This window comes from Choloepus didactylus, chromosome 11, assembly GCF_015220235.1.
Source record: "Choloepus didactylus isolate mChoDid1 chromosome 11, mChoDid1.pri, whole genome shotgun sequence".
Lineage (NCBI taxonomy): Eukaryota > Metazoa > Chordata > Mammalia > Pilosa > Megalonychidae > Choloepus > Choloepus didactylus.
Genome location: NC_051317.1, coordinates 35,057,582 through 35,126,767, shown reverse-complemented (window position 1 = coordinate 35,126,767; position 69,186 = coordinate 35,057,582). Strand labels below are relative to the sequence as shown.

At 41.1% G+C, this 69,186-nt stretch overlaps 2 protein-coding genes across 4 annotated transcripts; one reads left to right on the top strand and one right to left on the bottom strand.

Annotated features, from left to right (window-relative positions):
* Window positions 1-8,882: 8,882 nt before the first annotated feature.
* Window positions 8,883-22,888, bottom strand: CCT5 (chaperonin containing TCP1 subunit 5). Its single transcript, XM_037799233.1, has 11 exons — window positions 22,697-22,888; window positions 18,839-18,899; window positions 18,198-18,362; window positions 15,650-15,848; window positions 14,195-14,387; window positions 13,965-14,114; window positions 11,999-12,118; window positions 11,148-11,333; window positions 10,401-10,538; window positions 9,721-9,901; window positions 8,883-9,150 (listed from the first exon to the last, which is right to left on the bottom strand). Exons 1-11 carry the CDS (start codon window positions 22,799-22,801, stop codon window positions 9,023-9,025), a joined length of 1,626 nt encoding a protein of 541 aa, XP_037655161.1. The 5' UTR covers window positions 22,802-22,888; the 3' UTR covers window positions 8,883-9,022.
* A 10-nt stretch (window positions 22,889-22,898) lies between these two features.
* On the top strand, window positions 22,899-48,495 carry ATPSCKMT (ATP synthase c subunit lysine N-methyltransferase). Of its 3 annotated transcripts, none has more exons than XM_037799234.1 (5): window positions 22,899-23,231; window positions 28,109-28,458; window positions 30,753-30,890; window positions 32,125-32,175; window positions 48,149-48,495. In XM_037799234.1, exons 1-5 carry the CDS (start codon window positions 23,171-23,173, stop codon window positions 48,353-48,355), a joined length of 807 nt encoding a protein of 268 aa, XP_037655162.1. In that variant the 5' UTR covers window positions 22,899-23,170; the 3' UTR covers window positions 48,356-48,495. The 3 variants fall into 3 exon arrangements, with proteins under 3 accessions (XP_037655162.1, XP_037655164.1, XP_037655163.1); XM_037799236.1 differs by having other exon boundaries at window positions 23,059-23,231; window positions 28,109-28,398; XM_037799235.1 differs by lacking the exon at window positions 22,899-23,231 and adding an exon at window positions 24,809-25,264 and having other exon boundaries at window positions 28,109-28,398.
* Window positions 48,496-69,186: the final 20,691 nt, after the last annotated feature.

Sequence of the window (69,186 nt, the reverse complement as noted above, 5' to 3'; positions counted from 1 at the left end):
TCCCTGTGGGTGTGAACCCATTGTAGATGGGACCTTCTGAAGGTCCTTTTTCAGTTAAGTTATTTTTACTTAAGTTGTGACCAACTGAACCAGGATGGGTCTTAATCTGCAGTACTAGAGGCTTTGTAAAAAGTACGCTGGAGTCAAAAAAGCCAGAAAGGAGAGCACATTGCCGTGAGGTGGGGGGCAGAGATACAAGCCAAGGACCCCCAAGGATTGCTGGCAGCAGCGCCAGGATGCACGGACTCTGGAAGGAAGCTAGCCTTACCCATATCTTGATTTTGGACTTCTTCCAGCCTCAATTTATTCCTGTTGTTTAAGCCAACCCATTGTGTGGGATTCGTCATAGCAACTGGCCTGGAACTAAGACACCAGGGATGTGGGTCTGTGTGTGTGTGTGTGTGTGTGTGTGTGTGTGTGTGTGTGTGTGTGACTTTGGACAAATGATGTAAGCTCTCTGAGCCTCAGTTTTTGCATCTGTCAAATGGAGATGATGGTACCTGAGCAGGTTTGGGAGCTATAGACCCCAGAAAAATATTTTCTTAAGCTTAATCCATCCCTGTGGGTGTGAACTCTTGTAAATAGGACCTTTTGATGAGGCTACTTCAGATAAGGTATGGCCTGGGATGGGTCTCCTTCCTGATAGGGAAGGCCACAGAGAGAGAGAAATCCAGAGGGAGCAGCCAGAAGCTCAAAGTCAGCAGAACCTGGAAGAGACAGGAGAGGCCAGGAGAGGCGGCCATGTGCCCTGCCGGGTGACAGAGGAGCCCGGACCATGGATTGTTGACAGCCAGGCTCAGAGCACCAGTCTGGGGGCAGAAAGCATCACCTTGATGAACACCTTGATTTGGACTTCTCCTAGCTTCAAAACCATGAGCCAGTAAATTCCCATTCTTTATGCCAACCCACCACATCTTATTTGCTTTAGCAACAAGGAAACCAAAGCAGTACCTTTTGCATAATATCCAGAAAATGAAAGCACCTAACCTGACCCCTGGGCGCTTAATTGAGGCTCTGCAACAGCCTGAAGCCCATGCCCACTGCAAGATCCTCCTGGGGTCTTGCTCTCGTTTACCAAACCTCTCGGTAAAACCTTGGAGTTGGGCTTGGTGGTTGTTACCTGTCACTGGTGCCTGGGGAGCAGTAGGCAGGCAGCCCGAGTCTCTGAAATAGTCAGGTAGAAGGGGCCCAGGAGGGTATAAAACTTGTGAGAGCATGAACAAAGATTGTGGGTGGTATCATTAGAGCTGGATGCTGCTTTGGTGCACTTTGGGGACCTGGGCAGCTGTCCCTGTATGTGTGAGCAGGCTGTGTTGTTTTATAGGCTCCGTGCATCCTGATACACATACCATGCTGCATAATAAATACAGTGTGAGCCACATGTGTCAATTTAAATTTTCTTATAGCCACATTTTAAAAAGTAAAAAAGACACAGGTGAAATAAATTGTAATATATTTTATTTAGCCAGTTACACAAAAAGTATTACTTCAATATGTAACCAATACACCAAACTATTAATGAGATAGTTTACATTCTTTTGTTGGTACTAAGTCTTCAATATCCAGTGTGTGTTTTCCACTTACAGCTCATCTCAACTCAGAGGCTACATAACTGATTTGTGTTTAGATAGATTTCGTGAAACTTATTGTTGAAAAAGAAGATTCGCATACCCAAGTTGTTCCAAACAGGCCTGAAAACTTTCTAATAGTTGAATCTAGTACCAGAATACCATTTTCCTTTAAAATTCGCATCCCACATTGACAAAACTAGTTCATCCTTGTTTTTTTTTGTATTTTTATGGTTCATCCATTTTTTGCAGCACTGATCTTACTTGGAAGCAAAAGCCTGTCCATTTCAAAACTACATCTATCTGACTTAAGCAGTTCACTAACTCTTGAGTCAGCTTGGTATGTTTAGCTCAGGGGGGTCTAGCATATGTTGAAAACAGCTCTACACTAATCAGGATCCACAATGTGTTCTTCACATTTCTCCTGTAGTTTGTGCGGGAAAAATATTCTACACTGCTCCAATTTAAATTTAAGTTACTTAAAAGAAAAGAAAACATTGGGGTTCTCATTCAAACTAACTACATTTCTCAGTGGCCAGCCATGTGTCTTCTCAGCTGACGGAGGTGCTCTGGACGCCACCGGCCTTTCTTCAGGGAAGGTATCCTCTTGTTGATGCCTTAGTTTGGATGCTTTTCTGGCCACTGAACTGTAAATATGTAGCCAAATAACCCCCTTTATAAAAGCCAATCCATTTCTGGTATTTTGCATAATGGCAGCATTAGCAAACTGGAACAAACTCTCTCTAAGTACTCCAGTGAACTAATCACTAGATGGGTGGGGTTACACCTCCATAGAAATGATCTAATCAAAAGGTCTCACCTACAGTTGGGTGGGTCACATCTCCATGGAAACAACCTAATCAAAAGGCTCCACCCAGCAAGATTGGTTCAAAAGATCACAGCCCTTCTGGGGTCCATAAGAGCTTCAACCCCCCACATCTGGCAATGGCAAGTAGACATCTGGCCTTGAAGTGATGTTTCTCATAGCTCATTAACCTGAGCTAGTCATATGGCCCAACCCAACCATAAGGGAACCAGGAAGTGCAATCCTACCGTGTGTGCAGAAGAAGAGCCACATGTTGGCAAGCAGCACTACTCAAGATGGGGAATTTGAGGAAACAAGCTTTGGGAGGAGATGGAATTTAAGGGACATCAGAAAGAGATTGCTTTGGGCAGGAGGAACCTTCTCCCATTGAGGCAAGACAGAAGGAGTGTATTAGTTTCCTATTGCTGGTGTAACAAATTTTCACAAAATTAGTGGCTTAAAACAACACCTTTATTTTCTCACAGTTCTGTAGATCAAAACCCAGACTGACTCAGCTGGTTTCTCTGCTCAGGGCTTCACAAGACTGAAATCAAGGTGTCGATCGGCTGGGCTCCTATTGGGGGTCTTTGGCAAGAATTCACTTCCAGGGTCACTTTTTTGGCAGAATTCAGTTCCTTGTGGTAGGGCTGAAATTCCTGTTTCCTTGCTGACTGAAAGCTGGGATTGCCCTTAGATCCTAGAGACCTCTCTTTGGTCCTTGCGTGTGTCTCTAACACCTCAGAGCCTGCAGTGGGGTATCAGATCCTTTTGTGCTGCCATCCTTCTGAGTTCCCCTTTTGCCACATCTCTCTAGCCCCTTCTTTTGTGTTTAAGGGCTCATGTGCCAGTTTGGATGTATTATGTCCTCCAAAACGCCATCATCTTTGATGCAGTCTTGGGGCTGATGTATTAGTGTTGATTGGGTTGGAACCATTTGATTGGATGTTTCCATGGAGATATGACCCACCCAACTGTGGGTGATGACTTTGACTGGATAATTTCCATGGAGGTGTTACCCCACCCATTCAGGGTGGGTCTGAATTAAATCACTGGAGCCATATAAATAAGCTGACAAACAGAAGGAACTCAGAGCAACTGAGAGTGACACTTTGAACAGCAGCTGCTGCTAAGAGAGGACAAAATGCACCAAGAGCAACACTTTGGAGAATGCCATTTTGAAACACAACCTGGGATCAGCAGATGCCAGCCACATGCCTTCCCAGCTAACAGAGGTTTTCCGGATGCCAATGGCCTTTCTCCAATGAAGGTACCCTTTGTTGATGCCTTACCTTGGACACATTATGGCCTTAAGACTGTAACTTTGTAACCAAATAAACCCCTTTATAAAAGTCAGTCCATTTCTGTTTTCCAAAAGGGCAGCATTAGCAGACCAGAACAGCTTATGTGAATACATTGGGCCCATCCAGATAATCTATCTTAAGGGCAGCTGATTAGTAACCTTAATTACACCTGCCAAGTTCCTTTCCAGCAGTACTGAGATTAGTGTTTGAATGACTGTGCCGGTTTGTGTGTATTGTGTCCCCCAGAAAAAGCCATGTTCTTTGATGCAACCTTATGGGGGCAGACATGTTAGTCAGGATTAAGTTGGAACGTTTGGATTAGGTTGTTTCCATGGAAATGTGCCCCACCCAACTGCGGGTGATAACTCTGATTGGATATTGTCTATGGAGGTGTGGCCCCACCCATTCAGCCTGGGCTGGAGCACTATATAAACTCAGACAGGAGTGAGCTTGCTACAGCCAAGAGGGACACTTTGAAGAATGCACAGAAGCTGAGAGAGGAGCTGCAGATGAGAGATAGTTTGAAGACGGCCATTGAAAGCAGACTCTTGCTCCAGAGAAACTAAGAGAGGACAAATACCCCAAGAGCAACTGAGAGTGACATTTTGGAGAGAAGCTGAAGCCTAGAGAGGAACGTCCTGGGAGAGAACTATTTTGAAACCAGAACTCTGGAGGAGACGCCAGCTACGTGCCTTCCCAGCTAACAGAGGTTTTCAGGATGCCATTAGCTATCCTCCAGTGAAGGTACCCGATAGCTGATGTGTTACCTTGGACAATTTATGGCCTTAAGACTGTAACTGTGTAACCAAATAAAACCCCTTTATAAAAGTCGGTCCATTTCTGGTGTTTTGCATTCCGGCAGCATTAGCAAACTGGAACAATGACTTAATAAGCAGGTGATGGGAATTTTGGGGGTACATCTTGAGAGTTTTGCATCATATGTTGGTAAGGCTGCCAAAAGGTCTTAAGTGGGAGCACAGAGTTTGAGAGTTGACCCTGCTAGCTTCTATTATAAAGTTGGAGTCCAGATCCTCTGATAAATAAGCCTTGCCAGATACAGATTTTCAGTTCCTTATATTCAAAATATGTACTGGATAAGACTGGAAATGGAAGAAGGAAATGGTGCATTCAAATTATGCAGTGTCTCTATGACAATAACCACTTCCTCCTTTATATCACACTGCATAACATTCATCTACTTGCCAACAAATATTTATTATATGCTAGGCCTTGAGGAAAAACTGGAGCCTGCCTTCAGGGGGTATAGAGGCTGTTGGACAATTGACACTAAAAGGTCCTCAGAAGTGGGGGCACCCTTGGGTCAAAGGATTGCACAAGGTACTGTGGAAACATACAACCCAGGACCCCAACCCTCAGGGAAGGGTTTTTGAGAAAGGGACATACCAGCTGAGACCTGGAGAATGAGTAGTCAGCTAGAAGAGGCCCGGAGCAAGGACTCAAAAATATGATGGAGAAAAATGTTGGAGCTGGGACTCAAAAGAGCTGGGGGTGGGGTGGGCGGAAGGGACAGGGACAGGGACCGAGGGTGAATTGAGCGATGGGCAGGCAAGGGTAGGACCTTCCTTTTAGACCACATTGGAGATATCCATTTCATCCTAGGACAGTGGGAAGTCATTGAAGGGTTTTAAGCCAGAGAATGACATGACAAGGTTGTATTGAAACAGATCCAGCTAATTCTCAAGTCTACATACGGTTGACTATGAAGTTTTGCATTAATCAAAAAAAAGGTAAAAATTAAGTTATAAAGTATTGTATCACATTTATCTCACTTTACACAATAGATTTGATTTTCATTTGGATATAAATCAAGTGTTTTTTTTTTTTTTTTTTTTTTTTTAAATTTAAATGCAGAAAGAATTTGCCATGTAAAGGATTCTGTGTTGTATTATTTGGTAATTCTTTCCAAAAACCACCAATACCCCTATTTGTTGTTCATACATAGTCTCCTGTATCTAGAGGTGGGCTTGCTTAAAGAGACACACTTGAGCGATTTCCAAATTATACATCCACCCATCTACCTACCACTCAAATTAGGGAATGCTCCTTGTGGATCCCACTAAAATACTCAATGGTAGATGCCAAAAGGTTTTCATGCTTCTTAGGGGACCAAAGAATAACAATTTAAATTAGAAGCATTCAGTTACAGATCCATGACACTGGTTTACACTGCCATTGTGGGTAACCAACAAGGCCCCTAAATTCCGAGCCCTGGAGGTAAGGATTGGGGGGTAGGGGTGGGTGGGAGTAAGAGGTAGAAGAAAAGTTTTCTCAAGTTTCTTCATTTGCAAATGGGGTATGATATGATCTACGTTCCAGGATTACTATGAAGATTAAATGTGTTAATACAGTGGTTCTCAGATGTTTTGGTCCCAGGATCCTTTTATATTCTGAAAAACTATTGAGGGTCCCCAAGAGATTTCATTGATATGCATTATATCCATTGACATTTAACTAATTCCAGTTCTTAATAGTGAATATTTAATGAAAATATTTTAATGGAAAATAAACGTGTTTTCCAAAAAACCAAAAAAAAAACCCCAAAAAAAACACAACCTCCAATCTTTAAATCACCACCAATCTCATCAGAAGAGTCTTGGGAAGCTGTCTAGCTCATGGTGGATACAAGTTCTCAAAATTCTAATTTTAGCTTGAAAAAGCAGTTTTACCATTGGCAACAAATACTCAGTTATTCTACTGGAAGTGACTAGCTCATTTTATTCATTTTTCAGAACATGTCTGCATAGACCCAAGTCTGAATAGTTTGCTAGTTATTCTTTAAAGTAAAAATGGAGTTTCATGACCCTGCAAGTGAATTCTTGCCAAAGACCCCCATAGGAACCCAGCCAAGTGACACCTTGGTTTCAGTCTTGTGAAACCCTGAGCAGAGAAACCAGCTGAGTCAGTCTGGGTTTTGATCTACAGAACTGTGAGAAAATAAATGTGTTGTTTTAAGCCACTAAATTTGTGACAATTTGTTACAGCAGCAATAGGAAACTAATACACTCCTTCTGTCTTGCCTCAATGGGAGAAGGTTCCTCCTGCCCAAAGCAATCTCTTCCTGATATCCCTTTAGTTCAGCTTAAGACGTCATACTTTATGTGAAAGTGCTTTGTGCATACTCCGTTTTCTCACAAGGTGGATGTTTTAGTTTCTCAGCTGCTAAAATACCATACAGTGGGGACTTAACAGGAATTTATTGGCTTATGGTGTCAGAAGCCAGAAGGCTGGCTCCCTCCTGGGGTATCTTCTGGCTGGCCGGCTGTCTTTGGGGTTCCACGGCTGTTCATGTCACATGGCCATACACACAGTGACATCTTCTCTTCCAGGTTCCGTGGACTTCCAGCTTCTGGCTGCTCTCTGTGGCAGCTGCTCTGTGTCCTATTTCCCTTGCTTATAAGGACTTCAGTCATATCAGATTAAGACCCACCTCACCCTCCTTCAGTTTGTACACACCCAAGTAACAACATCTTCAAGGCCCTATTTACAAATGGGTTCACACCCACAGGACAAGGGGCTGGGACCTGAGCATGCCTTTTGTGGGGAACAAAACTCTAACCCCAACAGTGTGTATTCAAGGGTTGAGATTTAATGCTTTAATAAAATAATTTGTTATTGCTTCCATCATGAAAGTATATTCAGTGAAAAAAGTCTGGGATCTGAAGAACTCAGTTAGCTAGTACAGTTGGGTGCCTTAGCCTGACTCGTGCAAAGATGCCAGCAGTCTTAATCATCACTGCATCAGTGCAAACGCTAACAGTGAAAAAAGGTAAATGACCTCAATAGACCCCTGGAAAAGGTCTTGAGGAGATCCATGGGTCTATGGACCACTTTGAAAACCACTGTATTTATACAAAACCTTTACAGCAGCACTTAGTACACAGTAAATATCCAATAAATCTTGACTGCTGTCATCATGTTCTCTCCCCTTTTCTTTTTTGCTTAAGGACTCACCTTCAACACATTTTCTAAGTTGCCATTTGTCTTTAGTACTTTTTTCTGGGGCTTTAGATAACCCACATCCTTCAATGCTGTACCTCCAAATTGAGTACTTCTCTATGCTTGCAAATAATTTATTACTAAACCCCACTTCCGCTAACCTCAAACCCCCAATCCTTTAGTGGAACTGTTTCACCAAGATCAGAGGAAGAATACAGGATTAAAGAAATTCAATCACATGTAACAGTCCTTCCGGGGCATTTGTGTTTTAGAGTGGTTATAAACAGGCCATTTAACAAAACTGTTTCAGCAAATATAGGAATTGTAAACCAAAGGTAAAATGTTTGGTTTTGCCTGGGAATCTATCCCTAGTCATCTAAAGTGTTAAGAGGTGTAAAATTTAACAAGCAATTTCTAAATTAAAAAAACAAAAAAAACTTGACAAATGATATCGTTAGTGAGTTACCTTGAAAAGGTGCTTCTAATGGAAAAGCTCATGAGACAGCATCTCTTGAGTTTGTGCTGGCCACGAAGTTTCTCTCAACCACAGAAAACGCCAGCCATGTTTGTGAAGTTGCAAAGGGGTGGTGGTGGTGGTGGTGGTGTAGTGACTCTTCTGATACAACCACAGACCAAGAGACTCTGGTATGAAGAAAGCTGCTAGATACTCTTTGCAGGCTAGAATCTGTCCTTATATACTAACTTATCCAAACGGCAATGCTGGAGTTATTTATCTAAGTGGATCTGTGCCTGGAATGCATTCTGGGTAGATCAGACTATCCAGAATATAGGAGCTATAAAAATTTCAAGAGTGCTATTTCAGAATCTATTTTATGATGAAATACATATTAGATTGTGAGCTCAGTAGGTTTTGAGCTTTCAATACATAATTTTGTGTGTGGGATACTCATCTAGGATCTCTACAATGAAAGGACCCGGACCCATTCCTCTAGACAAGTACAGGATTTAAATACATTCAATATTATCAGGCCCACATTCCTCTCAACACTAAAATAAATATTTAGAACAAACACAATGTTCAAAACTATTAAAATAGTTCCTATAGCTTACTTTTAAAAAATCTACTCAAACTCTTTCAGTTAAGGCAGCATTTGATTAATGTTGCAGTGAATGTTTCTTAAACTTGAGAGCCCAAGATGTAGGTTGTTTAAAGAGATCCCTTTAATATAATGAATACAAAAGCTTGTGAGACAGTATCCCTATGATTACACATCTTTGAACAAGTGAAACTATAGTTACCAAACAGCTATTTTTATTCGAGCATTTACAGTGTCTGAAAAAGGAAATAATAAATAGCTGTAGATGCATCACAAGACACCCCTTTATTTAACCACAGATCTTACGACTACATTTTATTCTAAGTTTTTTCCTTATTCTTCAGATTCTCCAGGTTTACGGATGTCATCAATCTTCAAAATCATTCTAACCATTTGTGTTGCAAGAGATATCTGTTGCTTTTTGCCAATCAAGGTTTCTATGACATGTTGTTGCTTCATATCTGAAAAAGGACAAATAAACTGATCATCCTAAAACAGGACACATATTATTTAAATTACTAACTAATGCAGAAGTCACTGGGACCAATAAGCTAAAGCTCTATCTAGTACCTTTTCAGCAGCTAAAGAACATAAATAACTACAGAAGTCACTAAAAATTACATTTGTAACCCACTCCATAATTTATGGTGTACAACCACAGAATAAACTGTGCATTAAAAGTCAAGTTCAGGTATGTTATGTGCCATGACTCTACTCTAGAATCTACTGTGACACATGGGGGTAAAAAAAAAAAAGCAAGATGGGGATTATTTTCTAAAACTAGTGATTAAAAAATAAGTCATCTTTGGTAATAAACAGTGCATGATAGTTTAATATTATTCAAGCTAGTCTTATGTTGCTAGGACTAGCAGTCCAGCCAACCCCTAACATAATCCAAACTCCCAAATGCAGGACTAGAATACCTGAATATGATTATGCATTTAAAAGACAGACAGCCTCCCAGTAAGGCGGCTTATTCGATTAAATCAAAGGCAGAGCCCCACACCGAGAATCACAACAGAGCACCTCACCATTTGTGCCCTTATGCAAACAGTCGATGCCAAGAGCAGGGTTCTCCTCCTTCACTTGTCTGGCTCGGACACTGGTCATGGTCTGAATGGGATTCATGCCGCTGTTTTCAGACAGGGCCATGGGGATGGCTTCCAGTGCGTCGGCGAAGGCTCTCATGGCATACTGCTCCAGGGTTGGGCACTGCGGGGGGAGACGTGCACTCAGCAAAGTACAGCAGCAGTTTGGAAATATAACTATATAATATACTTTGAAAAGCTAACCCAGGATGAGCTCTGTGAATGTAGGCTTCTGTAATTAATTTTAAGTTATCCTGGTATTAAAAATGTTCCTACAGAATAAGGTTGGAGAGGAATTACAAAACAAAGCAGTTCTTACTAGTTTATTTTTAGTTACAATGTTTAATTAATTTTGAATTTTAAATAACATTAGAAGAGAATTTCTTTATTACTGTCAACGTTGGGATGGTTGAACGAGGGTGGGAAGTGCTGGTTTATGGTAACCTGAAGCTGCAGGTGTGGACAGGGGCATCAGCCGAGTAGACACCTGTGCCTGCCTGTGTCCCCTGCAGCCCAGCATGCTTTCACTCACTGAGCACAGCACCCTGCTCCATTCTCCAGCATCGCTGCCTCCTGTGCTCTGCAAACACCGGACTCGTTCCTAAGCCTGCATATATATTTACCTTATCTGCCTCTTGGCTGACCGCCAAAGCACAGGAGATCTCAGCAGCACCGCCCCCGTACACGACACGGTTGTCACGAATGAGGTTCCGGATGACACACAGAGCATCGTGAAGGGATCGTTTTGCTTCCTCGATGATCTAGGGGGAAGGGTTCAGCCTGAATTAATCTGACCAAGATCTGATCAATTCAGACTAAATACCTGGCACTACTGGTTTAGTCTAAGTACTCATGAGCATGGGAGCCATTCCTAACATCCTGTAAGCCACCTTGTTAAAAAAAAAAGTATGTAGAGATCGTCCTCTAATATTTAGAAAATCTTTATTATCAGATGAGCTACATCTTAATCATGCCTTTCCTCCTCACCACATAGTTTAAAAAAAAAACAGGTACAGTGACTCATTCTAAGACATACTATTAAGCAAGGGAATTGTAACAAAACTGACAAACCCTCAAGACCATCCTTACCATGATGTGCTCAAAATTCATTCTTGAAGAATGGAGAGACCATCAGTGATTGTTTACTTGGACTCCCTATTTCTACTCAAGGGGCCATGGAAAGGCAACCATGCCTTGTAAAACTGACAGTTTCACATTTCACATAGCCTCCAGTGATTTTACTACATGATATTCTTTGAGAAAAACTGGATTCTGTTTTTCTTATGGTAACTGTGTCTCATTTAAATATATGAGGGACAGAGCCCAACTATGGACGAAAGTCAGAGAAAATGTGTTAACGACATTCTCACCATCTTGTTTCCTCCTCGAATGAAAATGGTCACAGCCCTGGAGTTCTTACACTGCTCGATGACCAGCATTTTGTCTTTAGTGGTCCCAAATGATATCTCTTTTACAAGACCAGCAAAACCCAGCTTCTCAGCTGTGAGTTCAGAAAATCGCGGAACAATCCGTCCTCCGGTTGCAATAGCAATCAACTAACAGAGCAGGTCAGGGAGGAGGACAGAGACAACATTGTTGAATGGTTAACTTTCAAAATTGGATCACAAATGACCTAAACTTAACAGTCTATGACCACCCAGTTCGCTGGAATTGCTGCCCTACTCTGGCCAAAAACTCTCAAGTTTGACCCAGAAAGCCTTGTGACACGACTGTGCTTGTGCTTCCGGACCAGCGCGCTGAGCTCCTGAGTGACCCTGACCACACATCACTCTTCCCTGGGCATCTGTGCCTCTTGCTGTAAACCGGCGTCACCCATCCCCCCTGCAGCGGAGCAGGGAGAACCAAAGAGGTAGTACAGGTCTGAGGTACAGGCCGGGCCATGAGACAGCTGGTCCTCTCTGGCTAAGTAGAAGGGGAAAGAACCCATCTTCTTGCCTCGGAGGAGTACTAAGAGGGTCAAGTGCGATGCCACGCCAAAAGCATTTCAAAATGCTGGGAGGCACCCCAGACCTGTGTAGCACTGTTAGTGAGACAATAAAGACAGACTCTGGCACTTGCTCTTTCCTGGCTCATCCTCCCTAATCCATGGAGCTTTGGCATGATGTGGTTATACAAGGTAAGCACCATCAGAACAGGCCCCAAATACACAGAAAGCACTGGAAGCTCAATCCCTAACTGCAGAAAAATCTCTACCTCCTACCTCAATTTCAGGTCCTCCAACCCAACGAACTGCAGGCAAGTTATTCTGAAGAAGTAAATGATTTGCTTCATCATCAAAGCCCCACTGGCAAATAGCTAGGTTAGCACCAGTTTCTTTAATCTGGGGGGAAAAAGATCACAATCATGTTAACAAAAAGTAGGTGTTTATTCTTTGCTTGAAAAAATAGTTGAGAAAAGGTCAGATGTATACTTGGGAATGTAAGATGAAAGCATTAAAACAAAAAACAATCTCCCAAAGCATGGAAAGGCAGGAAAAACACAAGTATCTACTGTTTTGTCAATTCCAAATTCTAAATATTGACCATTTATCAGAGGTACTGATCTCATTTTTAAAACGATGCTTTAGCTTTAAAAACCACAATCAGTAACACGTTCCGAACCCCAATGCTACAGCAAGGCAGGGCAACCTGTGGATGCAAACGCGCATGAAGCAGTTTCATCTGTGTTTGTGTGTTTTGCAATAATAATCATACGCTACACTTGATTCTGCAACTTGTTGCTCTTGCTTGTGTGGACTATGCTGAGAATCAAGACTATGCTGACGGCGGACCCCACATCTACTAAGATGCACACTCCCTTTCACAAATGACAAAATGATTTGCCTCAAAAGGATTAAGAACTCGCTGTCCATCCCTCCCTCAGAAATCATCCGTGACAACTGCACTATGCTCCACAAGTGCCATTTACCTGCCCCCATCAGGCCTCCAGAGCGTCCACACCAACTGGCTCTCCACCCTCTCCTTCCCGCGCCCTCTGGAATGCAGCCCACTAAATGTGTGCCCTTTTCTGGTTTCTGTCACATTCTTGCTGTAAAGAAACCCTTACTGTCCCCTGAAAGCCACCCTGCCCCTCACAGCCACCAGGAGAGGATGCTCGCCGGGTCATTCCAGCCCTGGCATTACTCCTGCTTTCGTTCTTGGTAACCTGCCCCTCTGCAAAGATGACCTGCCCAACACCCTCGGCCTCCCAGCCCCCGATGTGCTTAGGCTAAGTACCAGCCTCGTGTTCCAACCCCCAGTGCCTCCGAACAACCTGCCCAGGGAGGAACCATGGAGGAACTCTGCCTCGACTTGGAACGTTCCTCACTCAGAGATGTTGCTCTCTCACTTTGCTTAGGTATCTGCTCAAAGTCACCTCCCTTAGTGCACCTTCTCTGGCCACTGCCTGTAAAGGCAGCCCCCAGCCACTCTTCCCTTAGGTGATGCCTCAAGAACAGGAGCTGTGCTGTGCAGGAGCTTTCCAGCACCTACGGCAGCGCCTCATCTATGCAGATGCTAAGAAATGCACCGCATCTCCCCTAAAAGCATTAGAACTGTTTTCAGTTTGTTATGATAAATGTTCTCATCACTACTGTTGTTCATATATCCCGGTGCTTTAATTTTCAAGGACAGATGCCCCCAAAAGGACTGCTACACCAGAGGGCACGTGCCTGTGGATTATTAGCAAAAGAGGAAAGAATGAGGTACTTATAAAATAGTACTCTCATATAGCTGAGCAAAGAACTGGGGTTACTATGACTACATTCTGGTTTAATTCCAGATTTTATCTAAAAGCTGTATTTAGAGCCCTTAAGTAAGTGGTAAGCCATATTAAAAGTGCCTAAATCTTGAACTTACTGGTTTGTGCCCAGGGGAGCTGTATGGAAAATTGAAAGCACAGCTCAAGCAATTGTGTCAACTCCTGCAGGCATCCAAAAAACGTGTACCATTTTCAGGCAAACTGTTTTGGGCAAATTTACTTTTCCCCTTACACCTTTCTATGCCATTTGATTTTTTCTCACTGCCAAGTGTTTACTGCTCTCATAATTTTCATGAGTGAAAAAAAGAAAACCTTCACGGTCACTATGTTATTTGTAGCCACAGGTACTTTGTCCTCTTCACTGAAGCTAACTAAACGCACCCTCCGGGAGTTTAAGTTTCACCAAGAATCACCAGGGTAAGACTTACTTGTTGAATCATCTCTTCAAACTTTTCCTTTTCATATTTCTGAAGGGCTTTATAATCTTCTACAGAGGTCACATCAAGCTTATGCTTCGTCTTTGGTTTAGGTGGTTCAAACGGACATGTGAGAATTGCAATCTTTGCATTTTCCACTTTCTATGGGTGGAAATGAAAACATTTGAACTGGTGGATTTAAAGAGTTAAATACATTGAAGCTGTGAAAGGCAATGACTTACTTTTGGCATCTGTGGGTGACTGAAATCCTTATCCACGATTACACCCTTAATAAGTTTAGTGTCCTCCAGCCTCCCTCCCACTTTGCCTTCTACTTTGATGAGTTCAAAGTCAACGTCCCTCCTCTGCATGTCTGCCACCGTGAGGACAGCATTCACAGCAATCTCGGCCATTTGTCGGTGACAGCTGTTAACCCTAGAAAAACAACACAGAACAAAGCTTTCATGTTGTTTTAACAATTCTTGCAACCAATATAGAGCACATTTTATTACAACAAATGTAACTCCAAGATACTTGTTTAACGAATTTACTTTTGATTCTAGAAAAACCAGGAGGTAAATCTATCTACCACTTGAATTACAGTGTCTGAAATCCCAAGTCACGTAGAAAAGATAACCATGAAACTAAAGATGTTGTTAATATCCTAAGGTGCTTTACAAGGTTTTGCTTTGTTTTAATATACTTGGCCATTATTAGATACTTGAACGTTTTCTGCAGTAAAGATCTATACACACTTGGGTTTTAGAAAGGCTTGCAAAGAGAACAGGGCCACCTTATAAAGCAGTGAAACAAAGTAAGATTTGTGCATTTCATGTAAATGCAATGCCTTCCTTCCATGAGAAAGACAACACTGTACTTGTGATCGAGGCCACCCCAGGGCACAGCAGCTGCCTGGGAGCCAGTCTTGGCCCAGGTCCGTAACCAAACGGGGATGGCTGGCACCACCCAGGCTCCCCTGCCCTGACACAGGCTGCTGGGAGGGCCAGCCCCTCGCCCCACCCCGGTGGAGGGAGAAGGCAACAGAAACAGACACTTCTGGTACCTTCCTCCGGACCTGCCGGAGTTCAGACCACACTCTCCTTTTTGCTAGAACCACCACACACACACACGAAAACATTGTAACATCTCTCACAACGAAAATGTTATCTACTAAAAAAGATTTTAACAAAGACTCTTAAACTGGAATTTGGGAATTGGCCTGACAAATAGGATTAAGTAAGTGTTGCAAACACCCTATTTAAGTCAATTTCCAGATGCTTCTCCTTACTAAATTAAAATTTTGGATCAGTAATTTGCTTTCTGAATGAAAAGGACAACCCTCTCTCCCATGCTTTTCTAGCAAATAAATGGAAGAAGTGTTCTGAAAATTAATACAGCACCCAAGTAGGCTGCACTTTGGTTGATTTCTAATGCAGCCTGTCCTGCTATACTGAAGGACTATGTATTTCAAATTCTGCCAAGAGGATCTAAGACCTGAACTCAGAAATTAACTTTCAACTAATATCTAGGACGTCTGTCTGTACCTACATTAAAAACAAAGCAAAACCAAAAAGCCAAGAAGAGAAAAAAAACCAAATTGAGATGACACCACGAATGATAATTACATAGCTTTAGAACAAGCAAACAAGCTCTGCCTCCTCTATAAATGCTACCACCCCCATTTTCTGTAAACATACACTTTGGAGCCTAGTGTGGTCTTTGCTGTCTGAATCAGAGGCTCTGTGTCCTTCAGGTCCACGAGAACACTGTCGCTGATCTTGTCCAGGTGCTCGATGGCGATGCGGGCGGCCTGCTCATAGCCGTCGGCTATTCTGATTGGGTGAATGCCGCGGTCCAGCAACTGCTCAGCCTCTTCTAACAAGGCTCCAGCCAGGACTGCAAAAGAGACAGCGATAACCAGGTTAAGAAAACATTCAGTCTTATTTGTATGCTCAGTGAAGATGAGAACGCTACCTTGAAAATATGAAGGTCCCAGAAATAAGCTGGAAATCATCTTATAAGCCAAGGCCATCTAATCTAATATTTAAACAAGGCAGGAGTCCAATTACCCTAAAGGAAGATTTTTAAGAAGGGAGCCTTTTTTGCTAGACAGTGTCAACAGGAAAATTCTTTATTACGTGGAACCAAAGCCAGTTTTTTTTCCCTTTTAAAACCAATTCCTCCCTTTGGCTCCAGTACACCCCAGAGCCAAAAGGAATCAAACCTCTGCACAGTATTTAAAGGAAGCAAGTCTACCCTTAGTAGAAAGTCTACCATTAGTAGAAAGATGTCCAACTCTCGATGTAAAGAATGCAACTAAAGAATAAAAAGAAGAAAAAAAAAAAGAAAAAAGCCAAGACATTTTTATAAGCAGAAAAAACAACTGTTTCCTGAGTCAGCAATTTCTATCATAAGAAATTCACCCTGATGATAAGAGGATATGAAATCCTTATCTTAGCTCCACAAAGACGGGGGTTGTTTTAATCTCTGCTGCATCCCACACATACTCAGAATGGTGCTTGGTACAGTGTATAACTTGGCACTGAATAAGTGTAGAATAAATGAATTTGAAAATCATCTGCAGAAAAGGTAACCTGAAACATAACTCTTCCGTTTCTCCCCCTTAAATATTTCAAACCTTTAGAAAAATTACAAGAATAGTAAAATGGACACAGTTCACTTTGTTAACACTTTCCCCATGTGTGCTACTGTATCTTTATGCATGTCACATACTTTTTCTGCTCAACTGTTTGAGAATTAGTTGCAGAAATCGTGAAATCTCACCCCTAAATATTTTATCATTCATCTCTTATAAACAAGAACATCTCTTGCATAATCACAACATAATTATCACACTCAGGAAACTTAACATTAAAATACTACTGCATGATAGGTTAGTGTGAAATAGCGACACATCCCAAAGTAATTTGGACAGAGAATAAAAATATATATGCAGGGCCCCCCTGAGGAGCTGGGGGAAAATGCAGCGGTGTTGGGCTTCCTCACTTGGATTGTTGCTGATGTTCCTACAAACACTGAGGACTGGCAGTTTGATGCGCCGAGCCCTCTATCATGGGACTTGCCCTTATGAAGCTTGTTACTGCGAAGGAGAGGCTAAACTTGTTATAAGTGTACTCAGGAGTCTCCTCGAGTACCTCTTTGTTGCTCAGATGTGGCCCTTTCTCTCTAGCTAAGCCAACTTGGCAGGTGAACTCACTGCCCTCCTCTTTACATGGGATCTGACTCCCAGGGGTGTAAATCTCCCTGGGAATGCGGGATATGACAACCAGGGATGAACCTGGACCTGACATCATGGGACTGAGAACATCTTCTTGACCAAAAGGGGATGCAAAGTGAAACGAAATAAAGTTTCACTGGCTGAGAGATTCCAAATGGAGTCGAGGTCACTCTGGTGGACATTCTTACGCACTATATAGATAATACTTTTTAGGTTTTAATGCACTGGAATAGCTAGAAGTAAACACCTGAAACTATCAAACTGCAACCCAGTAGCCCTGACTCTTGAAGACGACTGTATAGCAATATAGCTTACAAGGGGTGACAGTGTGATTGTGAAAGCCTTATGGATCACACTCCCTTTATCCAGCATATGGATGGACGAGTAGAAAAATGGGGACAAAAAACTAAATGAAAAATAGGGTGGGGGGGGATGATTTGGGTGTTCTTTTTTACTTCTATTTTTTATCCTTATTTTTACTTTTTCTGGTACAAGGAAAATGTTCAAAAAATAGATTGGGGTGATGAATGCACAACTATATGATGGTACTGTGAACACTGGATTGTACACTTTGGAAGACTGTACGGTATGTGAATATATCTCAGTAAAATTGAATTAAAAAAAAAAGTCCATACTGAGAAAAAAAATATTATTGCATGATATATGATACAAAATCAATAAATTCTACACTTGTAGTAAATGTCTTCTGAGGCTTTTTTTTTTAAATCCATTATCCAATCAAGGACCATACAATATGCTGGTTATCACTTCTCTTTTGTTTCTTTAATCTAGAAAAATTCCTGAGTCCTTCCCGTTCCTTTCTGGTCTCTCACGATACAGACAGTTCTGAAGAAACTGGCTGCTTGTTTTGAAGTGAGTCCTTCAATATAGACTTGACCGACTGTCTCCCCATGATGTGATTTGGGGTAAACATTCTTGGCTGGCGCATTAGCCCTCTGATTTTAAACCCCTCTGAGATAAGAAAAGAACATTCTGCCTTTTCTTACCGACCACTCCTGTGGTTCCATCTCCAATTTCATCGTCCTGGGACTTGGAGAGTTCAACCATCAGCTTGGCAATCTGATGGTCAACATCCATCATGCTTAAAATGGTGGCCCCATCATTGGTTACGGTCACATCACCATCTTTGTCCACCATCATCTTATCAAGCCCTAAAAAAAAAAGGCACAACATTTAGAACACCTCCAGGCCAGAGAGACAGGGGGTAGGTGGGGTGGAGAAGAAGGGAAGAACACACCAAGAACAAGGAAAAAAGTTAGACCTCTTGACCCAATTCTATATATGGAATCTACTGTGAGTAAATAATTAATATACATATAATTAATATACATAGAAAGATATCTGCAGGACAACATGTTTAGATTGGTTAATATACAGCAAAACATTGAAAAAAAACCTAAACGGGTAAAAGACTATGGAGCACTACTAAATGTAGTACTAACCAAAACTGTACACATATTGTGATTACACTCACATTTAAAGTCTGAAATACACCAAAGAAAAAAATAGTGTGTTAGGATAGAAGGATGCCTCCATGCCCGTTTCCCAACTTTCTGTAATGAGGGTGTATTGATTATTTTATGATTTAAAACTTTTTGTTAAAAAGCAAAGAATGTGAGACCCTTACCATTTGGTCCAAGTGATGTTCTCATTGTATTTGCCACAGCCTTTGCAGCCATTATGTGAGACTAAATGAAACAGAGAAAAAGCAAGTATTCAGTTAGATATAAAAATTTCAATTGTTAAAAGCATACAGCTGATGATTATATTAAAATCACTTATGACAAAATTCCTATTCTCTAGAAGTTTCTATACTGAAGAGGCAACCAGACAGGTCTGGATCTAGGTATGATGACATTTACAACTACTAGCTAAATAGGTGATTTGCGCAGAAACCAAGCAAGCTGTGTTATCTCATTTAACCCTTAACACACCTCCAAGGCAGGTCCTCTTACCAGCCTCATTTTATAGCTGAGGACACTGGCAGTTTGACCTCAAAGTCAAGGCCATCCTGCAACACTAACTCCATGTGAAAAGAATCCAACCCCCCCGCCCCCCCCCTCCACACTGCTGTGAATCTTTAAGCTATCGTTTACTGCAGAAACAGGCTCTTCCTTCACATGGCTGAGCCAATACATAACCCATACACCGGAAGGACAGCCCTGGCTGTCAAAGTTTTTAAGAAAATTGGGTTTTAAAAGAAGGCAAGTTCTGATAAGTGGTAACAGTTTAGAAGAACTGATCCTGGGTGTCTGTAAAATCAGGCAGACTGGTTGATCTTGTCATGTTTGTTCTCTTGCCCAAACCGCCTAGAATTTTTTGCACAGCCTGAAATTATAAAGAGTAATAGACCAAAGTTGGCGGTGGTCCTCCCAAAAGGGGCTAAGCGGCTGTCACAGATATTAGGATAAATAAATTACATGGTGTTTTCTTCCTATTCACATCTAACTACTAAGCTGAGTGATAGATATAAATAAAAGTCAGAGAGGAAAGATGCAGGAAATCTGGCAAATAGAGGAGATGCCACAATAGACTTTGCCTTTGTTGCTCAGGAAAGTGGAAGAAAAGGGAAGAAAAGTTTCTTCTTCCCTTTTCTTCCAGAGGAGTCTACACATCAAGGCTGCCTGATTCAATCACACTATGGACTAAATTTTAGGATTTTGTTCGTTGGCCTGGGAACCTGCTTTCATTGTGAGTTACACACTCTTAGAACACAATTCTTTCCTAAGCCAAGTACTGCCTGCATTTAAAAATAAAGGTTTATGAATATACAGTTTGTCCTTTCAAGGTGTACATTTCAGTGGTTTTTAGTGTATGTATAAAGTTGTGATTGTCTGCACTTTTAAGACAAAAATAACATACAGCTGTGACACAACCTAGAGACTCTCAACAAAATACATATTACCTTAAGGCTGTAAGCAATGAGAGAGAATAAAACTAAAAAAAAGAAAAAACAACAAGGGAGAACCCTGAGCAGCCATCATCACATTCAGATAAGCCACAGACGTCTACATCACAGGAGAAGAAACAACAGACCTGGTGCTGCATTTGCACAGGATCGTGAACATGCAGCGCAGAAGCTCTTGAACTCTGGGGATGGCAGTTACAGCAAACCCCACCTGAACATCCAAGTCCCCACCTCTGGTTCTGGGCCAAAGGTATGAGAACACTAAAGCAACTGATGCTTGAAAATACCCTTCCCTCCGCTTCTACACACCATTCAGCCTTCCTTCCTCTAAATGCCCTGTTTCCTTTCATTCAATCCCGGCCATCACCAATGGGATCCTGGGGTCTCTTCTCCCACCCCCATCCTTCTAACCAATCCATCGTCCTCAAACAGGTCACTTATTAGTCCCAAAGCCCTAACCACTCAAGTCCAAAAGCTTCAGCTTCTTCTGCATAGCTCTCTGCAATCTGAGACCTAGCTTCCTTCTGGGAGGATGGTCTACTGCTTGTTCCCTAAACATGTCCTTTGATCCCTGTACTAGAGAAGCCCCTCTACCCATTAAAATCCTGACCATCTTCCACAGCAGAGTTCAAATGCCTAGCTTCCTGAAGCCTTCCCTAGTTACCCCCTCTGGCAAGTTACCAAAGACACAAAACTCACTGGGTCCGTGAAAATACTGTTAACCTTGGAAAAGCAAACTGATTGACAATGGATTTTTCTAAAGGGTAAGAATCATAGGGAAGCCGTTTACTCTAGACCAGTGGTTCTCAACTGGGGTGATTCTGTCTCCCAGGGGACAGCTGGCAATTGTCTGGAGACATTTGGGTTGCCACAACTGGGGAAAAGGCTGCTACTGGGACCTAGGCCTGGGATGATGGGCAACCTCCTACACGGGACAGCCCCCACACAAAGAAGTACTGGCCCCAGTGTTACCAGCGGCAATGCTGAGAACCCCTCCTCTAGACAGCTGGCTATGGAGTCAGACAGAAGAAGGCTTGAATCATGGCTCTGCTCTTTCTCCAATTCTGTAAAATAACACCTCAGAGTGTGAGGGTCACATGAAATAACGCATGTAAAGTAGTCAGCATGGTGGCTGATGGAAAGAGGTGCAGCTTTTATTTCAGATGTTGTATTGGGTGTATGCCATGGATGTTACTTTCTCTGCTGGTCCCTTGGAAAGAGAAATGGAATTGAGTGTGTAACAATAGGAGTGGCTAGAAACTTTATTCCAGAGAGAAAACAAATACTGAGTACCTACTAGGGTAGGGCACTGTGTGTCCATTCCTTGAGTTACTTCATTTAATTTTTGGCCTCAGTCTGACAGAGATGTGTGAAGCCCCACTGAGGAATCAAGGCTCAGAGAGGTTGTGTAACTTGTCCTAACTCAAACAGTACATGGGAGAGGTGGATTGTTTCTAAATCTGGTTAAGTAAAACCCCAGGACTCTAAAGGAATAGAGCCCACCTCAGCCCTGTTGACATAAACAAGGCTTGTGGATTCTTTCATTTTGCAATTGTGAGCGAACCGTGAAGTGTCCCTTCCTTTCTTATCTCAACTCCTACAATGGTTTCTTTAATTCCTTTCATCTTTCTTATTCCCTTTAGTCCATTCCAAACACTATGTCCTCACTATGGTTCTACCTAAATTATGATTCTGCTAATCCTATGTAAGGCATTTTAAAGTTTTTATAACAGAGTAGAATGTGCTCCATTAAGAGCTAAATTGCTCTTTTACTCCACACACTGCCATGTGTTTTTCTGTCCAAGAGCCTTCGTTTTTTATCGTTTCCTCTCCCTGGAAAGCTACCTCTCTCCCATATTTTCAGAAGTCTTACCCCATCCCAGAGCAAATGCCACCTGCTATCAAATGCTTGAAAGGCTCCCTCCAACTCATCTGCCTCCCTTTCCATAACTGCTGATTGTCATCACACACTGCCTTGTGTTATGGCTATTAGTCTCCATTTTTCACTCTGGCTTTTCTTTCTTAACAGTATATGTATTTTTACTTTTACGACACTGCATCCAGGTACACGCCGTGCATAAAGCCGCCCAAACATAAAATACTTGGTAAATAACTAAACCTTTACTAAGTGACAAAGAAAACGAGCCGCCATCTCTTTTAGGGCTGCTGCAGTACATCACCTGAAATGTTAAGCAGTAGAGACAGGTGACCTGAGAATTTCTCCCTACATCTCACCGAACGGTACGACTGCTGGGCAGCAGGAAACGACCACAGGGACGTCTCACTGCTGCTGCCCTGGGCCCCCTGCTCCCTGAATTGAAGCTGCCCCACCCAACGCTGAAAGGCGCCTGCAGCTACACCCAATCCCCTACTCGCGACAAAAGGCTTATTGTTGGCCTCTCCCGAGATCTGGAAGCAAGGTGCATGAGTGGACACCGACAGGGCTCCCTCCAGAGAGAGGTTTCTCCACCTTCCCCGGGAGCACATGGCAGAACCGCTCCTAGGCTTGCGCAAGCGCACAGCCACCCGATTCGGCCACCTTCGCTCATCCCACCGCAAGACTCCCGAACCCATTACCTTGAGGGCCTCAAGGCCCATAAGACGAGACTTGCGGTCCTGATCCTTGATGATGAGGAAAGGGCGTCCATATTCATCGAAGGCGAGGGTCCCCACGGACGCCATGATGCAGCAGCAGCAGTTACTTCCCCGCAACCGGCGGACACCAACTCAGCAACCAAGAAGGCGCCTTCCTTTCGCGGGAGGGGCTAAGAGTCTGCGTATGCGCACTACAGTACTCGTGAGACTTATTTTCCAAGCGAGACTACTTTAACGCCAGACAGTACTTTCTGGAATCAGCTTGCGTTCGGAAACTTCTATCTCCTGGAAACTGTACTGACAGGATAAGGACGGGAACTTTTAGAACCCACAGGCCAAGAGTAGACAGAATTTAGTCATTTCTTAAATATTTTCAATTGAGTTTCTGAACAGACGGTCCCAACGACGAGTTTACTTATTTAAAGGTCCACCCCTCCCCCCCCCAGGCCCGAGACGATGGTACAATCCACTTCCGTTTTTTTAACGGCCGGAAATCTCGCGATGGAGGGAGGAGAAGGTGAGGTCTGTCGGCATGGCGGGGCCCGAAGGCTAAGGGAAGCGGGTGTGTGTATCGGCCTCGCGGCTCTGTGGGCACCGCGTGGGGCTCGCGGTCTTGTAGGACCTACCTCCTCGAGCCGGCCCGTGGGTGGGAGTGGGCAGGAGAGGGAGCAGGGGTCTGGCCGACCCCCGGGCGACTGCTCTCGGCTCGGAGTAGGCGCGCGCTGCAGACCTGCGCCCGCGCGCCTGCCCCTGCTCGTGGCTGCCCTTCTTGGTGCCCCGTCCTCGAACCGTGGGCCAGCGGTGCGTTTGCCGTCACTAGTATCTGTCTGTCGGGGACTGTTCTGAAACTCATTTAGTCCTTGATAGCGGACCTGGAGTCACCACCGCTGTCCCAGCTCTGTCATTCACTAGTTGTGTGTCTTTGGTTGGGAAAGTTACTAATTAATCTCTTTGTGCCTCAGTTTTCTCTTCTGCAAAAATGGCTGTAGTAACAGTACTATCTACTTTATAAGGCTGCTAATAGGCTTAAGGGAGAACCGTGCCTGGCCTGTTTAGGGCACTATTTTGAAAGGTTAACGAAATCCCAATCTTGCGCACATGGTTCAGTGATTTGCACAAGGTTATTCAGTTAGTGAGAGGCAAAGCTGCCCAGCCTAGCGCTAGGGTCCCTCTTTTAACGCCTGTACTGTGCTGCTTCAGAAAGGTTTTTCCTGGCCACCCCCAACTAAATATACTGCTTTCCCTAAATCCCTGTTCTGCTTTGTTTTCTTTCACAGCACCGATCACTACCCAGCATTTTATAGGCTTATATTTGTCAGGGGTCTCCAGCTTCCCTTCACCCCAACTGCTATGAGAACAGGGGCTGCTTACCCCTGTTGTATTATTCCTAACCTTTAGTAGGCACTCAAATGTTGAGTCAATGCGTATCTTACAACATTTAACCCTGGCTAGAAAGTCAAGACCTGGCTTTGTGATTGGATGGTTGGTGAACACATAACCTTCCTAATGTTTGGTTTACTTACTATCTGGACTTACAGTGATGCTCCAAGGACATTGAACTCAACCCAAGTGCTCAACAAAAATAGCCAGTGCTTACAGGTTTTATCTTAACAGAATTGCTCAGTGTGCTAGAGAGCACATGTGATATTATCCTTTGCCACTTGTGTCACAGCAAATAGTTCTTCAGTGAATCTGAACAAGTCCTATGACAAGGATTGAAAGTTTGCAGAAACAGTCTTGATTTTAGTTTTGAGTCTTCAGAGACTGGTTTTCACTGCCAAAAATCAATACTGTTTTTTTTTTTTTTCATTGACTGGAGTTAACATAGTCATATATTGGATTTATATAGTAGCTCTTTAAAAAGGTCAGGCAATGGGCATGGATCTTATTTTCTAAATACAAATCTTGGTGAAGTTCAGAGGCTTGCAGGTGTAAAAACTGAGGAAATTCAGTGATTTCATCAAGGTGCTGCTGCTGGTGTTGCCTTTCTTAAATTCAAACACTATTGTGACATTGCCCCCCAAATTTTGTCCTGGTGCATTTAAAATCAAATACACACTCAACCTGGCATTCAAAGCCCCCTACAAAACCTTCTACTTTATCGCCCACTCTGTGCCTAGGAAGGGTTTTCCCACCTTTTCCAAATGCCCTCATAACCCTGCATAAACTCTTCTCTGCCCAGACCTCACTGGTTCCATCGCTGGAATCAGTCTTTCTTCCACATCCTCCCATAGTTCCACACCATTTTGTAAACATCAGCATTTCTTGCAACCTGCCTTGTATCTATCTCAACCCATCCACCTCTTCACACTGCCTAGGCTGGGAGGCCTGAAAAGAGCAAGTCTTTATCATATTCTGGTTGGTTGGATTGAAGGGTACTTATCTACACAGGTGAAATAGAATTTGGCTTGAATGACTCCTGAATTTGTCTAGTATACTGGTTTATGCTGACCTTAAAGAAAGTATTTAGGAAGGATACAACTTCAAAAGTAGGTGAAGTTATTCCAGTTGGTCTGAACATGCCTCCGCGATATGACCGGGCAGTCATTGGTGAGTGGCCTCCAACTTCGTGGCCATCTGGGACATGCCCCTAGGGCTTTCCTTGCTGACATTGCTCAGTTTGCTTTTATTTATGCTGTGAGTGCTGCACTTTTACCTATAATACAATGCTGTCACATTATGCAGTGGTTGCTTGCTGGATTTATGGTAAAAATGATAGTACTGAGAATAATACTAGTAGCCGAGAGACATCACTTACTCTCTCGGGCCTGAGCTAAATGCTTTATATGCATTATTTGTTTAACTGTTCCAATATCCCTATGAGGAAGGCATTTCCAAATCTTGCAGGTAAGGAAACAGCTTCAGCAAAAACATACCTCATGTTACAAAACTAGTTGAGTTCTGAGACACTGGAACAGAAAAACTCAGATCCTCTTAACCACTGTTCTGTCGTTTGGAATGCCTGCCCACAGGATCATTTTATACAAAAGATGACAAATGTCCCTTGATTAAAAGAAAAATGCACAACTACTACCATAGCATGTAAGTTCCTCCATGCAGTGCCAACACATATAACTGAAAATGCTTTTAAAACTTTTGCTTTCTATCAGACACCACCCCACCTTCTTAAACTTCATCTTTATTGAACCTCCCTCATCAGGGAGTTGGTTTTCCATTAAGAAACTAGTGTTAGAATTTTAGGAGATCCCAGGAGTCCAAATGAACAAAGCCACACTGAGCAGGGGCTGCTGGTGGTTGGTCATCTGCCCTGAAGCAGTGACTCACTGCTGTGTGCCAGCTTTTGGTATGTCCTAGTGTTCAGATTATCCCTCACCAAAATTATAAGAGTACCACATGTCATAGGGGTGGTAGGCAGGCCAACCCCCCCCCCCCCCCAAGATACCCATGTCCTAATCTCTGGAACCTGTGAATGTGCTGCCTTACTTAGCCAAAGAATTTTGCAAATGTGATTAAATTAAGGATTTTGAGATGAGGTTATCCTGGATTATCTAGGTAGGCCCAGTGTAATCCCAAAGGTCCTTATGAGGAATGGGGGGAAGCAGGAAAGTCAGATAAGGAGATGGGATGATGGAAGCAGAGGTTGAAATGATGCAGGGCCACAAGCCAAGGACTGCGGGCAGCCTCTGGAAGCTGGAAAAGGCCAAGAATTGGATTCTCCCCTTGAGCCTCTGGAAGGAATGTGTACCTGCCAACCCACTTTCGGTTTCTGACTTCCTGTACTAATGAGATAATACATTGTGTTATTTTAAGCCACTAAGTTTGTGGTACTTTCTTACAGTAGTAATAGGAAACTAAAGCAATGTGCCTTTTGAATGGCTCATTAACATTAAAGCTGTGAACTATGATGTCTGCAAATGACGAGAATCTGTTATCTTCCCTCTTACTCCTATTTCCTGTGGATTCATGTGTTTTTGGTTTTACCTCCTCAGCTAGACCTTGAGCTCCCTCAGGGCAGGGACTGTCTTAGTCCCCATGGGGCTCGGCAAGCAGCCAGGTGAATGCAGATAATAGTAATAGTAATAATAATAATAATAATAATAATAATAGCTGACACGCACAGCGTGCCTCTCCTTCCCACATGGGGTAGTGCTCTAAATGCTTTATCTGCCTCCACTCTTTTCATCCTCATGATATCTTTCCTTGATAGCCCCACTTTACAGGTGAGGAAACTGAGGTTTAGAAGAGCAAAGGGGCTCAGGGTCACCTGTTAGTAAAGTGGCGGAGCTGGGATCCAAACCTGGGCTGGTTCTGGGGTCTGTGTTTTCAGCTCCTGTCTTTGTCTGCCAGGGCTTACTAGGAATCTGTCATCTCACAGTGTTGGAGGCTGGAAGTCCAAAATCACAGTGTCGGCCTGAAGGCTGTAGCATCCTGGTGGTGGCTTGCTGGCAGTCCACAACTCAGCCTCTGTCCCCATCACGTGGCCTCCTGTCTGCTATCCTCCATGTCCAGTGTTCCTTTTATAAGGACTGTAGGGCCCACCCTCATTCAGCTTGGCCTCTCCTTAACTGGTAGGATCTTTGCAGATCCCGTTTACAAATCCACAGGACCGGGGCTTCGGATCCAACATGTCTTTGTAGCAACCCTGATTCAATCAACACCACCCTGTATTGTGCTTGCAATTCCTAAATTTCAAAAGTTCCTCAAAACTTGAGATTCTATTCAAGATTGCACTTTAAAGGTTAGAACTCCAGATGTAGATTAAAGGAACCATTCGTTTCTCTGTAAACAGCAACGGGGGTTTGTTTACTTTGTTCAGTACTTGTGATAATACCGAAATGATTATTTTGTTCTTTTTGAATCTTCTTAAAAAATCTTTTTATTACCATACTTATTTAAGGTTGTTGGCAAAATCTGATTTGTATCTCCTCTGTTATTTCAAAACTATTTTTGCAACTAAATGATGGGTGCCAGGTCAATTTTGATGTGGAATCTTTTTATCCAATTTGAAGTTAGGTAAGAATTAGGCATTTTCATGCTTATTTGTTTATGAGGCTTTGTTCTGAACCATAAAAATATGGAGTTCATGTTTAAAATTTGTACTAATGGATATTGAATTCATAAATTACCAAATAGATTTGAATAAATTTTTTCTAAGAATGACTCCTAGAGACAAAAAATAAAATAAAATAAAATCAATGTTAGAAAAGATTTCAGTCTTCCATTAGTGTTGAATAATTTTATCTAAAACGCTTTAATTATATTAATGGAATTTAGAACTTATTGTGGAATTTTACATTTGCAGTTTAGTTTTTTAGCTAAATTATCCCTCTTAAAAAGCCATGAGTTTGTCAGTAAGGAGTGTAGGGAAAAAAAAATACTGTCTTGAATTTTAGATTTGGTGCCAAGTATATTTTCCACTTGATTTCATTCTAGGTTCACCCCTGGAAGCACTTAAAGAAGAAGGTCAGTCAGGATATGTTCCACCTACCTGTTTTGAAGCCAACAGTCTGAAGAAACGAAATTGGGGGCTCTTGTTTACTGGGATTGTTGGCGGGTCCCTCGTGGCCGTGTATGCTGTAGCCACACCATTTGTAACACCAGCCCTACGGAAAATCTGTTTGCCTTTTGTCCCTGCAACTCCCAAGCAGATCGAAAATGTGTTGACAATGTTGCACTGCAGAAGAGGATCCGTGGTGGACATTGGTAGTGGTGACGGACGTATCGTGAGTGACGCTGTGACATGTTTAGGGGTGGGAGCCACAATTATTGTTGAAGTCTCCGCTGTACGTTTCTTGGGAGTTGTTTGCAAAGACATGGAATCAGAGGGTTAAAACAAGTAGCCATTTAATTTTGTGTGTGTTTTGCTGAATTATCAAACTCTCCTGCATGAGTTTGGAATTTATTTTTCTTATATTTAATTTTTTCTTAAAAGAGAAAGTACTGTTTAGATATGCCAAGTAAAAAAGTATAATTAGTTGGTAACTATCAAATTGTCTGTTGAAATACTTGTCCAATAAGAGGGGGCATAATTGGAAGAAATATGTCAAGTCCTTGACTTTTCACTGTTTTACATTTTTTTCACTGCAGATGTTTGCTTCTACATTTACCTGTATTTATACATGTATAAGGAATAATTTCCCTTGGAGTAATATAGACTATAGGGAAGAGCCAGTGTATTAACCCTCATTTATCCCAAGATTAGACTTGTAACAACCTCAGCTAACTTTGACTACATTAGGGAACCTAGAAATAAAGGCACGAGGCTACAGACTGGCAAATGGATGTCACAGACTGTCCTTTCACAGGCCAGGTGGCACCGTTCTCAGGTCTCCATCTGGATGATGAGCCGAAAATGTGGATAGCAGTACGGGTGACAGAAGTGAGCGAAGACGGAACAACCCTAAAAGAAGACAGGAAAATTAGGGGTGGATAGCAATCTGGAAGCATTTAGTGTGGAGATCAGCAAAGTTGCAACTCTTCTACCCAGCCCCTGTGGACGCCCCTGAGTAATCGGGAAGACCTTAATAAGTGATCAGTGTGTGTTTTTAAGACATTTATAAGATAACTGCTCCCAAGTATGCAGTTCAGTGGGGTTAATCACATTCACAGTGTTGTGTTACCCTCACCACCATTCATTACCAGAACTTTGCCATCACCCCAAACAGAAGCCCTGCATCCATTGTGCATTAGCTCCTCATTCTCCCTACTTCCACTCCTGGCAACATGTACTCTACTTTCTGTCTCTATGAATTTGTTTATTTTAGTTTTTTCATATAAGTGAGATCATATAATACTTGTCCTTTTGTGTCTGGCTTATTTTACTCAACATGATGTCTTCAGGGTTCATCCAGTTTATTGCATATATCAGAACTTCATTCCTTTTTGAGGCTGAATAATATTCCATTTTATGTGTATACCACATTTTGTTTATCCAGTCATTGGTTTCTTCCACCTTTTGCTTTTTGTGAATAATGCTGCCAGGAACATTGGTATACAAATATCTGTCTAAATCCCTGCTTTTAATTTTTTTGGGTGTATACACCTAGAAGTAGGTTGGCTTGTTTTACTTTTGCCTGAGGTTTCAATTTTGAGTGAACAATCTTTAAGTACTAAAGAAATGATTTATAATTAATGGCAGATTCTTAATTGAAGAGTTATTTTTATTGCACATTACTACTTAATTAAGCACATTAAAACAGTTCTTCCAGGTGTATTATTTTCATTCTCTGCCGTGCCATCCCACTTATGGGGAGATATGGCACATTTTTAGCAACTTTGTCAGACTTACCCAGGGATTTGCTAATCCAGAATTAATTATGTAGTTGTGCAAAGCAAATTTTAATATCTATTCTGATACTTGAGGTGAACTGGACTTAAATGGGTTGGCCATTATCTTGTTTGCAAAGCTGTATAACTTTAGGGATACATTTATAAATGGTGTCTTGAACAAAAGAGGTGCTTTTTGGTTGGGCAGTTAGGATTATAGATCATATTCTGGTTTGCTAATGCTGCCATTATGCAAAATACCTGAAATGGATAGGCTTTTATAAAGGGGGTTTATTTGCTTACAAAGTTACAGTCCTAAGGCCATAAAAGTGTCCGAACTAAGGCATCAACAACAATAGGCTGCCTTCACTGAAGAACAGGGATGGCGTCCAGAACACCTCTGTCAGCTGGGAAGGCACGTGGCTGGCGTCTGCTCTGGGTTCTGATTTCAAAATGGCTTTCTCCTGGGATGTTTCTAAGCATCTGGGTGTGTTCTCTTAGTTTCTCCCAGGCAAACTCTGGGCTTGCAAAAGTCTGCTTTCAACGGCTGTCTCTAAAATGTCTCTCTCAGCTACAGCAGCCTGGGCCTGTGATGGCTGTTTTTAAAGGACTCCAGTAAACTAATCAAGGCCACACCTCCGTGGAAATAGTCTAATCTAAATATCCCACAAGATTGGATTAAAACATGGCTTTTGGAAGGACATAATATATCCAACTTGCACAGATCATAAATAGGAAATAGTCATATCATTTGACATATAAATTGCTGTTTTTCTTTTTCTTTTGAATAAGTACTGGCCTCTTTCCACAGGTGATAGCAGCTGCAAAGGAAGGATTTATGGCTGTTGGCTATGAATTAAACCCATGGCTGGTTTGGTACTCCAGATACCGTGCTTGGCGAGAAGGTGTACATAACTCTGCCAAATTTTATATCTCAGATTTGTGGAAGGTATGTCTAATCAGGTAATGGTACTAGAAAAATCTAACTGAAGATTTTATTATTCGTAATTAATGTGCCTGAAAATTTGAAAATGTATTAAAAGAAAAATAATTAAGATGTAAGTGAATATTTCAGCATAATGAAATGTGAACACATTTTAAATGGATAGACTTTACAGATAGATTCTCCTTTAGAGCAGGAGACTAAAATTTACTACATGAGTGGTCTTGTGAATTCCAAGAACATATTTACTAAATTAAAAAAAATTCTCATTTTTGTTTATTATGAAATGAGATTTTTATCCTATTTGGTAAATTGTAATTTTACAACTTGTAAATTGTAATTTAGGCATTAACTTGTCAGTGTCATTATTGGTAAATGTTAGACTTTTCTAGTTGTGTGTATTTAGAGAGAGAATGGGTGATAGAAAAAAAAAAAATCAGCCACCATGCTATCATTGTTACTTATTGTCCTCATGAAGTACAAGATACTTCCTAAATTTATTTGTATACTAAAAAATGCCCTGTAATTTTCCTTTAGGAATGCTCCATGAAATGCTTTTCCTTAAATAAAAATTTTCTATTGTTATATTGTCATCAGCAGAGTATAAAAATTCACTTGAATTTTGCTTGCATTGTTTTTTATCCCATCTATGTATGAACGAATGTCTCTATAGAGTAAATGAGGCTTTTATTGGGCAATAAGAATTTTGACTGGCAAAGCACTTTCCCCCCTATTTTTCAACTAAAGACCATTTTATTGTATTTTTTATGTGGTATTTTAGAAAAGAGGAGGGGATTAGAATTTGAAGGATGGCTCAACACAAAAACACAGGTGGTTCCGAAATCCCTTGCGTTCTCGGCGAGCTAGTTTGGCGTAAGGTGGAGGTAGGGAAGCATGGAACAGGATGCTCATGGCTGAGGTGCAGCTCACCTGCTGGCCGGGTCACTGGGGGACGCACTGATCCTTCCTGACAGGTGACCCTTGGGGCCTGCCCTGCATGGAGTCACTGCGGGGGCAGGATGAGATAATGGTGGGGAGGCATTTGGAAAACCATGATGGATTGAACTGATGCTAATGAAAGTGTGAACGTGGAAATCTTAAAGAGGGCCACTCTTTGTAGGGATTTGTAAAACCCACTATATGACAAAATGGGAATGTGCTGCTAATTTCTGTGAAACAAAAGTTAAGCTTAATGTTTCACGTTTAAAAATTAATCTTCAAATTATTTTCCTTCTTCCAGGTTACTTTTTCGCAGTACACAAACATTGTTATTTTTGGGGTGCCTCAGATGGTGAGTATCGTCTCTCCTGCTCTCTCTGTGTTTGGTGTTCGGTTATGTCTAAAGCACTTTTCAGCCCTAATGTGCCACGACTCCGTGATCTGCTTACCCATGTATAAAATGGCAGCATCCCAGAGATTTTGAGGGAACATTGGATTTCAGTTCATTGGTTTAATAAAATACTAGATCGCGCTTCAGGGCCTTAAAAATTTAATCATAAAAGAGATTCAGCCATAATTTTCAACGTTTGCTTCAGATAAGAATCTCAATTATCTACCTAAGCCATAGAAATTCCAGCTTGATAACTGCTTTATGAGGTACCAGTGTCTTATATAGTTCAAAATTTTCATGGTTGCTCGCTTACATCCAGCTGAAATCTCCTGGGAAAGTTAATGGGATGTTCCCTTTGAATTGATCATTCCTCCAATTTTGCAGTAAGATAATTTCAGGGCAGATGAGCGCTGACTAGTTTCAGTTTACCGCAGTTGACTGATTGGCCAAAGAACTGAGTACTGAACTTTGATTATGTACTTTCAGATGTGAAAATACCACAGCATTGTATTGAAAATGATTGTCTTTTGCCTTTCGGAAGATTGTCAGCCTTTACTGTAATTGCTGGTTTGCAGCCCATAGAAGGAAATCCCTTTTCCTTTTCCAGGGTTGTAATTATTGCCATACCAATTTTGGTGGCATTGGATGCTTGCTGAAATGTCACTTACATATAACTGACATGGTTTTTAATTTAAAAAAGGAAGAAAGTTTACTTTTTTTGTTGTTTTACTTTCTTATTCATACCTTAATTTTTATGTCAGATGTTTCCATGCTTGAGAAATTTATTCTTACTATTAGGATCTTCAGTGTAATACCACATTCTTTTATTTTAAAAGTCAAATTAGGAAAGCTTTTGCTAAATATTTTTCAAAGTGGCAGGATTCTATATATTTGTAATTCTCATTAAGATTAAAATTAAGATGAAATGGGATGTCTATATTTTTTTTTAATAGAAGTGGAAAGAGGTAGAAGGGTATCATCCCTGCTCATTTTAAGAAACTATTTGAGAATCAAAGAATTGATAGGGAAGTTTTGAAATTCCTTCTAGAATGGAATAATTAGCATTTTGGGGGAATAACTTTAATTTGAAGTCCATGCTTCTCAAAAATAGAAAGTTGATGTTTCCTGGAGTTACATGCTGTCCCGAGAGGTGGGACGAGAGATGAAGACTTGGGTGTATGGACCCACAGCCGCCTTGTCCCACGTCCCAGTAGGGGGCAGCAGCGTCCTTTGCTTCGTAGACTGTCGTCCCACTCCTGTGCTTCTCTTCGGGTTTTGAAGTCTCTTCAGCTTTTGAAACTGTCCTGTTAGAGTCTAGGAGTCCAATAGGACTGCTAATAGGAGTCTTGTTGTTTGCTTCTGTACACAGAGAACTCTCAAGGGGAACTTGTTGTGTTTCACTATTCCCAAGAGGAAGTTGATTAGGTGAAGTGCATGAGCTTATTATAAGAGAGGTGGGTGGATGAGGGGTGTAGGGGACCCAGATGGCTCTGTCTGGAAGGCCAAATTTCAGTTTGGATGGCCCCCACCTTCAGCTTTCACTAAACCCTGCTCCTGCCATCAGCTTCACGAAGCCCTGCCTTAGTGGAGAGGCATGGCCGGAGGCCCATCTGTCCTCAGTGAGGTGGCCCAGGCCCAGCCAGAGTTCTTCTGTTAAAATGCATTTCTGTTCTCTGAGCACAGTCAACATTTCAGCCTTGGCTAGCTGGCTCTGCAGAGCCAGTTGGACACAAAACATTTCCCATGGTAGCTAATGTACCTAGGTCCCCAGAGAAGTTTAGAGATAGGAAGCCCTGGTGTCAATCCTCCCCTGCTCCTGGTTATTCTCAACTGCCCTTTGCACTTGTAGCTTGAAATCTGAGGTGCCCTGACGGTTTGCTCCAGGTATATATCTAACGTAATAGGAACGAGGAACCTCATTTGGGCCTGGAAAATCCAGCACTAGGATTGTAAATATCCATAGTTAACAGTTGTACACCAAGAGCATCTTTTCAAAACGCAGAGAAGATCAGTCGTGTCCTTGTTTAAAACCCTCTGTGATTCCTTTTTTTAAAATTCAAATTTATTGAGATACATTCACATACCATACAATCATCTAAAGTGTACAATCAGTTGTTCACAGTACCATCATATAATTGTGCATTCATTACCCCAATCTATTTTTTAAACATTTTCCTTGTACCAGAAAAAGTAAAAATAAGAATAAAAAATAAAAATAAAAAAGAACACCCGAATCACCCCCCCCCACCCTATTTTTCATTTAGTCTTTGTCCCCATTCTTCTATTCATCCATCCATATACTGGATAAAGGGAGTGTGATCCACAGGGTTTTCACAATCACACTGTCACCACTTGTAATCTACATTGCTATACAATCGTCTTGAATTCAAGAGTCAAGGCTACTGGGTTGCAGTTTGATAGTTTCAGGTATTTACTTCTAGCTATTCCAATGCATTAAAACCTAAAAAGGGTTATCTATATAGTGCATAAGAATGCCCTCCAGAGTGATCTCTTGACTCCATTTAGAATCTCTCAGCCAGTGAAACTTTATTTCGTTTCATTTCGCTTCCCCCTTGTGGTCAAGATGATGTTCTCAGTCCTATGATATCAGGTCCAGATTCATCCCTAGGAGTCATATCCTGCGTTGCCAGGGAGATTTACACCCCTGGGAGTCAGATCCTGTGTAGAGGGCAGGGCAGTGAGTTCACCCTCTGAGTTGGCTTAGCTAGAGAGAAGGCCACACCTGAGCAACTAAGAGACTCTTAGGCACGATTATAAGTAGTTTAAGCCTCTCCTTTGCAGTAACGAGCTTCATAAGGGCAAGTCCCATGATAAAGGGCTTGGCACATCAAACCACGGGTCCTCAATGTTTGTGAGAACGTCAGCAACAATCCAGGTGAGGAAGCCCAACACCTCTGCATTTTCCCCCAGCTCCTCAGGGAGGCCCTCCATGTATATTTTTATTCTCTGTCCAAATTACTTTGGGGTGTGTCGCTATTTCACACTAACCTATGCAAACCTACCGGGTCTCACTTCCTATTAAAAGTTCCATGTAATTATGGTATTTGAACAAACTGTACTAGTTAAATTGTTTAGAAAATATAGATCTTGCACCAACTAAACATTTCTTCCCTTGGTCTCACATGGAATTTGAAGTTTTAAAATGCAGTCACTATTGTCCTTTACCCTTTGGCCCAATTTGCCCTAGTCCTAACCACATCTGCTTCATTCATATCTCTAGTTGAAGTCTGCACTCTTTCAGCTTTTTTAACGGTTGCTATATGTGCTAATACTGACATTCATATCTGCCGAATTCTAAGACTCTGAGTTTCAGGTGTCACACAGATACCCAAAATTCTAGGGATTGATCAGGTTATACACAAAGGGATCAGCATCTTGGAATCTGGAGATAGCCATTACAATTCAGGAATAGATGTGACTGTGTAAGAGCTTATAATCTAGGGACCATTACAATAAGCGTTCCCCTGGTAAGCTGTGCTCTAAGGTTCAGTTTTGAGTTTACACATTGTAGTTAGTCCATGTTGGTGAGGCATTATAGTGTTTGCCTTTGTTTCTGGCGTAGTTCGCTCAAAATGCTGTCTACAGGATCCGTACATCTCCTTGTGTGTCTCACAGCTTCACCCCTTGCATTTGCTCAGTATTCCATTGCATGCACACTCAACAGTTCACCATTCTGTTCCTCATTCGATGTACCCTTAGGCCACCTCCACCCATTGCAAATCATGCATACTGTCTCCATAAACACCAGTGTGCAAATGTCCATTCATGTCCCTGCTCTCAGATCCTCCAAGTATATGGCTCCTAATGAGGTTCTAGGACCTGATGGCACCTATATACTTAGTTTTGTATGGAACCACCCCACTGTCCTCCAGGAGGGCTATACCATTCTGCCTTCTAACCAACAGTAAATACGTAACATCCCTCTCTGCATGTTTTCTCCAGCACTTTTATCCTTGTTTATATTTTTCCATGTAATTTTATAGAGCTATATTCACATACCATATATTTATACACAGTGTACAATCAGTTGTTCATGGTATCATCATACAGTTGTGCATCTATCACCATAGTCAGCATTAGAACATATTGATTAGTATGAAAAAAAAAGTTTTTTTTAAATGAATAATAAAAAAGTTAATAGAAAGAAAAATAAAATATCATATAATACAATATAATAGTGGGGTCAGACAGTAACACCGCTATCAAGAATCCCATATCCCTCTTGTACACATTTAGCTTTGGTATGTTGCCTTTGTTACATTTAATGGATGCATATTACAGTATTACTGTTGGCCATAGACTCTAATCTGCTTTGATTATATTTTTTCCCCAATACCATCCCCTTTCTAATACTCTGCATAGTTGACATTCATTTGTCTTCCCACATGCAAGAACAGTTTTATATTTGTACGCTTAGTCACAATCATTGACCACTCCAGTTTTTGCTAAGTTAAACAGTCCCAGTCTTTATGTTCTGTCTTTACCTCAGGTTTCATACATGCTCCTATCCCACCTCTTTCAACTTTACTCACGGACATCTTTCTTTGTTGTAGTTACAATATTGTGCTACCATCACACAGTATTATGCTGTCTATTTCTGGATCTATACAATCAATCCTGCTGAACATTCTGTAGTCCTTCACCATCAAATGCCTGATCCCTACCCTCTTTCTATCTCCTGGTAGCCTGTGTTACCAGCTTTTAACTCTCAAAGTTTGCTCATTAATGTTAGTTCATATTAGTGAGACCATACAGTATTTGTTCTTTTGTTTCTGGCTAACTTCACTCAACAGAATGTCCTCAAGGTTCATCCAGGTTATTATATGTTCCATGTCTTTGTTCTGTCTTACAGCTGCGTAATATTCCATCATGTATATGTACCACAGTTTGTTTATCCATTCGTCCATTGATGGATATTTGGGCTGTTTCCATCCTTTGGCTATTGTGAATAATGCTGCGATAAACATTGGTTTACAAATGTCTGTTCGTGTCTTAACTTTAAGTTCCTCTGAGTATATACCAAGTAATGGAATAGCTGGGTCATATGGCAAATCTATACTTAGCTTCCTGAGGAACTGCCACACTGTCTTTCAGAGTGGTTGCACCATTCTACATTCCCACCAACAATGAATAAGTGTGCCTCTTTTTCCACATTCTCTCCAGCACTTGTAATTTTCTGTTTTTTGGATAATGTCCATTCTTGTAGGTGTGCGATGATATCTCATTGTGGTTTTGGTTTGCATTTCCCTAATAGCCAGTGAAGTTGAGGATTTCTTCGTATGTTTTTGAGTCATTTCTATTTCCTCTTCAAAAAAGTGAGTCCATATCTTGTGCCCATTTTTTAATTGAGTTGTTTCTCTTTCTGTTGAGTTGTAGGATTGCTTTCTATATTTGGGATATTAAACCCTTATCTGATATGTGGTTTCCAAATATTGTCTCCCATTGCATAGGCTGCCTTTTTACCTTTCTGACAAAGTCTATTTGTTCTTTGGTTGCTTACACTTTGGGTATAAGGTCTAGGAAACCACCTCCTATCACAAGATCTTTAAGAAATTGCCCTGCATTTTCTTCTAAGAGTCTTATGGTCTTAGTGCTAATGTTTAGGTCTTTGATCTATTTCGAGTTAATTTTTGTATAAGGTGTGAGATGGGGTCCTCTTTCATTCTTTTGGAAATGGATATCCAGTTCTCCAAACACCATTTATTGAAGAGGTTGCCTTGTCCCGGTTGCTTTGTCACAGTTGCTTTGACTTGACTGCCTTATCAAAGATCAATTGTCCGTAGATGTGAGATTCTATTTCTGAACACACAGTTCAATTCCATTGGTCGGTATATCTGTCCTTATGCCAGTACCATGCTGGTGTGAGCACTGTAGCTTTGTAATATGCTCCGAAGTCAAGTAGTGTGAGACCTCCCACTTCATTCCTCTTTCTCAAGATATTTTTGGCTGCTTGGGGCACCTGGCCCTTCCAAACAAATTTGGTTATTGGTTTTTCTATTTCTGCAAAGTAAGTTGTTGGGATTTCAATTGGTATTGCATTGAATCTATAAATCAGTTTAGGTAGAATAGACATGTTAATTATATTTAGTCTTCCAATCCATGAACATGGTGTGTTCTTCCATTTTTTAAAGTCCTGTTTGATTTCTTTTAGCAGTTTCTTATTAGGTCTTTTGTGGCCTTTGTTAAGTTTATTCCTGAATACTTGATTCTTTTGGTTGCTATTGTGAATGGAATTTTTTTCTTGATTTCTTCCTCTTGTTGCACATTACTTGTGTATAAGAACACTACAGATTTTTGTGTGTTGATCTTGTAACCTGCACTTTTCTGTATTCATTGATTAGTTCTAATAGCTTTGCTGTAGATTTTTCTGGATTTTCTACGTATAGAATCATGTCATCTGTTAACAGTGAAAGTTTTACTTCTTCCTCTCCAGTTTGGATGCCTTTTCTTTCTTTTTCTGCCTAATTGCTCTAGCTGGAACTTCCAGCACAATGTTGAATAACAAAGGTGACAGTGGGCATCCCTGTCTTGTTCCTGATCTTAGAGGGAAACCTTTCAGTCTCTCCCCATTGAGTACGATGTTAGCTGTGGGTTTTTCATATATTGGCTTTATCATATTGAGAAAATTCCCTCCTATTCCTATCCTTTGAAGTGTTGTCATCAAGAAAAGATGCTGAATTTTGTCAGATGCCTTTTCTGCATCCATTGAGATGATCATTTGCTTCTTTTCCTTTGATTTATTGATGTGGTGTACTACATTAATTGATTTTCTTGTGTTGAACCAGCCTTGCATACCTGGAATAAAGCCCACCTGGTTGTGGTGTATTAATTCTTTTATTGTGCTGCTGGATTTGATTTGTGAGTATTTTGTTGAGGATTTTTGCATCCATATTCATTAAAGAGATTGGTCTATAATTTCCTTTTTTTGTAGTTATCTTTGTCTAATTTTGGTATTTGGGTGATGTTGGCTTCAAAGAATGAGTTGGGTAGCTTTCCCTCTTCTGCAGTTTTTTTGAAGAATTTGAACAGGATTGGTACTAATTCTTTCTTGAATGCTTGGTAGAATTCACATGTGAAACCATCTGGTCCTGGGCTTTTCTTTTTTGGGAGCTTTTTGATGACTGACTCAATCTCTACTTGTGATTGGTTTGTTGAGGTCATCTGTTTCTTCTTGAGTCATTGCTGGTTGTTTATGCATCTCTGGGAAGTTGTCCATTTCATCTAAGTTGTCTAGTTTATTAGCATATATTTGCTCTTAGTATCTTCTCAGTATCTCCTTTATTTCTTCAGGGTCAGTAGTTATGTCTCTTTTCCCATTTCTGATATTTATTTATTTGCATCCTCTTTCTCTCTCTCTCTCTTTTTTTTTTTTGGTTAGTCTAGCTAGGGGTCCATCAATTTTGTTGATTTTCTCAAAGAACCAGCTTCTGGTTTTGGTGATTCTCTCTATTGTTTTCCTGTTCTCAGTTCATTTATTTCTGCTCTAATCTTTGTTATTTCTTTCCTTCTGTTTGCTTTGGGGTTAGTTTGCTGTTCTTTCTCTGGTTCCTCCAGGTGAATAGTTAATTCCTCAATTTTTGCCCTCTCTTCTCTTTTAATATAGGCATTTAGGGCAATAAATTTCCCTGTCAGCACCACTTTTGGTGCATCCCATGAGTTTTTTTTTTTTAATTCAGTTTTATTGAGATATATTCACATACCATACAGTCATCTATGGTGTACTATCAACTGTTCACAGTACCATCATATAGTTGCGCATTCATCACTGCAGTCTTTTTTTGAACATTTTCCTTATACCAGAAAGAATCAGAATAAGAATAAAAAATAAAAATAAAGAACACCCAAATCATCCCCCCATCCCACCCTATTTTCATTTTGTCTTTGTCCCCATTTTTCCCATAAGTTTTGATATGTTGTGTTTTCATGTCATTTGCCTCGAGGTGTTTACTAATTTCTCTTGTAATTTCTTCCTTTACCCACTGATTTTTTGGCAATGTGTTGTTTAGCCCCCATATATTTATGAATTTTACAATCTTCTGCCTGTTATTGATTTCCATTTCCATTCTGTTATGATCCAAGGAAGTGTTTTTTATAATATCAATATTTTAAAATTTGTTGAGACTTGCTTTGTGACCCAGCATATGGTCTATCCTAGAGAATGTGCCATGAGCGCTTGAGAAAAATGTGTATCCTGCTGTTGTGGGGTGTAGTGTTCTATAAATGTCTGTCAAGTCTGGTTCATTTATCATACAATTCAACATCTCTGTTTCCTTATTGATCCTCTGTCTGTCTGGATTTTCTGTCCATTGATGAGTGGTATATTGAAATCTCCAACTATTATTGTGGAGGTATCTACTTCTCCTTTCAGTGTTCTCAGTGTTTGCCTCATGAATTTTAGGGCATTCTGGCTTAGTGCATAAATATTTATGATTGTTATGTTTTCTTGATGAGTTGACCCTTTTATTAATATATAGTGTCCTTCTTTGTCTCTTTTAATTGTTTTGCTTTTGGAGTCTAATTTGTCTGAAATTAATATAGCTGCTCCCATTTTTTTTCTGGTTGCTGTTTGCATGAAATATCTTTTTCTATCCTTTCACTTTCAGCCTATTTTTGTCCTTGTGTCTAAAGTGAGTTTCTTGTAGACAGCATATAGATCGGTCCTGTTTTTTAATCCATTCTGCCAGTCTGTGTATTTTTATTGGGGAGTTTAATCCATTAACATTTAGTGTTGTTACTTTAAGGGCAGTACTTTCTTCTACCATTTAGTCTTTTGGATTTTATATGTCATGTCTTATTTTTTCCTCTCTCTCCTTTTACTCTTCCTGATAATCTTCATTTCTACACTCTTCTCCTGACCTCTCTCTCCTGCCCTTTCCTATCAGCCTGTAGCACTCCCTTTAGTATTTCTTGTAGTGCTGGTCTCTTATTCACAAACTCTCTCAGTGTCTGTTTGTCCGAAAATATTTTGATCTCTTCCTCATTTTTGAAGAACAGTTTTGCCGGATATAGAATTCTTGATTGGCAGTTCTTCTCTTTCAGTATCTTAAATATATCATATCACTGTTTTCGTGCCTCCATAGTTTCTGCGGAGAAATCCGTGCATAGTCTTATCAAGCTTCCCTTGTATATGATGGATTGCTTTTCTCTTGCTGCCTTCAGAATTCTCTCTTTGTCTTTGATATTGGACAATCTGATCAGTAAGTGTCTTGGAATAGGTCTTTTGGGATCTTTTCTGTTTGGGGTACTCTGTACTTCTTGAATCTGTAATTTTCTCTCTTTCATAAAGAGTTGGGAAATTTTCAGTGAATATTTCTTCTATTATTCTTTCTGCCCCCTTTCCCCTCTCTTCTCCCTCTGGCACACCCATAACACATATATTCATGCCCTTCCTTTTGTCACTCAGCTCCCTAATTCCCTGTTCATGTTTTTTTCGATTCTTTTCGTCGTCTTTTCTTTTTGTGTGTATGAATTCAAATGTCTGGTCTTCCAATTCACTGATCCTTTCTTCTTCCTGTTCAAATCTACTGTTTTATCCCTCCATTGTCTTTTTCATCTCCTCCATTATGCCCTTCATTCCTGTAAGCTCTGCCATTTAGTTTTTTCAAGTTTATGACTTCTTCTTTATGGTCATCCAGTGTCTTCCTTATATCCCTCATCTCTTTTGCTATATCTTCCCTCAGTTCATTGACTTGATTTTTGAATTGATTTAGTAGATTTGTTTGAACACCTTTAATTAGTTCTTCCTTCAGTTCACTGAATTGATTTAGCATTAGTTGCTTCAACTCCTGTATCTCAGTTGAACTATTAGTTTATTCCTTTGGCTCATCCATATTTTCATGTTTCCTAGTATGGCTCATTATCTTAAGCTGTCTGGGCATCTGACTTTCTTGATTAGTTAATTCTGGAGCTCGTTTTCATTCTTACCTAGGGTTTTCTTGTTGGTTGTCTTTGTTCTCTAATCTTTGTTCAGTTCAGCTTATTCTAGACCTCTAACTTAGGTTCTATTTAGTTAATCAGAGTTTTTCACCTCTTGTTTTTCTGTTTCTTGCCCTGCCTCTGTGTAACCTTTTGTGTGAGGGTCTCCTCAGATATGGTCAACCCCAGTCAGGTTTCCTCAGTCCAGAGAGGCCCAGGTCTCAGGAGGAGGGTATGGAGTTTCCTTGAGAATGAGACCCTCCTGTGAGGCCTTTAGACTCTGTGCTTCTCCTATGCTGTCCAGCAGGTGGCACTTGCCAGCCCACATTTCCTCCACCAGTGTAAAGAGGTATGGAGCCTTTAGTTCTCCCAGTGACCCTGACCCTGAGTGTGGCTGATGAAGTTGGTTTCTGATTTCCATCCCCTGGGATCTGAGTTCCCCAAAGGAGGGCTGCCATTTGAGCTGGACCATGCCCCCCTTTTCTTGGGGAAGTTCTGCCCCTTAAGGAATTGTCTCCCTCACTAGACTTATTGCTTTGTCTCTCAGAGCTATCTTAACTCTGCTCTTGCCGAGGCCCAAATTGCAAGTCTTTGAGGCTTTCTATAATGGGCTACTTAGAATAGTTATTAAAGAAAAAAGAGAAAAAGATAAAAGAAAAAGAAAGGCCAAGTATAAACTATTTAAAGAAGAGTGCTTTAATTCCATCCTTGCAGTTCTGATGGGCTATTGAAATGCAAAAGGCAAGGAGTTGGAGAGCAATTGAGGAGCAAACAAGAAACTAGAAAAACCAGCTTTTCCAAGAAGGACCCTGGCTTCCCTGGGTTGCCTATGTAGCCTGATTCTGTTTGAGTCCAGCCCTTCTCCATATTATGTTCACCCCCAACTCCAAAAGTCTCTGTTTTTGTTTTTGTTTTTTTGCTGTTTTTGCTAGCCCTTTCTCCTCTCCCCTGGGCTGACTGCTCCCAGATTCTCCAGTGTCTGGTCTCAGTTTATCTATGGTTGGAGTTTTTGTTTAGCACTCTGAGTTTGTTAATCAGTTCTGCAACTGGGGCCGGGTTGAGTCTCCTTCCTGGTTTCTAGCACTGATAGCCCTCCTGCCTTGGGAAACCAGCCACAAAACAGTCCACTGTGCCTGGCAGGGAGTGGCATGGGCCCCCTGGCTGCAAGAACTTACAGATTTTGCTGATCTCAGCTGCTCCACACACTTGAGACTGTTGTATGGTGTGTGTCCAAACTCAGATTTCCCTGAGGTGTCTGTTCCACACAGTCCCTGGCTATCTACCAGCTGCCCCAGAGAAGTAACTAAAACCCATGCCTCACCACTCTGCCATCTTGCCCCACCTCCCTCTGTGATTTCTTGCCCCTTTGAAGGAGAAGGCCAAAACTTTCCACATGGCCCTGAGGCCTGTCATGGGTGGCCCCGAGTCCTGGCTTGGGTGGCCTCTGCTGAACCCTAGGCCTGCCCTCTGGGCTGGCTGCGCTCCAGCTCTGCATTCCAGCTCTCTGCCCTTTTCTTGGTCCCTGGGCTTTGCTGTCTCCTCCTATCCACAGAGTCTGGGGACATGTTCCTCTCTCTGACTGCAGTGCCTCCTCACCTGGAGGCTGAGTTTGGGCACATCCCCTGCCCACTCACAGCTCCATGGAGCTGACCTGGTAGCCAGTAAGGTGAGCGTCAGCTGCCCCTAGTTTCCAGGTCTATAGTCCCCGTTCCTGTCTCCTCTAATGAGTTATTTTACCTTTCTTTGCATGGCCGCTCTGACAGTATTTGTCATGTATCCTGCTCTGCAGGCTCAGTGCTGGAGCTGGGCCTGTGCTTTTTGCCCTCTGACCTCTAACCCTAGCAGTGCCTGGCACAAGGGAGTCACCCAAACTGTTTGTTGAATGAACAGACAAATGAATGAGTGTGGCATGAATATAACCACTATTTGCACTTTTCTCAGTGGGCTACTCAATTTCATAACTTAAAAGAAAGACATTTAATTTTAATTACAAATTCTGTTATAAATTGATGAATGAAAATAACATCCTGATGTTCTGATAAAGAAAAATGATTCATGATGGAATCATTGATCCTTTCTTCATTCATTTGATAAATACCTACTAAATGCCCACCATGTAAAGGAATTTCTGATCACCTAGAATACTTTAGTGACTAAAGCAGAAAATCTTCTTTGCCTGCCCCTGGGCACTTCCATGCTAGTGGGGAGAGCAGCCATGAAATGAAATGCATGTACAGAAATACAGTACCATGGAAGGGATAAAAGCAGTGGAGCAGCAAGGGATGGTCACGGGTTATAGTTTTACATGTTAGTGGGCAGAGACAGGATTGCTGAGAAGGTGACATGGGGAGTTGAGGGCGGGAGCTGTGAGACGGTCTGGAGAAGTTACGAAGGTGTGGAGGGAGGTGTGTTGGGCTTAAGGAGCTGCAAGGAGGTGGGAGTGCCAGGAGCAGGTGAGTGAGGGCAGCGTGGCAGGGGTGAGGTCAGAGAGGGGCTAGGCGTTGAGGGGCACTGGGCCCTTGGAAGGACTTTGGCTTTTCCTCGTCTGAGTCGGGGGCCCTTGAGGGTCTGCAAAGAGGCGCCGACTGGACTTTGGAAGGACCGCACTGGCTGCTGCATGGAGACAAGAGTGAAGGGGAACAAGGGCAGAAGCCGGATACAAGTTGTGAGTTCAGACAGGTCTCCAGGGACAGATGTCGTGGCCTGGACCAGGGCACGAGTGGGAGGTAAGAAGTCGTCAGATGCTGGAGGGATTCTGAAGAGAGCATCAGCAGGATCAGCTGACGAATGTGGGTTGTGAGAGGAGTCAGAGGCAATCCGAGGTTTTAGGCCTGAGCAGCTGGAAGTTGGGAGTTGCCATCACCTGGGTAGATGGGTTGGGGGGCCGGGAGATGAGGGACTCAGTGTGGGCATTCTGGGTTTGAGATGTGTGTGAGACCTCCCATTGGTGATGCCAAGTTGGCAGCGCAAAAGAAGTCTGGGGCTCAGGAGGGAGGTCAGGCTGGGGAGGCAGAGCTGTCAGGCATCCACCCACAGATGGGGTTTCAAGCCACGAAGGGGCTGACCTCAGCCAGGGAGAGAGCACAGGTCATGGAGGGCAACGGTCCAAGGCCCAAGCCTTGGGCCCAAACATAAGGATGTCCCGGAAATGAGGGCTCATAGCTTACCAGCAAAGGACTTGGAGGGTTTGAAGTCGGAGGGGAGAAGCAAAGCCAAGAAAGTGTTTCGGGGGGAGGCAGTGATCAAGTGGTTCAAAAGCTGCTGATGGACAGGGCTAGTTGGTCTTATGCCTTTGAGGTGGTTTTCATTTAGGCTTAAAGTTTTGAAGATATCATTAGAATATGATGAGTTCATGTCACTTTCAAACCTATAATAATTATTTGAATAATTTTGAATTCCATTAGACAGACATGACACATCACTGCTTCTCTTTGTGTAGGATATCAAGAATTAGATTTGTTTCATATTTATGTGTAATTTAGTCAGTTAATTTCTCATGATTGAAATAGCTCTTTTCATTTTTAGGTTTATCTTGACAGCATATGACTGTCATTTGGAAATAAAAGAAACTGTAAAAGAGAAAAGAATAATAGTAATATGAATAAGTTTACAATGATCCTTTTTATGAACAAAATTACCATAAGAAACCTCTGATATTTTGGAAAAACACCAAAGTTCGTCTCTTTCTTTGCTGATTTAATTTTTCCCTCAAGAAACGAAACTTTTTTTTAAAATAGTCATTTTACTGGCTGTTATAATAGTAGAAATATTCCATCCATGATGGCATTTATTTTTTATCTGGGTATTGATTTTAATGAAGGATTAGAATCTTGGCTCACGCTAGTCACAGGTTGTGTAGAGGAATTTTTCCTAACCACTGTTACACGTTAGAGGTCAGGAATGAAATCTTCATAGAGAGACCATCGGTTTGTTTGTCTTGATTTAAATGGTTACTTTTAAAGGATTTTTTTCTTTTTTGGCTCAGATCTTGATTTCTACATTTCACTCCCTACTAAGAGGAACCAGAAACCTAGAAATGGCTGATCCCAGGGCTGGGGAACGATGGAAGGTACAAAGGCCTGAGTCATTGAGTTGAGCCAGGATGTAGGGGAGTGCTCTAAATAGTTGATGGGGGCATGTCAAAAGGACAGACAGACAAGCTTGAAGGGGCTCCCAGGGGCCAAATTGGGATGATTTGTGCATCAGAATAGAGAAGGACAGTGATGGATTGTAGCCCATACGGTGAAATAATCTAGGAGTTCATACTTAGAATAATAGTAAGATAGATTTTAGATAGATAGGGGAGAAGAGAAAGCTCTTCCTTCCAACCGAATGCTGATTAATACGTGAATAAGGAATGGTGGTGTTAACAGATCATTGCTTTGCAACAATCGTAGTAAAAACTGTTTCAGGCCAGAATCCCCAGTGAATCCTAGATTTAGTGGGGGACAGTCTGATCGTGGACAGAGTATTTACCTCATTGCAGAGTGTCTCCCCACAAATTACTCACTGATTTTTGAAGGAAAACTGGTCACTATGCTGTGGAGAAACCTGGTTCCACTGTAACCTGGTGGTCCATTGGCCTCACCCTCGAGGAGCAGAAGGACCTCCTGGGCGCCTGGCTGTGGAACCCTGAGGAAGTCAAGCATCTCTTACTGGACCTCCAGCCAAAGACGTACCCCCTGAATTGACTGCGTGGAGATATCAGATGAACCAAAGAGAGCCACTTGGGAGAATAACTGGCCTGTGCTCTTAAAAAAATAGTGTCATGAAAGGCAGAGGAAGGTTGAGGGGCTGTTCCAGGTTAAAGGACACCAAAGAAACGTCACAGCTAAATGCAATATGTGATCCTAGACTGGATCCTGTCCTTGGGAAAAACTGTTATAAAGGACATTAGTGGGACAGTTGACAAAATTGGAATGTTTTGGAATTATTATTTTTGGAACACAATGTTAAATTTCCTGAATTTGATAACCACCCTGTGGTTATGTAAGGAACTATTCTTTTTCTTAGAAAATACACACCGAATTATTAAGTGATAAAGAGGCCTGTGGTATGCAATCTGTTCTCAAATGCTTTAGAAAAAAATGTTCAGAGAGAGAAAGTGCAAAAATTATAAAGCAAATGTGACAAAATGCCAAAAGGGTAAAGGTATACAGGAGTTCTTCTGTTCTTGCAACTTTTCTGTAAATTTGAAATTATTTCAAAATAACAAGTTAGAAGAAGAAAGTGGAAAAAAGATATTTTTAGGATGGGAAGGTGGTGTATAGTTTTAGGGCCTGAAGATACAATTTTAAGCAGTTGTTAATTTGTTGATAAAAATACAGTGTCAATAAAACTCTTTCTTCATTGGTAGATTAGTAATAAAATGATAAAGTGATAAATCAGGATTTCACCTTTTATGAGTCAGGTTGACCCTCAAGCAATTCGTTATCAGTCTATTATGACTACATCCTTAAAAATTATGAAATACTGTAAGTATTGCCTCAAATTGGTAGAATGTACATTTTCATGGTCTAATTATACCATATTTCAACACATCTAGGAGGCCATTAATTTCAAGATGCACTATTGCCATTGAGAAAGAAAAACATGTTGTCAATTATAATTCCAGGACAGATCAACTGTAAATTTCAGAGGTGTTAAAAATGTGGAAAAATATGTCTTAGAATAGATGATCCAAGGTAGATTTAAATGTTTAAGTAGGCAAATAATTTAAAGCTGCTTCTCATTTTAATTGCTGCCACATCATTTTAGTCCAAAAACAAAAAACCTGTGGCAATACGTCTGCTGAAAGGGGCACATTTTGTAATCAATATTGTAAGGTGTTCTTATAACTGTTGCTAATGTGTCTTCAGCCTTTTAGTGGTTGTCTGTCTGATAAGGTGTTCTTATAACTGTTGCTAACGTGTCTTCAGCCTTTTAGTGGTTGTCTGTCTGATAAGGCACTTGTGCCCTGGTTCCCGCTCACCAAGACAATGGCTGTTCTCCCCCACAGATGCCGCTGCTGGAGAGGAAGCTTGAGCTCGAGCTCGTCCAGGACGCTAGGGTCATCGCTTGCCGCTTCCCCTTCCCGCACTGGATCCCTGACCACGTCGCTGGGGAGGGGGTGGACACTGTGTGGGCCTACGACGCTGGCTCGTTGAGAGGACGCAGAAGGAGAGCTGGCCCAGCGGGGCAGTCCCAGTCGGTCGCTCAAGTATGAACTTCCGAAGCGCTGGTGGGCTTTGATTTTGTAGAGACTTCCATCCATACCCTCACCAAGAGAGTTCTGTTCTCCTTGGTATGGATGAGACAGTGCTTTCCTTAATTTTGGGAGAAAGCAAATAAAAGTTAAGAAAAACAGGTAGACTTAAAATCTCCTTTCATGGTATATTCTAAAAAATGTGCACTTAGATGCATGAAAATATGAGTAAGTCATGGTTGTGTTCATGGGTGGGGAACCTGTTAAAAGCTCTTCACTTTGTAAATGGTATGGCTTAATGCCTCATGAAAAGAAACCATTTTTGAAGAGGTTATGTGTTAGCAAAGGTTTGCACTTTCCTATAACTTATTCATACTTAAGATTTATCCCTTTTTTCTGTACTTCATGGCAAAATTGATTTTTTATTATGTAGAAAGGCATTTGTATTTTATAACGTTTTATAGGAATAATTTGTTTCAAGGTCAGTGGATTTCCTTATTTTATTGATTCTAAGAAGTATGTGAATATATATGTGTGTGTATATACACATTTTAACATTTCTGAAATTGTGACACATTTTAGTATTTCTGAAATTGCAATGCACCTTCCAGTTGATGGTGTTTTATAACTTTAATTGGCAGCATTTGAAATTGTACACAACTACAACTGAGACTGTCCTAGATTTGATGAAATACGGTGTACAGAGAAGCAACATGATGCAGTGCAGTAATTGGTAATGATTTCATCATAAAATAAATGGTCATGAGCTTTGGAGTAAGCCAGACCTGGGTTCAAACGTCTGCTTCATCAGCAGGTGGCTTTGAGCAAGTGGCTTATCCTTTCCGAGCCTTGGTTTTCTGGATGTCTCTTGCATATGGATAATCATACATTGTTCAGGGGGCTGGGATCAATGTGTAGAATTCATGGCACATAGTCTGTGTAAATAGATGGTGTTTATTATTTTAGACACTAAAGAAAAGCTTATTCACAGAAATTGCAGATCATTTCTGCTAGTTACTTCTTTATGGAAGCAGCCATTTATTTAATATTTCTCATTTATGAGAAGAGACTTGACTCATTTGGATAAAAGACAAGTTAAGGAAAACCTTTGAATGTGAGTAGACAGGCTTCATATATTGGACAGTTTATATTGAATGGTGGCTCAGCTCAGATAATCCCTGATTTTCACAGAAATGAAGTGAAAGCATAGCCATATACCTGTAAGCAGAATACCAGACTGTCTTTTTGGAGATTTGATAAGTCAGATGGTTAGCATTTAACTCAACAGAAAATATGATCAATTTGATGATTTTCATTTAAATCAGAAGAAACCGGGGCTCATTCATTCATTCATCAGCAAATATTTATTGAGTGTCTAATGTATAATCAGCTCCTAGTATTTTAGAGTGAATAGGCATGCAAGACCCCTAGCCTCACAGAATTTGTATTCTAGAAAGGGAGACCAACAAATAAGCAAGGACATTTTTGAGTAAGCTCCCAGAAAGACATAAACAGAGTGATATTCTGTTTGGGGTGAGGGGTAAGGTTTTATGGACATTCACCAGGGTTTGGCTGCCCAACATCTTTCCCTCTCCCAATTGCCCCTAATTTCCTTAGGAAGAAGGAATCCTCTCCCGTGGTGTGTCTTTTTGGTGGGAGGGCAGTCCTTGGTGCCTGCCTCTCCCTGTCACCTTCCAGGCCAGCCAGTCTGGGTGAGAGGTGCACATCGTAGCTCCTTCCCATGAAATTGTGGGCAGAGGCAGGGTTTTATAGAGTCTTGGAGGTATCCAGTAATTTTCTAGATGTATTTTTGGTGATTTATAGAGGAATAATCTGCAGAGTCATTTATAACTTGCCATATTTTAGAGAGTCTTTCCTTTAGCATCCCAAGAATTGGATGATTTTTGGTTCTACAATTTCACAGTAAAACAGACTGTTTCCTAGAATTGTTGTGATTCTTGCAGTCTGCAAGATAGTTAATTGCTTTTTGAAATTGTGCCTTGTTAAGTAAACTGAACAATAAGGATTTTCCTATAGAGGTTATTGGGGCTTCTGCGACTGGCTGGTTTGAGTTTTTATCAGTTACTAGGTTAAGAACATTGATCAGATTTACACATGACACAAGCAGGGAATGAGAGCTACTAAGTCGGATGTCAGAACAGGATTCATAAATTGTACAGACCAAAATCGGGTAAATGCTAACATGATAAAATTTATAGTTAAAAAAAAAAAAAAGGCTAAAAATACCTGGCTGAAAAAGGATGTGGCTGTGGAGAAGTGAACGTTCTGAAGGCTCAGGGTCCTCTAAGCACATGCTAGAAGGTGCTGGTCTTCACTTAGCCTGGGCTGACCACAGTCCAGGACAGGCGGCCCGGCTCAGAGGCCGAGCATGCTCTGCGGAGGCCCAGATGCTGCCCGTCATCTTGGCAGAGGGCTGCTTGCACCCTGGCATGTGTGGCCCCACTGGCGACAGGACACAGCACGTAACTGTTGGATGCGTCTTTTGTGGGTCTCTCTATTGAGATTTAAGTAGACTCCTGTCCTGTGCTCTGCAGTGACTAAGATTCTTCCCAGGAATGTGTTCAACCCGGGCTAGGTGAAGGCCAACACCTTCTAGCATGTTCTTAGAAGACCCCCAAGACTTCGGAACATTTGCTTCTCCATAGCCAAGTCTTTCATACCTTGGGCTATCAGGGAAAGTTCTTCGGCAGAGGGATGGGGTTCGGCTGTTTGTTTGAAGTATCAGGAGTCTTGCCTTTTTTCCCATTCAGTCTGGCTCCGATTGGTCAGAGTATATGCGTCCTCCTAGCTGTGTGTGGTGAACACTTCATTTGACATTATCAAAGGCCCCTGTGTCTTTCAGCTTTCTGTCCTGCTGTCCTCAGCACCTTGGCTTTTATCCTCATGCTTTTCTCTCTTTGGTTGCAAAATGGCTGTTAAACTTCAGGCATTGTGGCCTCATGTGGTGTACAGAGATGGGAAGGAGACTTTCTCCTCAAGCATCTCCTATTAGCAAATCCTTTCCCAAAGCTCCCAGGAGACTTCCCCTCAGATATCATGGGCTGGAACTGGATCACTTGCCCACCGCCCACCCCCACCCCCACGGCAAAGAGTAGTAGGATCACCACAATTGTCTGGGTCCACGTCCCTGATGCAGTGATGCCTAAAGTTTGAAAAAAATGTGAGTCCTGTTAGCAAAGAAGAGGGGAGAATGGCTGTTGGGAAGGAAGCCAACAGTGTCTGTACTCTTCAACCGGCCCCGTCACTGAGCTCATGTGGAGTAAGAATCCCATATTGCTTAAGGCTGCTTTCAGAAGGGTCATAAGGCTGAATGGGGGCGGGCAGCACCTGGCAGTGCAGTATGGCGGCCACTCTGGAGCCAGGAGAGTACTAGAGGAGACCACCTTCTAGCAACACTGCAGGGTGTGTCTGAGTCTATGAGAGAATGGAGAGCTCTCAGGGTGGAGGCCCCTCTCTAAGGTGCTCATCTGGAGCTTGCAGGTGGGAGGAGTCAAGAAGAGTGTGGGTTTGGACCTGGCCTTCACCATGATCCAGTGGCCCCTGACGGACATGAGCCATCTGGGAGACCATCCTGTTCTTGGGGACAAGGGTGGGTATAGCAGAGCCTCAGCCCTATCCTGCACCCCACGGAGTTTTATAGGAGAGCTCAGAGAGGAATTAGGGAAACAATGGGAAGAAACGACTGTCACACTTCCCTTCTTGGCAGGCAGGATCACTAAGCCCAGCATTTGTCAGAATGACCCCTGCTCTGGCCAGCAGTGCCTTGGCTCACATGGGAAGAGGAAGCAGAGTGGGGCCAGGCTTCAAGAAGATTCTCCAGTGATCCGGCCAGGAAGCAGGTGAACCATCACCTAACAGGATGATTGGAAGCTGCTGGTTGGACAGGCCACGGAACTTCCACTGGGTCCCCTCTGCGTGACGTTTGGGGGTACAATCAGCACCATGGGTGGCCTCCTTGGGAGGGGTCTCCTTTAGGCTTTCCCATCTGGCTCATAAAGAGCCTTTGGCATGATTTGTCCTCAATTTAACAATCATTTAAAATGGATGATATATAAAACTAGAAATAGAAAAAGGAGCATTATCTGTTGATAAATGGGAATGAGTTCTAGATGAGAAAGGATCTTTAAAACATACCTTAAGATTAAAGACCTTGTGGATGTTTACCCTGGATGAGAGAAGCTTTAGAGGACACGTGATGGGTATTTGCAAGTATTTGAAGGGTTGACAAGCAGAGGAAGAAAGGAAAAGTAATAATGAATGTCACTGTGACCACTATGATGGTTAATTTCATGTGTCATCTTGGCTAGGTTATGGTGTCCAGTTGTTTGGTTAAGCAGGCACTGGCCTGATGTTACTGTGAGGGTATTTCATAGATGAATTTACATCATTAGTTAGTCACTTGCATCCACAGATGATTGCATCTACAATCAACAAAGGAGATTACCCTCAATATTGAGAGGAGTGTCTTCATCCAATCAGTTGGAGGCCTTAAAGGGAGAACTGGGGATTTTAGCAGTCAGAGAAAAAAGGAAGCGTTTCTATCTCTACTTTGGCTGGCCGTCTTTTCCTGGGGATTCTTCATCACTTTCATCAGATTCCCAACTTGTGGTTTCTCATGGGGAATTTGTTACGTTCATTGAGTTTCCAACTTACAGCCTATCCTATGGAATTTGGGCTTGCCCATCCCCTATGGTTCCATGAGCCAATTCTTGTAGTAAATCTCTTAAATTCTGTTTCTTTGGAGACCCCTGACTAATACAATTACCACATGCCAGAGCTTCCCATATACTGTACCCTTTTAATCCTCAGGTGTTCCTATCCTCCGTATCTCCAGTTTTTAATGCTCCTTTTTTTTTTTTTTTTTTTTTTTTTTGTACAGCAAGGGGAGTTGGTGTCATCTTGCTCAGTCACAGCCTGCCTCAGGAGCACAGGGTCTTTGTGACGCTTGCTTCTCTGTGCTGATCAGCCCCAGAGTGGAAACTTGGATCACTGGGTGGAGGCTAACAGGGCATGATGTTTAAGCACAATATGCAGTACAGTTTTAATAGCCATTTAAAGTCAGAATGCATTGCCTCTGGACATAGGAGAGTTCCTTATCACTGGAGAGATCCGAGCAGAGGCTGGACAGACCCTTGGTGGAGATGTTGTAGAAGGGACTGGGTTGGACAAGTGTTTTAGTTTCCTAGAGCTGCTGTAACAAAATGCCATAAATTGGGTGGCTTAAAGCAAGAGAAATTTAATGTCTTGCAGTTCTGGGCCAGGGGGACAGAAATCAAAGGTGTTGGCTGGGCCACGCTCCCTCTGAAATCTGTAGGGAGAATCCTTCCTGGCCTCTTCCTGGCTGCTGGTGGTTGCCAATCCTTGGCATTCTGTGGCTTGTGGCAGCACGACTCCAAACTCTGCCCCCCTCTTCACATGGCCTCTCCATGTGTCTCTGTGTCCAAATTTCCATCTTTTGAGGACTCTGATCATTTGATTAGGGCCTACCTTAATCCAGTAGGACCTCATTTTAACTTGATTCCATCTGCAAAGACCCTAGTTCCAAACAGGGTCACGTTCACAGATAGTGGGACTTAGGACTCCAGTATATCTTTTGGGGGGACACAGTTCAATCCACAGTTGCATCTGACCCAAAGGCTGGCCATTGGTTGGCCAGCACAGTGGCTGGACACATAGAGATGAGCTGGGCTGCTCCGATCCATCTTGAGAATTTAAATCAAGAAACAGGAAGAGTGGGGACTAGAAGTGGACGTTAAGTTCACGAGGTTGAAGCCAGTGGAATGGTGAGGGCCATGTGAGAGATGAGAGAATAACGGAGTGGGGCTCTTTCTGTGCCGAAGGCTTCAGTTCAGGGAGTAGGGCCAGCGTCCTGAGGGGTAAGGGGCTCGCTCCACTTGGACCCAGCCTGGCCGAGGAAGCTGAGCCTGGGATGAGCAGGGCAGCAGCACAACCAGGAGGGAAATGCCCCTGCAGAGCTGTCGCTGTATCCTCAGCCTGCCTCGGCCGTTCCCTGAAACTCTATTAGTTTGTCAGGACTGCCAAAACAAAGTACACAGACTGAGAGGCTTAAAACAGCAGAAATACCTTCTCTTGTGGTCCCGAAAGCCAGAAATCTGAAATCAAGGTGTTGGCTGTCAGTAGGGGAGAATCTGTTCCATGCCTCTCCCTTGGCTTCTGTGGTGGCCTGCTCGCAGTCAGTGGCACTCTGTGCCTCCATCGTCACATGGCAGTCTCTCCCTTGTCTGTCTGTCTGTGTCCTATTCTCCCCTTCCTATAAGGCACTAGGCCTATTGGATTAGGGCCCACTCTAATCTTAACTAATAGCATCTTCAAAGGGCCTTTTTCCAAATAAGGTCACACTCATGAGTCTGAAGGTTAGGACTTAAACACATCATTGTGGGAAGGGGAGCACAATTCAATCCATAACACCCTCCGTTTATGAAATAGGTGATTTTATGACAATGAGAATACTGCTTGTGGCAGGTGCCAAGCAGAAGGAACTTCCCAGAGACGGTGCAAGGCACATCTTTAAACAGACACATGGATATTGTAGATAAATGTAAGGCTATCTCCATTTACATAGTACAATAAAGTTTCTGTGGTCAAATAGAAAACTTTAGTTTTCTGGGAATCCTCTTAGGCAGAACACCTTATTCCCTTAGAATGAGGTGCTCCTGTAAAAATTACACATTGTGATTCTGTTGGAATTGGCACACTAGGAACTCAATGGACTGGAGCAAATTGAACATGAACAAAAAGATCATATAACTGTTATAGGTGAGGGAAATTAGATGTCTTATTTTTCTAATTTAATAATACAGTGTGACCATTATCCAAGAAGAATTGAAAGAACTAGAGCTCATTGATTGCTAGATTGAATTCAAGGGTGGAAGAGGGAATCAAGGTAGTTTTCTTCTCTGTAACATTGTAGGATGGAAAATTGAGTAGCAAAACAATTTTTTCTAATAATCCAAACATCAGAATAATTTTCACAAAACTCCACATATACCCCAAAGTTGGGAACATGTAAGTGGCAGGGTCTTACAGCGCTTGGTGTAAATATAGCTTTGCAGTGATTTTCGTGGGAAACATAAGGGGGGAAAGAGTCAATGTGTCATAATTTGTTAGGCTGTATGTTTTTAAGGCATATTTATTAAAATATATTCAGATGCCATACAGTCCATCCAAAGTCTGTAGTCAGTGGCTCTTAGTTGTGCATTCATCACCACAATCAATTTTAGAATATTTTCATTTCTCCAAAAAGAAAAATCCCTTACTGCTTAGGAGTCCCCTCTCAACACCTCTATCCTTCCCCCACCCTACATAACCACTAATCTAATTCTATCTCTATAGATATATTTATATTTATATTTTATACAAATGGAGTCATACAATATGTAGTACTCTGGGTCTGGTTTCTTCACAGAGTATAATGTGTTTTTTTCTGTAATTGTGTTTTTTTTTTTTTAATTAGAGAAGTTGTAGGTTTACATAAGTCATGTAAAAAATACAACATTCCCATATACCCCCTATTGTTGACACTTTGTGGGACCTTTGTCACTATCGATGAAAGAATATTAAAATATTACTGTTAACTATAATCCATGGTTTGCATTAGGTATGTTTTTTCCCATATACCAGCCTATTATTAACACTTGTAATGGTGACATACATTTATTATACTTCATAAAAGAACATTCTTATATTTGTACTAATAGCCCAGTTATTGTCCACAACAGGGTTCACAGTGTTTTACAGTTCCTTATTTTATCCTCTAACTTTCCTTCTAGTGACATACATGACTTAAAACTTTCCCTTTCAACTACATTCACATGCAAAATTCAGCACTGCTGGTAATACTCACAACAATGTGCTACCATCACCACTATCCATTTCCAAATATTTACCCTCAACCTAATTAGAAATTCTGCACAAATTATGCATCAGCTTCCCCTTCCCTAACCCCATTCTATCCCCTGGTAACCTATATTCTAGTTTCTAACTTTACGAGTTTGCTTATTAAAATTAGATCATATCAATGAGATCATACAATATTTGTCCTTTTGTGTCTGACTTATTTCACTGAACATAATGTCCTTAAGATTCATGCATGTTGTTGAATGCATTAGGACTTCATTCCTTCTTACAGCTGAATAATATTCCATTGTATGTATATACCACATTTTGTTTAGCCATTCATTGATTGATGGGTGCTTGGATTGCTTTCATCTTTTGTCAATTGTGGGTAATATCCCTGTGAACATCAGTGTGCAAATGTCTGTTTGAGTCCCTGCTTTCAGTTCTTCTGGGTGTATACCTAGTAGCAGGATTGCCAGATTTTATGGTAATTCTATTTTTAACTTCCTGAGGAACTACCAAACTTTCTTCCACAGTGGCTTCCACAGTTTTAATTCCCACCAGCAGTGAAAAAGTGTTCCTATTTTTCCACGTTCTCTCCAACATTTGTAGTTTTCTGTTTTTTTAATGGTAGCCACTCTAGGAGGTATGAAATGATATCTCACTGTGGTTTTGATTTGCATTTCCCCAATAAGTAGTAATGTTGAACATCTTTTCATGTGCTTTTTTAGCCATTTGTATTTGCTCTTTGGAAAAATGTCTGTTGAAGTATTTTGTCCATTTTTAATTGGGTTGTTTGTCTTTATTGTTGAGTTTTAGGATTTCTTTATATATTCTGGATATTAAACCCTTATCGAATTTGTGGTTTTCAAATATTTTCTCCCATTGAGTAGGTTGTCTTTTCATTTTCATGATGCAGTCCTTTGATGAACAAAAGGTTTTAATTTTGATGAGGTCCCATTTATCTGCTTTATTTCTTTTGTTGCTTGTGCTTTGGGTGTAAAGTCTAAGAAAAGATTACCTACCAGAAGATCTTGAAGATGCTTCGCTACATTATCTTCTAGTAGTTTTATGGTTCTGGCTCTTATATTTAAATCTTTGATCCATTTTGAGTCAATTTTTGAATATCATGTGAGATAGGGGGCTCCTTCATTCTTTTGCATATGGATATCCAGTTCTCCCAGTAGCATTTGTTGAAGAGACTATTCTTTCCCAGTTGAGTGGACTTGGCATCCTTGTCAAAAATCAATTGGCCGTAGATCTGAGGGTTTATTTCTGAACTCTCAGTTTTATTCCATTGGTGTATATGTATGTCTTTGTGCCAGTACCATGCTGTTTTGACCACTGTAGCTTATTACTAAGTTACAGTAATCAAAGTAGCGTGGTACTGACATAAAGATAGTATTCAATTTTGAGGAGATCCCATTTATCTATTTCTTCTTTTCATTGCTCACACTTTGGGTGTAAGGTCTAGGAAACCACCTCCTATCACAAGATCTTTAAGATATTTCCCTACATTTTCTTCTAAAAGTTTTATATTCTTAGCTCTAATTTTTAGGTCTTTGATCAATTTTGAGTTAATTTTTTTATAAGGTGTGAAGTAGGGGTCCTCTTTCATTCTTTTGGATATAGATACCCAGTTCTTCAAGCACCATTTGTTGAAGAGGCTGCTCAGTCCCAGTTGAGTTGACTTGACTGCCTTATCAAAGACCAAATGTCCATAGATGAGAGGGTCCACCTCTAGATGGTCAATTTGATTCCACTGGTCACTACATCTATCTTTATGCCAGTACCATGCTGTTTTGACCACTGTAGCTTTGTAATATGCTTTAAAGTCAGGAAGTGATAGTCCTCCAACTTCATTCTTCTTTTTCAATATGTTTTTGGCTATTCATGGTGCCTTCCAAGTAAATTTGATAATTGGCTTTTCCACTTCTGCAAAGTAGGCTGTTGGAATTTTGATTGGGATTGCATTGAATCTGTAAATCAACTTGGGTAGAATTGACATCTTAATATATGTAGTCTTCCAATCCATGAATACATTTATTTAGGTCTTCTTTAATTTCTTTTAGCAATGTTTTATAGTTTTCTGTGTACAAGTCCTTTACATCTTTGATTAGATTTATTCCTATATATTTGATTCTTTTAGTTTTTATTGTAAATAGAATTTTTTTCTTGATTTCCTCCTCAGATTGCTCATTACTAGTGTATAGAAACACTACTGATATTTGGGTATTGATCTTGTATCCCGCCACTTTGCTGAACTTGTTTATTAGCTGTAGTAGCTTTGTTGTAGATTTTTGGGACTTTCTATATATAGGATCATGTCAGCTTGAATACTGAAAATTTTACTTCTTCCTTTCCAATTTGGATACCTTTTATTTTTTTCTCTTGCCTAACTGCTCTAGCTAGAACTTCTAGCACATTGTTGACTAACAGCGGTGACAGTGGGCATCCTTGTCTTATTCCTGATATTAGAGGGAAAGCTTTCAGTCTTTCACCACTAAGTACAATGTTAGCTGTGGGTTTTTCTTACATGCCCTTTATCATGTTCAGGAAGTTCCCTTCTATTCCTATCTTTTTTTATTACATCAGTGGCTTGAATATTTTTTTTTTTTTTTAATCATCATTTTATTGAGATATATTCACATACCACGCAGTCATACAAAACAAATTGTACTTTCGATTGTTTACAGTACCATTACACAGTTGTACATTCATCACCTAAATCAATCCCTGACACCTTCATTAGCACACACACAAAAATAACAAGAATAATAATTAGAGTGAAAAAGAGCAATTGAAGTAAAAAAGAACACTAGGTACCTTTGTCTGTTTGTTTGCTTCCCCTACTTTTCTACACATCCATCCATAAACTAGACAAAGTGGAGTTTGGTCCTTATGGCATTCCCAATCCCACTGTCACCCCTCATAAGCTACATTTTTATACAACTGTCTTCGAGATTCATGGGTTCTGGGTTGTAGTTTAATAGTTTCAGGTATCCACCACCAGCTACCCCAATTCTTTAGAACCTAAAAAAGGTTGTCTAAAGTGTGCGTAAGAGTGCCCAGCAGAGTGATCTCTCGGCTCGTTTTGGAATCTCTCTGCCACTGAAGCTTATTTCATTTCCTTTCACATCCCCCTTTTGGTCAAGAAGATGTTCTCCATCCCACGATGCCAGGTCTACATTCCTCCCCGGGAGTCATATTCCACGTTGCCAGGGAGATTCACTTCCCTGGGTGTCTGATCCCACGTAGGGGGGAGGGCAGTGATTTCACCTTTCAAGTTGGCTTAGCCAGAGAGAGAGGGCCACATCTGAGCAACAAAGAGGCATTCAGGAGGAGACTCTTAGGCACAAATACAGGGAGGCCTAGCCTCTCCTTTGCAGCAACCGTCTTCCCAAGGGTAAAACTTATGGTAGAGGGCTCAACCCATCAAACCACCAGTCCCCTATGTCTGTGGTCATGTTAGCAACCATGGAGGTGGGGTAGGCGAATACCCCTGCATTCTCCACAGGCTCCTCAAGGGGGCACTACATCTTTTTTTTTTTTTTTTTCCTTGTTTGTCTTTTTTCTTTTTTTCTTTTTTTTTTTTTTTTAACTTTCCCTTCTTTTTTCAAATCAACTGTATGAAAAAAAAAGTTAAAAAGAAAACAAACATACAATAAAAGAACATTTCAAAGAGACCATAGCAAGGGAGTAAGAAAAAGACAACTAACCTAAGATAACTGCTTAACTTCCAACATGTTCCTACTTTACCCCAAGAAAGTTACATAATATAGCAACATTTCAGTGAACTTGTTCCTACTACATCCATCAGAAATTAACAGACCATAGTCATTTCTGGGCATCCCCAGAACGTTAAATAGCTTATCTGTTCTTCTTGGATTATTGTTCCCCCTTCCTTAATTGCTCTCTACTGCTAGTTCCCCTACATTCTACATTATAAACCATTTGTTTTACATTTTTCAAAGTTCACATTAGTGGTAGCATATAATATTTCTCTTTTTGTGCCTGGCTTATTTCGCTCAGCATTATGTCTTCAAGGTTCATCCATGTTGTCATATGTTTCACCAGATCGTTCCTTCTTACTGCCGCGTAGTATTCCATCGTGTGTATATACCACATTTTATTTATCCACTCATCTGTTGAAGGACATTTGGGTTGTTTCCATCTCTTGGCAATTGTGAATAATGCTGCTATGAACATTGGCGTGCAGATATCTGTTCGTGTCACTGCTTTCCGATCTTTCGGGTATATACCGAGAAGTGCAATCGCTGGATCGAATGGTAGCTCTATATCTAGTTTTCTAAGGAACTGCCAGACTGACTTCCAGAGTGGCTGAACCATTATACAGTCCCACCAACAATGAATAAGAGTTCCAATTTCTCCACATCCCCTCCAGCATTTGTAGTTTCCTGTTTGTTTAATGGCAGCCATTCTAACCGGTGTTAGATGGTATCTCATTGTGGTCTTAATTTGCATCTCTCTAATAGCTAGTGAAGCTGAACATTTTTTCATGTGTTTCTTGGCCATTTGTATTTCCTCTTCAGAGAACTGTCTTTTCATATCTTTTGCCCATTTTATAATTGGGCTGTCTGTACTATTGTCATTGAGTTGTAGGATTTCTTTGTATATGCAAGATATCAGTCTTTTGTCAGATACATGGTTTCCAAAAATTTTTTCCCATTGAGTTGGCTGCCTCTTTACCTTTTGAGAAATTCCTTTGAGGTGCAGAAACTTCTAAGCTTGAGGAGTTCCCATTTATCTATTTTCTCTTTTGTTGCTTGTGCTTTGGGTGTAAAGTCTAGGAAGTGGCCTCCTAATACAAGGTCTTGAAGATGTTTTCCTACATTATCTTCTAGGAGTTTTATGGTACTTTCTTTTATATTGAGATCTTTGGTCCATTTTGAGTTAATTTTTGTGTAGGGGGTGAGGTAGGGGTCCTCTTTCATTCTTTTGGATATGGATATCCAACTCTCCCAGCCCCATTTGTTGAAAAGACCATTATGGCTCAGTTCGGTGACTTTGGGGGCCTTATCAAAGATCAGTCGGCCATAGATCTGAGGGTCTATCTCTGAGTTCTCAATTCGATTCCATTGATCTATATGTCTATCTTTGTGCCAGTACCATGCTGTTTTGGCAACTGTGGCTTTATAATAAGCTTCAAAGTCAGGGAGTGTAAGTCCTCCCACTTCGTTTTTCTTTTTTAGAGTGTCTTTAGCAATTCGAGGCATCTTCCCTTTCCAAATGAATTTGATAACTAGCTTTTCCAAGTCTGCAAAGTAGGTTGTTGGAATTTTGATTGGGATTGCATTGAATCTGTAGATGAGTTTGGGTAGAATTGACATCTTAATGACATTTAGCCTTCCTATCCATGAACATGGAATATTTTTCCATCTTTTAAGGTCCCCTTCTATTTCTTTTAGTAGAGTTATGTAGTTTTCTTTGTATAGGTCTTTTACATCTTTGGTTAAGTTTATTCCTAGGTACTTGATTTTTTTAGTTGCTATTGAAAATGGTATCTTTTTCTTGAGTGTCTCTTCAGTTTGTTCATTTCTAGCATATAGAAACATTACTGACTTATGTGCATTAATCTTGTATCCCGCTACTTTGCTAAATTTGTTTATTAGCTCTAGTAGGTGTATCGTTGATTTCTCAGGGTTTTCTAGATATAAGATCATATCATCTGCAAACAATGACAGTTTTACTTCTTCTTTTCCAATTTGGATGCCTTTTATTTCTTTGTCTTGCCGGATTGCCCTGGCTAGCACTTCCAGCACAATGTTGAATAACAGTGGTGACAGCGGGCATCCTTGTCTTGTTCCTGATCTTAGAGGGAAGGCTTTCAGTCTCTCACCATTGAGTACTATGCTGGCTGTGGGTTTTTCATATATGCTCTTTATCATGTTGAGGAAGTTTCCTTCAATTCCTACCTTTTGAAGTGTTTTTATCAAAAAGGGATGTTGGATTTTGTCAAATGCTTTTTCAGCATCTATTGAGATGATCAATTGATTTTTCCCTTTCGAGTTTTTAATGTGTTGTAATACATTGATTGTTTTTCTTATGTTGAACCATCCTTGCATGCCTGGAATGAACCCCACTTGGTCATGGTGTATGATTTTTTTAATGTGTCTTTGGATTCGATTTGCAAGTATTTTGTTGAGGATTTTTGCATCTATATTCATGAGGGAGATTGGCCGGTAGTTTTCCTTTTTTGTAGCATCTTTGCCTGGTTTTGGTATTAGATTGATGTTAGCTTCATAAAATGAGTTAGGTAGTGTTCCATTTTTTTCAATGTTTTGAAAGAGTTTGAGTAAGATTGGTGTCAGTTCTTTCTGGAAAGTTTGGTAGAATTCCCCTGTGAAGCCATCTGGCCCTGGGCATTTATTTGTGGGAAGATTTTTGATGACTGATTGGATCTCTTTGCTTGTGATGGGTTGGTTGAGGTCTTCTATTTCTTCTCTGGTCAGTCTAGGTTGTTCATATGTTTCCAGGAAATTGTCCATTTCTTCTACATTATCCAGTTTGTTGCCATACAGTTGTTCATAATATCCTCTTATAATTTTTTTAATTTCTTCAGGATCTGCAGTTATGTCACCTTTTTCATTCATTATTTTGTTTATATGGGTCTTCTCTCTTTTTGATTTTGTCCGTCTAGCTAGGGGCTTGTCGATCTTGTTGATCTTCTCAAAGAACCAACTTTTGGTGATATTTATCCTTTCTATTGTTTTTTTGTTCTCTATGTCATTTATTTCTGCTTTAATCCTTGTTATTTCTTTTCTTGTACTTGGTTTAGGATTGGTTTGCTGTTCATTTTCTAGCTTCTTCAGTTGATCCATTAGTTCTTTGATTTTGGCTCTTTCTTCCTTTTTAATATATGCGTTTAGTGCTATAAATTTCCCCCTTAGCACTGCTTTTGCTGCATCCCATAGGTTTTGGTATGTTGTGTTCTCATTTTCATTCGTCTCTATATATTTAGCAATTTCTCTTGCTATTTCTTCTTTAACCCACTGATTGTTTAGGAGTGTGTTGTTTAACCTCCAGGTATTTGTGAATTTTCTAAGTCTCTGATGGTTATTGACTTCTAATTGTATTCCATTGTGGTCAGAGAATGTGCTTTGAATAATTTCAATCTTTTTAAATTTATTGAGGCTTGTTTTATGTCCCAGCATATGATCTATTCTGGAGAAAGTTCCATGAGCACTAGAAAAGTATGTGTATCCTGGTGATTTGGGATGTAATGTCCTGTATATGTCTGTTAAATCTAATTCATTTATCAGATTGTTTAGGTTTTCAATTTCCTTATTGGTCTTCTGTCTGGTTGATCTATCTATAGGAGAGAGTGATGTGTTGAAGTCTCCCACAATTATTGTGGAAACATCAATTGCTTCCTTTAGTTTTGCCAATGTTTCTCTCATGTATTTTGTGGCACCTTGATTGGGTGCATAGACATTTACGATTGTTATTTCTTCTTGCTGAATTGCCCCTTTTATTAGTATGTAGTGGCCTTCTTTGTCTCTCAAAACATCCCTGCATTTGAAGTCTATTTTATCTGAGATTAATATTGCTACACCTGCTTTCTTTTGGCTGTAGCTTGCATGAAATATTTTTTTCCATCCTTTCACTTTCAGTTTCTTTGTGTCCCTGTGTCTAAGATGAGTCTCTTGTATGCAACATATTGATGGTTCATTTTTTTTGATCCATTCTGCGAATCTATATCTTTTAATTGGGGAGTTTAATCCATTTACATTCAACGTTAAAACCGTGAAGGCATTTCTTGAATCGGCCATCTTATCCTTTGGATTATGTTTGCCATATTTTTCCCTCTCTCTATTAATATCCTTTATTGTACCCATACCGAATCTCTTTAGTACTGAACCTTTCTCCAAGTCTCTCTGTCCTGTCTTTGTTTCTCTGTCTGTAGGGCTCCCTTTAGTATCTCCAGTAGGGCAGGTCTCTTGTTAGCAAATTCTCTCAGCATTTCTTTGTCTGTGAAAAATTTAAGCTCTCCCTCAAATTTGAAGGAGAGCTTTGCTGGATAAAGTATTCTTGGCTGGAAATTCCTCTCACTCAGAATTTTAAATATATCGTGCCACTGCCTTCTCGCCTCCATGGTGGCTGCTGAGTAGTCACTACTTAGTCTTATGCTGTTTCCTTTGTATGTGGTGAATTGCTTTTCTCTTGCTGCTTTCAGAACTTGCTCCTTCTCTTCTATGTTTGACAGTGTGATCAGTATATGTCTCGGAGTGGGTTTTTTTGGATTTATTCTATTTGGAGTTCGCTGAGCATTTATGATTTGTGTATTTATGTTGTTTAGAAGATTTGGGAAGTTTTCCCCAACAATTTCTTTGAATACTCTTCCTAGACCTTTACCCTTTTCTTCCCCTTCTGGGACACCAGTGAGTCTTATATTCGGACGTTTCATATTATCTATCATATCCCTGAGGTCCATTTCGAGTTTTTCAATTTTTTTCCCCATTCTTTCTTTTATGCTTTCATTTTCCATTCTGTCATCTTCCAGGTCACTGATTCGTTGTTCAACTTCCTCTAGTCTTGTACTATGAGTGTCCAGAATCTTTTTAATTTGGTCAACAGTTTCTTTAATTTCCATAAGATCATCCATTTTTTTATTTAGTCTTGCAATGTCTTCTTTATGCTCTTCTAGGGTCTTCTTGATTTCCTTCATATCCCGTACTATGGTCTCATTGTTCATCTTTAGTTCTTTGAGTAGCTGCTCTAGGTGTGTCTCTTCTGGTCTTTTGATTTGGGTGCTTGGGCTTGGGTTATCCATATCGTCTGGTTTTTTCATATGCTTTATAATTTTCTGTTGTTTTTGGCCTCGTGGCATTTGCTTAACTTGATAGGGTTCTTTTAGGGTTTGTAGACCTATTGAAGTCCTTATCTCTAATTTATCAGATCTACAGCTTCGTGGAGTACACTTTCTCTAACTAACCAGCAGGTGGCGTCCACGAGCCACCTGTTCTCCACAAGCCAGATCTCCCCTGCTTAGCCTTTTTGGTGAGTGGGGGAGTGAGTCTTGTGGGGCCCAATTGGTGTACCAAGCTTGCGTGTGTAGTTGGTGTTGCCTGCCCTGTATGTGGGGCGTGTTTCTGGGCAGTCGGGGAGGGGGGGTGGCCCTAACAATCAAATCTCCCTGATGATCCTAGAGTTTTAAAGCTACTGCAATAGTCTAATCCTTCAGTTCAGTCCTGCCACAGTTTGTCTCTGCCACTGACCCACAAGTCTTTGGTATTGGCGTATGGCTCCTGAGACTTGCAAGTGGGCCCCTCTTCCAGGCTGTGCACCCCGGGTCCTCTGTTGAGGGATGACTGTGCTATGTCACAGGTGAGTGCCGTCCCCCCAGGGCAGTTCTGGGCTGCTGGGCTGTGTTGGGAGGCTCCCAGTCTGCTCAAATGATGGCTGAATGGGGCTCTGTTAATTCACACTGCTCCCCCTTCCCAGCTCTGGGACATTCAGCTGAGGTTGCAGGGAAGGCTAATGTCCACGCCCAGTTTTGTGGTGTGTGCCTGTTATTTGAAGCACTTCCGTCACACTGGGTTGTCTGGGGCAGCTCTGGGCTATGGGGCTGGCGATGGGCAGGAGTGTTTCCTGTCCCCCAGGATGGTGGCTGTGAGCGGACACCCCCCTTTTCTTGGGAAGTTGTGTTGTTTAGTGAATTTTCTCAGCCACTGGATTATTGCCTTTTGTCTCAGAGCTCTCTTAGTTCTGCTCTTGACTTGACGTGCCCAAATTTCAATTCTTTGAAGCTTTCTGTATTGAGCTTCTTAGAGTAATTGTTTTAGAAAAAGCAAAAAGGATTTAAAAAAAAAAAAAAAAAACGGCCCTCCTCAGAGATCTAATGGGTTATTGAAATGCTAATAGACAAAGCAACCAGGGCCATTAAGGAAAGGTGCACATGGCAGAGAGATCAGCCTTGCTTCGGGATTTGCATATGCGCCTCAAGGCCTGATCTCCGCCCTTCCCCTTTCTGTGTTCACCAGAACTCCAAAAATCCTCTGCTTTTATTTTGGAGTTTTTCGTGTTTTTTTTTTCTATGCCTGTCTCCTCTCTGCTGGGCTGGCTGCTCTCAGAGTCTCTGGTGTCTGGCCTCAGTCTATCTATGGTTGGAGTTTGAATCAGTAGAATGAGTTTCCGATAAGAGCAGCCACTGCAATTCTCCCTTCTCCTTCCTGGAGCTGACAGCCCCTCCTCCCCCGGGACTGAGCCTGGCAGGGAGGGGCGCGGGTCCCCTGGCCGCAAAAACTTACAGATTTCGCTGATCTCAGCAGTTCCACGTTTTCATGAGTGTTGTATGAAGTATGCCCAAAGACAGATTGCTCTGTGGTGTCCAGTCCACGCAGTTCCTGGCTTTTTACCTACTTTCCTGGAGGAGTAACTAAAACATACAGCTCACCAGTCTGCCATCTTGCCCCGCCTCCGGCTTGAATATTTTTATTTAATGTCAGCAAATATTGGAAATAGAAAAAGGAATTCTGCATAATTTCACAAATAAACTTTCCAGTTTCCACTAACAAATGTTATTATTCAATGGCTAAGCAATTATAATGCTATGAATATTCACCACAATGAATGTGCTGAAATAGAAAACGGGCAAAGAGAGACATTAAAATATTACTTACAACAGCATTACTACAACATGGATTTTATCACTTCAAAAGATATACAGCATTTCCGTTATATTTGCAACTTAACCTTACATATCTCTTAAAATCTTGGAAGATTTTAAAGCAATCTGAAAAGCACTTAGCAAAGTTGATAAGTCTACATAATGGAATACTCTCCACTCCAGTATAAATTTTGATTTTAGGAGTGATGGTAAACATCCAATGTTTTACACCATTCATAGACTCTACTGACCTTTCTTCTTCTGAACCATAACTTGACTGCATTTGAGATTTACTATAATTATCAAAGGCTGCAGACATCCAGGGAGTGGCAGAAAGAGTATCTGTTTTCAAGCCTTGCACAAGATCACTATATTCAGATTAGCTAACTACATTGTACCAATCTGAGGCAACATTTCACTTGATATTAAAAGCTTGGACTCTGGGTTGCCAGCTTTAGAAACATGCTAGACAAAAGAGAACACAAGGCTATCATTTTTTAGTTGTTTCCGTCTTTCCTTTACTTGCATAAGCAGGGATCCAGTTAGTGTGTGAACTGCTTGGCTTATTTTTGGTGTGCAATTGTACCAATAGTACATCTGATTCTTAAAAGACAACAGTAGGGCATGGTTGAAATTTAAAGTGACAATGAGAACACTTACAGTGGTGTGTTTGAAAAAACTTTGTATACACAGAAAACAACTGCTTAATTAGTCCACCACAGTAAGGTTTTAAAACTCAACTGTTTTTTCATTTTAATTTTGTGATTAAAGGTTTATGGCCATGATTATAAATTAAAAACCATCAAAAACCGTTTTAAAGTACTGGTGTCTTGGTAGGCACAAACATACCAAGAGGACACAATGGATGTGTTAACTAACCCTGGCTCCTGCCAACACAAACATGACTGGGCACCATTACTACTCTAATCAGCACAACCGAGGCATGGGTGCTTCTTGGATTAAAAGAGCTATATTACCAAATCGATCACTGTTTCAGACCAGTTAACACAAAATTCAAGTAACAAAGTGAATGGATAAGTGAAAAATATTTTTACCTAACACTTTACACATACAAAATTAAATAAAAACTTTTAATGCCTATGCAATACAATTTATATCCTTTAGGATGTCTAAAATAAAAGTTAAACTATCATTTGCTTAAATGATACTATATTTTGCACAATAACAATAACTAGGAGAAATTTCCACAAAAATATATAATTATGACATTCACACTGAAAATTTTTAAGAACATAAAGCTTAAGGGAACATTACATCTTTTAATGTTTATCACGGTACACCCTTAACATCCCAGACACTACCTGCTGTTGCACCTAATTCATGATATGTTAAAAAGGGTCTTCACATAAATAAGACCAAACGCTCAACTTTTAAAGCTAAGTGATTTCCTGCATTTACAACATCATTGCAAAGACAGTGAAAAGAAGGTTCAAGCACAGTGCTGCCATATGCATGAAACTGCAGCAAAGGCATTCAGGGCAAGACTATCTTTTTTCCTTCTGTCAAATGAAAATTACAAGCCTCTTTCCCTTGGGAAGAAAGCCAAAATTCAACTGCCAAATCCGAAGTACACCAGCACTGTGACCCCTCAGGACTGGAGACCACTCGGTGCCAGGAACCAAGTACTGGGACAGTGAAGAATTCAGATGAATGCCTGGACCCACTGTCTGCTGGCCCTGCTAAATAATAATTAAAACTACCTCCAACTATTGCGAGAAGGGATCGATTCCTAAGGAAAATAGCCTGGGCATGAAGAGAGGAACAGATCTACAGGCAGAATGAGAAACCCATTGCAGCAAACTGCCTACTGCTGCTTTAACAGAAAGTAGGTCTTGAGAAGAAGCTAGGAGAACCTAAAACTTTGGTTCATCCTTAGTGTCCCCTTTAAAAGATGTGCACAACCTATGCTGACTCCTCCCCATGTTTTTCCAGTTATGCAGCAGGCTTATGATACAAACAAAAACAAAGGCCTCCATCATTATTAGTGTTATTTTGCTACTCCTGTCTCCAGGTAGGAAAAGCGAGCTGTGAGTGCCCTCGACCTGCTCTGCTGCTGTTCTTTGCATGTTTTTGCTTGACCAACAGACACGTGGTATAGGTGCAAAATTATGGAAGTTGGGAAAGTCCCATTTTACTCCCCTTTTGAATGGCCTTTCTCTAGGTTTCTAAAAAAAAAAAATGTACAATTACAATCTATAGAGTTAGTCTTTATCTGACCCTTTCTAAAGAGAAAATCAGCTGACTTAGAAAAAAAGCAAGGTGCTTGGGACTCAAAACACATCAACTATTAATTGCATATTTAAAATTTCTTAAGAATTCTGTT

Bases quoted from the DNA above. Each gene is read 5' to 3' on its own strand.
- CCT5 (XM_037799233.1), bottom strand. From the start codon at position 22,801: ATGGCGTCCGTGGGGACCCTCGCCTTCGATGAATATGGACGCCCTTTC. The intron at 9,902-10,400 runs GTAAATATATAT...CTCCCCCCGCAG, and splicing joins TCAGCCAAGAGGCAGATAAG to TGCCCAACCCTGGAGCAGTA. The intron at 9,151-9,720 runs GTGAGGTGCTCT...GTCCTTTTTCAG, and splicing joins TTTGCATAAGGGCACAAATG to ATATGAAGCAACAACATGTC.
- ATPSCKMT (XM_037799234.1), top strand. From the start codon at position 23,171: ATGGTACAATCCACTTCCGTTTTTTTAACGGCCGGAAATCTCGCGATG. The intron at 23,232-28,108 runs GTGAGGTCTGTC...ATTTCATTCTAG, and splicing joins CGCGATGGAGGGAGGAGAAG to GTTCACCCCTGGAAGCACTT. The intron at 30,891-32,124 runs GTATGTCTAATC...TCCTTCTTCCAG, and splicing joins ATATCTCAGATTTGTGGAAG to GTTACTTTTTCGCAGTACAC.